The 57,988-nt window shown below is 44.8% G+C and overlaps 1 protein-coding gene across 3 annotated transcripts; it reads left to right on the plus strand.

The window, feature by feature from the left end:
• The first annotated feature begins 22,001 nt into the window (after positions 1–22,001).
• LOC135511883 (zinc finger and BTB domain-containing protein 18-like) lies at positions 22,002–33,128 on the plus strand. Of its 3 annotated transcripts, none has more exons than XM_064933391.1 (2): positions 22,002–22,083; positions 28,674–33,128. In XM_064933391.1, the coding sequence occupies exon 2, from the start codon at positions 28,688–28,690 to the stop codon at positions 30,308–30,310; it is 1,623 nt and encodes a 540-aa protein (XP_064789463.1). In that variant the 5' UTR covers positions 22,002–22,083; positions 28,674–28,687; the 3' UTR covers positions 30,311–33,128. The 3 variants fall into 3 exon arrangements, with proteins under 3 accessions (XP_064789463.1, XP_064789462.1, XP_064789464.1); XM_064933390.1 differs by lacking the exon at positions 22,002–22,083 and adding an exon at positions 24,966–25,122; XM_064933392.1 differs by lacking the exon at positions 22,002–22,083 and adding an exon at positions 26,800–26,956.
• The last annotated feature ends 24,860 nt before the right edge of the window (positions 33,129–57,988 follow it).

A 57,988-nucleotide genomic window follows, 5' to 3' on the forward strand; every position in this document is an offset into this window, starting at 1 on the left:
AGATAGCTGGGTCCTATTATGTGTTTACCCAGATAGCTGGGTCCTATTATATGTTTACCCAGATAGCTGGGTCCTATTATATGTTACCCAGATAGCTGGGTCCTATTATGTGTTTACCCAGGTAGCTGGGTCCTATTATGTGTTTACCCAGATAGCTGGGTCCTATTATGTGTGTACCCAGATAGCTGGGTCCTATTATATGTTTACCCAGATAGCTGGGTCCTATTATATGTTTACCCAGATAGCTGGGTCCTATTATATGTTTACCCAGATAGCTGGGTCCTATTATATGTTTACCCAGATAGCTGGGTCCTATTATATGTTTACCCAGATAGCTGGGTCCTATTTGGTTGCTATGGCATGTGAGCTGAGCTGTTGGACAGCTCCTGTCGGTAAGCTAGGTATTACCGAATACTCCCTATTTCTCACATAGCACACTGACACATCAAATCAAACATTACTATGACGACTGTATATTCTGCAGATTGGCACAATATGATTATGGGGAGCCACCCATCAGTGAAAGATAGATGTGGAGAGCTGTGTATCCCTAAACTACAACCAATCTTAATATACTGTTTCATCAATGTTATCTAATGTCCATCTACAGAGTCAGTGCCAGACACAGTGACTTCTGGACAAGTCAGTGGTTGGATCTCTCTGCCTCTGGTCAATGCAGCTGCTACCTGAAGCAGTCATTTGGAGTGTCATCCTAACAGTGGTTCCCCAAACACCCTGAGGCAGCAGGCTGCTGTGATCTCTCCCATGACTCCTGTTTCCACCACTTCCAGCTGCATGCTGTTGTGCCGCTGGGTGCCATCAAATCTCATCTCACATTGGTCCTCTAGTCAATGGTGCAGTGTCTGGGAGCCAAGCCATGTGTCAAGTTCCTACTTGGGTGATGGCAGGAACCAAGCCAAGTGTCAAGTTGCTACTTGGGTGATGGCAGGCACAGGAAAAGAATGAAGACACATCAACTTTATTGCATCGCTCTGTTACTTCAATGTGAATCCTTTATTGCATCGCTCTGTTACTTTAATGTGAATCCTTTATTGCATCGCTCTGTTACTTTATTGTGAATCCTTTATTGCATCGCTCTGTTCCTTTAATGTGAATCCTTTATTGCACCACTCTGTTACTTTAAGGTGAATCCTTTATTGCATCTCTCTGTTACTTTAATGTGAATCCTTTATTGCACCGCTCTGTTACTTTAATGTGAATCTTTTATTGCATCTCTCTGTTACTTTAATGTGAATCCTTTATTGCATCGCTCTGTTACTTTAATGTGAATCCTTTATTGCACCGCTCTGTTACTTTATTGTGAATCTTTTATTGCATCGCTCTGTTACTTTAATGTGAATCCTTTATTGCACCGCTCTGTTACTTTAAGGTGAATCCTTTATTGCACCGCTCTGTTACTTTAATGTGAATCCTTTATTGCATCGCTCTGTTACTTTAATGTGAATCCTTTATTGCACCGCTCTGTTACTTTAAGGTGAATCCTTTATTGCACCGCTCTGTTACTTTAATGTGAATCCTTTATTGCATCGCTCTGTTACTTTAATGTGAATCCTTTATTGCATCGCTCTGTTACTTTAAGGTGAATCCTTTATTGCATTGCTCTGTTACTTTAATGTGAATCCTTTATTGCATCGCTCTGTTACTTTAATGTGAATCCTTTATTGCACCGCTCTGTTACTTTAATGTGAATCCTTTATTGCACCGCTCTGTTACTTTAAGTAGCCTGCATATCAGTGCATACACACAAACTATCTAGGTCAAATAGGGGAGAGGCGTTGTGCCGTGAAGTGTTGCTTCATCTGTTTTTTGAAACCAAGTTTGCTGTTTATTAGAGCAATATGAGATCGAGGAAGTTCCATGCAATAATGGCTCTATATAATACTGTACGCTTTCTTGAATTTGTTCTGGATTTGGGGACTGTGGAAAGACCCCTGGTGGCATGTCTGGTGGGATAAGTGTGTGTGTCAGAGCTGTGTGTAAGTTGACTATGCAAACAATTTGGGATTTTCAACACGTTCGTATTTCTTATAAAAAGAAGAAGTGATGCAGTCAGTCTCTCCTCAACTCTCAGCCAAGAGAGTCTGGCATATATAGTATTTATATCAGCACTCTGATTACAATGAAAAGCAAAACATGCCGCTCTGTTCTGGGCCAGCTGCAGCTTAACTAGGTCTTTCCTTGCAGCCCTGGACCACACGACTGGACAATAATCAAGATGAGACTAAACTAGAGCTGCAGGACTTGCTTTTGGAGTGTGGTGTCAAAAAAGCAGAGCATCTCTTTATTACAGCCTGACCTCTCCATCTTTACAACCATTGAATCTATATGTTTTGACCATGACAGTTTGCAATGTAAAGTAATGCCAAGTAATTTAGTCTCCTCAACATGTTCAACAGCAACACCGTTCAATACCAGATTCAGCTGAGGTCTAGCACTTAAGGAATGATTTGTACCAAATACAATGCTCTTAGTTTAAGAGACGTTCAGTTTATTACTGGCCACCCATTCCAAAACAGACTTAATAAATGTCATCAACGTAAGGGCACTTCGTCATTGGAGTCATCAACTCCAATGACATTGTGAAATATTTTGTTGATTTCACATTGAATTTAAGTTAGGTAACAACTAAATGCAAATCAAAACTAGACGTTGAACTGATGTCTGTGCCCAGTGAGGCATCTGTCTCATAAGTCAACACGGCTGGATGAGACTTCCTCTACACTAACACACACAGCTGGAACGCCCCCAGTCCTTCACATTCTTCTATATTATCCTCTGTTGCGTTTTAGGAACATTGTTGACTTTGTGGTTCCTGTGGGGCCATTATGACTTGTCACTGGGGAATAGTGTCTGTGGTACACTCATCTCGACATCCAGACTGTGTTTGGTTTTCAACAGCTGGATAACATCCGTTCCTCCTACCACCATCACTCCCCTCTGGGGTGATTCTGTCGCTGTCTTGATGTCTTCATTGTTTGTCTTTGGTCCCCCTCAAGGCATTTTTACAGTGGCCTACGGTGTCCTTGGGGGAGCTAGGGCAATCTTCCTAAAATCTTAATGCAAACTTGGAAACAAGTGTCTGTTTTTGTAAGAATGAGACGCGAGGGAGTACAGCTGCCAGACAACAATTTATCTGTGTTATAACCTCTCTTGAGTCAAATAAAACATTTTCAAATGTTGATTTACCAAAGAACAATATTGAAAATAGTGACACTACCTCTTACACTGTGATTGTGCTATAGAGAGACAGAGAAAAGAGGTATCCATTGGTTGATATAGATGGATGATATGACCATGCTGCAAAGCCACTGAATACTGTTGTAGCAATGTGATCGCAATGTCTCTTGGCAATTTTCCCAGAAATATGCTTGCGACATGGAACAGTAGATAACATGTTTTGACACATTATTCATGTTTTGAAACAATACTTTATTCTCATTTTACTGGCATTGTTTTATAACTTAAACAAATGAAGCAAATGACCTGCTGTCACGCCTTGACCTTATATATCTCTGTTTTTTCTTTATATTTTGGTTAGGTCAGGGTGTGACCAGAGTGGGTATTCTAGTTTTGTTTATCTAGGGTTAGTTTTGTTCATCTAGGGTTAGTTTTGTTCTTCTAGGGGTTTTGTATTTCTATGTCGGCCTGATATGGTTCCCAATCAGAGACAGCTGTTTATCGTTGTCTCTGATTGGGGATCATACTTAGGTAGCCCTTTTTCCTACTTTCTGGTGTGGGATCTTGTCTACAGTTAGGTGCCTGTGTGCACACTAGTAGCGTCACGGTTCAGTTGGTTGGTGTTTTGGTGAGTTTCAGTTCATTCAAAATATGTGGAACTCTATTCACGCTGCGCCTTGGTTTCATCATTATGACGATCGTGACACCTGATCATTATCATTAGATCGCACATTTTGGAATCACCCACCCATGACCACCTTGCCAAATTTTGGAGAGTAAAAAACATCCCAGAGTTTGTTGACGTCGGTGTCATTTGACAGTGGATAATGGTTGCCATGCAGTAGATGGTAGTCCCATGCAGGATGTCCGGCCCGGGAGGTTCTCACCATCTGTGAGGAGGCTCTAAGCCATGTGCCGCCCTGCAGATGAAGCCCATGCCGATAAACCCTGGCAGATGCCACTTTGGTGGGCACCACAGTAAAACCTACCCCAATCCAACCAATACCTTAAATGATGCAGATGATGAAGCTAATTTTCTGACTCAGTTTTTGCCATAACCTGTTTTTCCATAAATTGGCATGTCTCATGAGGATTACTGTAAGACCAGGCAAGATGTTAATTATATAAGCCTCAATACCTTAGAATCCCTTTATCCTTACAAACCCACTCCAACACATCTGAAGTTGAAATCTAAGGCTCCTCACAGTGAGCCAGGCCTCATAAAAGGCCCATCTGCCTCCCACCTCTTCCTAATAGCCTTCAACCACCAACATCAACTGAAGTCTCCCCGTTGATAGATGGTTTGTTGTGGAGAAAGCTAAAATCATTTGCAATTTACCAGTCCCAAATGATGAGCAGAGAAATACATGAATTTAGCCTGGGGTTTACAGCTCAAACATCTGGCACAGTTGGCAGGCTAGCCATGGCCAGCATTGTTGGAAGGCTTTCTATTGAAGTTCCAGATGCAGAGAGAATTGGTACAAATTATACAGATGGAAGTGCTGGAACTGATGATCCAGTGGGCAGAGCCGGCACTGTTGGCAAAGGTAGCTTGTCTCCAACAGCTGGCGCAGGTTAGGCATTCCTGGGAATTCATTCCACAAGGCAAATGTTCACACTGGCTGAGGTTGTGGCTATGGCACACACTTGCTCACACACTTGCTCACACACACACACACACAAATCCCCGAGCTGACAAGGTACAAATCATTCTTCCCCTGAACAGGCAGTTAACCCACTGTTCCTAGGCCGTCATTGAAAATAAGAATTTGTTCTTAATTAACTGACTTGCCTAATTAAATAAAGGTAAAATTAAATAGGTTGGCCTATAATCAGTTAGGGTGCAGGAGGAGACTTCAGAAGCACATCACTGCTGCCCTATACATTGACTTGAAATCACTGGCCACTTTAATAATTGAAACACTAGTCACTTTAATAATATTTGCATTACTCATCTCATATGTACACTACCGGTCAAAAGTTTTAGAACACCTACCCATTCAAGGGTTTTTCTTTATTTTTACTATTTTTTACGTTGCAGGATAATAGTGAAGACATCAAAACTATGAAATAACAAATTTGGAATCATGTAGTAACCAAAAAAGTGTTAAACAGATTCTTCAAATAGCCCCCCTTTGCCTTGATGACAGCTTTACACACCCTTGGTATTCTCTCAACCAGATTCATGAGGAATTAACAGGTGTGCCTTCTTAAAAGTGAATTTGTGGAATTGCTTTCCTTCTTAATGCGTTTGAGTCAATCACATGTGTTGTGACACGGTAGGAATGGTATACAGAAGATAGCCCAATTTAATAAAAGACCAAGTCCATATTATGGCAAGAACAGCTCAAATAAGCAAAGAGAAACAACACTCCATCAAAACATTAAGACATGAAGGTCAGTCCATGCGGAAATTTTCAAGAACTTTAAAAGTTTCTTCAAGTGCCGTTGCAAAAACCATCAAGAGTTATGATGAAACTGGCTCTCGTGAGGACCGCCACAGGAAAGGAAGACCCAGAGTTACCTCTGCTGCAGAGGACACGTTCATTAGAGTTACCAGCCTCAGAAATTACAGCCCAAATAAAAGCTTCACAGATTTCAAGTAACAGACACATCTCAACATCAACTGCTCAGAGGAGACTGCATGAATCAGGCCTTCATGGTCGAGTTGCTGCAAAGAAACCACTACAAAACACCAGCAATGGACATAAGAACGGTGGAAATCTGTCCTTTGGTCTGGATTCCAAATTGGAGATTTTTGGTTCCATCTGGCACGGGTGAATGGATGATCTCCACATGTGTATTTCCTACCGTAAAGCATTGAGGAGGTGTTATGATGTGGGGGTGCTTTGCTGGTGACCCTGTCTGTGATTTATTTATAATTCAATGCACACTTAACAAGCATGGCTACCACAGCATTCTGCAGCGATACACCATCCCATCTGGTTTGGGCATTATGGGACTATCATTTGTTTTTCAACTGGACAATGACCCAAAACACACCTCCAGACTGTGTATGGTCTATTTTACAAAGAAGGAGAGTGATGGAGTGCTGCATCAGATGACCTGGACTCCACAATTTGGGATGAGTCAGACCGCATAGTGAAGGAAAAGCAGCCAACAAGTCCTCAGCATATGTGGGAACTCCTTCAAGACTGTCGGCAAAGCATTCCAGGTGAAGCTGGTTCAGAGAAAGCAAAGAGTGTGCAAAACTGTCATCAAGGCAAAGGGTGGCTACTTTGAAGAATCTCAAATAAAAAATATATTTTGTTTTTTTATTTGTTTAACACTTTTTTGGTTACTACATGATTCCATATGTGTTATTTCATAGTTTTGATGTCTTCACTGTTATTCAACAACGTAGAAAATAATCATAAATAAAAACCCTTGAATGAGAGGGTGTTCTAAAGCTTTTGACCAGTAGTGTATATACTGTATTCTGTCCAATTCTACTGTATGTTAGTCTATGCCGCTCTGACATTGCTCATCCAAATATTTATATATTCTTTATTCCATTCCTTTACTGTAGATTGTGTGTTGTTAGATATTACTTGTAAATATTGCTGCACTGTTGGAGCTAGAAACACAAGCATTTCACTACACCTGCAATAACCTCTGCTAAACACATGTATGTGACATATACCCTGACCCTCAGCACTGGGGCACCACTAGGGTGCGTGCTCAGCTCCCCCCTGTACTCCATGTTCACCCAAGACTGCGTGGCCATGCACGCCTCCAACTCAACCATCAAGTTTGCAGACGACACAGTAATAGGCTTGATTACAAACAACGCTGAGACAGCCTACAGGGAGGAAGTGAGGGCACTCGAAGTGTGGTGTCAGAAAAACAACCACTCACAACCTGTCACCTTCAGGAAACAGCAGAGGAAGCAACCCCCCACCCCATCCACATCCACATCCACATCGAAGGGATAGCAGAGGAGAAGGTGGGAAGTTTTAAGTTCCTCGACGTACACATCACAGACAAACTGAAAAAGGTGCAACAGCGCCTCTTCAACCTCAGGCGGCTGAGGAAATTTGGCTTGTCATCCAATACCCTGATAAAATTTTACAGATGCACAATCGAGAGCATCCTTTCAGGCTGTATCACAGCCTCAACCGCAAGGCTCTCCAGAGGGTGGTGAGGTCTGCACAACGCATCACCGGGGCAAACTACCGGCCCTCCATGACACCTACAGCACCCGATGTCATAGGAAGGCCAAAAAGATCATCAAGGACAACAACCACCCGATTCACTGCCTGTTCACACCGCTACCATCCAAGCTCGTCATCAAGCTCGAGACCCTGGGTCTCGACCCCGCCCTGTGCAACTGGGCACTGGACTTCCTGACGGGCCGCCCCCAGGTGGTGAGGATAGGCAACAACATCTCCACCCCGCTGATCGTCAACACTGGGGCCCCATCAGGGTGCGTTCTGAGCCCTCTCCTGTACTCCCCGTTCACTCACGACTGCGTGGCCACACACGCCTCCAACTCAATCATCAAGTTTGCAGGCGACACAACAGTGGTAGGCTTGATTACCAACAACGACGAGACGGCCTACAGGGAGGAGGTGAGGGCCCTCGGAGTGTGGTGTCAGGAAAATAACCTCACACTCAACGTCAACAAAACTAAGGAGATGATTGTGGACTTCAGGAAACAGCAGAGGGAACACCCCCCTATCCACATTGATGGAACAGTAGTGGAGAGGGTAGTAAGTTTTAAGTTCCTCGGCATACACATCACAGACAAACTGAATTGGTCCACCCACACAGACAGCATCGTGAAGAAGGCGCAGCAGCGCCTCTTCAACCTCAGGAGGCTGAAGAAATTCAGCTTGTCACCAACAGCACTCACAAACTTCTACAGATGCACAATCGAGAGCATTATGGAGGGCTGTATCACCGCCTGGTACGGCAACTGCTCTGCCCACAACCGTAAGGCTCTCCAAAGGGTAGTGAGGTCTGCACAACGCATCACCGGGGCAAACTACCTGCCCTCCAGGACACCTACACCACCCGATGTCACAGGAAGGCCATAAAGATCATCAAGGACAACAACCACCCGAGCCACTGCCTGTTCACCCCGCTATCATCCAGAAGGAGAGGTCAGTACAGGTGCATCAAAGCTGGGACCGAGAGACTGAAAAACAGCTTCTATCTCAAGGCCATCAGACTGTTAAACAGCCACCACTAACATTGAGTGGCTGCTGCCAACACACTGACTCAACTCCAGCCACTTTAATAATTGGAATTGATGGGAAATTATGTAAAATATATCACTAGCCACTTTAAACAATGCTACCTAATATAATGTTTACATACCCTACATTATTCATCTCATATGTATACGTATATACTGTACTCTATATAATCTCCTGCATCTTTATGTAATACATGTATCACTAGCCACTTTAAACTATGCCACTTTGTTTACATACCCATCTCATATGTATATACTGTACTCGAGACCATCTACTGTATCTTGCCTATGCTGCTCTGTACCATCACTCATTCATATATCTTTATGTGCATATTCTTTATCCCCTTACACTTGTGTGTATAAGACAGTAGTTTTGGAATTGTTAGTTAGATTACTTGTTGGTTATTACTGCATTGTCGGAACTAGAAGCACAAGCATTTCGCTACACTCGCATTAACATCTGCTAACCATGTGTATGTGACAAATAACATTTGATTTGATTTCAGAAGGCGAGGTCAGTACAGGTGCTTCAAAGCTGGGACTGAGAGACTGAAAAACAGTGTCTATCTCAAGTTCATCAGACTGCTAAACAGTAATCATTAACTCAGAGAAACTTCTGCCTACATTGAGACCCAATCACTGGCCACTCTAATAAATGGATCACTAGTCACTTTAAACAATGCCACTTTAAATAATGCCACTATAATAATGTTTTCACATCTTACATTACTCATATCACATGTATATACTGTATTTTATATCATCTATTGCACCTTGCCTATGCTGCTCGGTCATATACTTATATGTACATATTCTCATTCACCCCTTTAGATTTGTGTGTATTAGGTAGTTGTTGGGGAATTGTTAGATTACTTGTTAGATATTGCTGCACTGTCGGAACTACAAGCACAAGCATTTCTCTACACTCGCATTAACATCTGCTAACCATGTGTATTTGACCAATAAAATTGGATTTGATTTGAATACAATTGTATTTTATGTGACAGATTGGTAAGAGCAAAAGTTACTCCTACACAGCTTTCCCTCTTGTTTGGCACCATTCCCATATGACTACTACTGGAAAGCTGTGTTGATTTGGGATTCATCCGTTGTGGCATCACATTACTGTGTATAGAAGCTACTCAATGGGGTGCGATTAGTCTTAGACACAGTAATCATGAGTGAGTGAGTGAGTGAGTGACTGCGTGAGTGACTGCGTAAGTGAGTGAGTGAGTAAGTGAGCGATTGACCGACTGACTGAACTAAAAAAAGATGGCCCAGAGGTATGTGTCTGTGGTGGCTAGGCAGCTCAGACAGACAGAGCTGTGCAGTACTGGTCCCTGCCCACTGATGGACATCAGGAAGCCTAATTGGTTTATGGCTCCTATAAGCCAAGAGGTAGTCAGCCAGCATCCTCCTGCAATGTGAGAGCTGCTGCCTGCTTTGTCAATGGACATTTTCAGGCCATGTGGCAATGAGGATAGAGGACACCGATCTCGAACATCTGTTACTTCCTCAGAGTAATGCAGTGTCTGAAGTTATAACTCTGTGGTAAAATATTCTCTCCTCCAATAACGCTTTTGAAGATATTGAGAGCTGCAAATTTACAGGGTACTTTTGTGATATTAAGTAAGGACTGTGAAATGTTGAACCTTTAAACAAACCGTTCCTGCTGCCTTACTTCTATCATGACTAGAATTTGCAAACACCTGGTTGTTTTGCACTGTCATATAAATGGAGCACTGATGCCACTAACGTTTCTAAAGGGCCCACAGGGCCTACATTTGGCATGGGACACTGAACCCTGTCCAAATGTCAGAATTAGACAACAGCTGTGTGAGGAAATTAGCTCGGAGGCTAACATTTGTAATACCTTCATACTTAGGAGGAAGAGAAACCAAAACACACATCACAAATACATGATTAGATGGGGTTTATCAACAAGACCGATGTAATCTTACAATAAATCAAACTGCAAAGCCGCCTTCCATTACAGAGTTAAACATTGCTGTAAAGCTCACCAGCACCAAACTGTCGTCATGAGAAATGCTTAATTGACAAATATAAATCCCAAACCAATTTTTTTGATATATAAAATGATCCACGCCATCTGTTGATAAACAAGTTAGGCACACAGTTGTCTCCTGATGCCTACACACCAGAGAGAGCCCCCCCCCCCCAGGCCCCCACCTCCCTAAACAGATGCTGCACCTCGAGAGGCTCTCTCTGGGCTCTGGGAGACAGCAGCTGTTCCCCTGGCCCAATAAGATGGGTGCATTTGAAATTGATAGATCATTATTTATTTACACTGCAATATTGTCTTTGGTGGAGCTAATCAATTCTCCAAGCCATTCTTCCTACGCTCTCCTAGCTCAGCATTATTGGTTACGTCAACATTCCTTTCAGGTTATTTTAGGGTTAGGATTAGCAGTTCCCTGTCTATTTCTATACACTTCCCATCGTAATTAAACCATCCTTGTATTTTTACAATAAGCAGTCCCTCAACATCCATCCATTGTACAAAACTTCATAGGCATTGTATTAACCCTTGTGTCATAGGTGACACGAGGCGACTTTTCTCTCTACTTGGGGGGTTTTCAAGATCTGGTTTCATTTCAGACACGCTACCCCTCAACTGTGAAGGAAAGGCTCCATGTTGGTGCAAAAAGGAAGGGCTCCATGTTGGTGTAAAAAGGAAGGGCTCCATGTTGGTGCAATAAGGAAGGGCTCCATGTTGGTGTAAAAAGGAATGGCTCATGTTGGTGCAATAAGGAAGGGCTCCATGTTGGTGTAAAAAGGAAGGGCTCCATGTTGGTGCAATAAGGAAGGGCTCCATGTTGGTGTAAAAAGGAAGGGCTCCATGTTGGTGCAATAAGGAAGGGCTCCATGTTGGTGTAAAAAGGAAGGGCTCCATGTTGGTGCAATAAGGAAGGGCTCCATGTTGGTGTAAAAAGGAAGGGCTCCATGTTGGTGCAATAAGGAAGGGCTCCATGTTGGTGCAATAAGTAAGGGCTCCATGTAGGTGTAAAAAGGAAGGGCTCCATGTTGGTGCAATAAGTAAGGGCTCCATGTTGGTGTAAAAAGGAAGGGCTCCATGTTGGTGCAATAAGAAAGGGCTCCATGTGGTACCGGAGTGCCAAGTCTAGGACAAAAACGCTTCTCAACAGTTTTTACCCCCAAGCCATAAGACTCCTGAACAGGTAATCAAATGGCTACCCGGACTATTTGCATTGTGTGCCCCCTACCCAACCCCTCTTTTCACGCTGCTGCTACTCTCTGTCTATCGTATATGCATAGTCACTTTAACTACACATTCATGTACATACTACCGCAATTGGGCTGACCAACCAGTGCTCCCGCACATTGGCTAACCGGGCTATCTGCATTGTGTTCTGCCACCCACCACCCGCCAACCCCTCTTTTATGCTACTGCTACTCTCTGTTCATCATATATGCATAGTCACTTTAACTATACATGTACATACTACCTCAATTGGGCCGACCAACCAGTGCTCAAGCACATTGGCTAACCAGGCTATCTGCAGTGTGTCCCACCACCCACCAACCCCTCTTTTATGCTACTGCTACTTTCTGTTCATCATATATGCATAGTCACTTTAACCATATCTACATGTACATACTACCTCAATCAGCCTGACTAACCAGTGTCTGTATGTAGCCTCGTTACTTTTATAGCCCCGCTACTGTATATAGCCTGTCTTTTTACTGTTGTTTTATTTCTTTACCTACCTATTGTTCACCTAACACCTTTTTTGCACTATTGGTTAGAGCCTCTAAGTAAGCATTTCACTGTAAGGTCTACTACACCTGTTGTGTTTGGCACATGTGACAAATAAACTTGGTGCAATAAGGAAGGGCTCTATGTTGGGGCAATAAGGAAGGGCTCTATGTTGGGGCAATAAGGACGGGCTCTATGTTGATGAAATAAGGAAGGGCTATATGTTGGGGCAATAAGGAATGGCTCTATGTTGGTGCAATAAGGAAGGGCTCTATGTTGGTGCAATAAGGAAGGACTCCATGTTGGAGGAATAAGGAAGGGCTCTATGTTGGTGCAATAAGGAAGGGCTCCATGTTGGTGCAATAAGGAAGGGCTCCATGTTGGTGCAATAAGGAAGGGCTCCATGTTGGAGGAATAAGGAAGGGCTCTATGTTGGTGCAATAAGGAAGGGCTCCATGTTGGTGCAATAAGGAAGGGCTCCATGTTGGTGCAATAAGGAAGGGCTCCATGTTGGAGGAATAAGGAAGGGCTCCATGTTGGAGGAATAAGGAAGGGCTCTATGTTGGGGCAATAAGGAAGGGCTCCATGTTGGGGCAATAAGGAAGGGCTCCATGTTGGTGCAATAAGGAAGGGCTCTATGTTGGGGCAATAAGGAAGGGCTCCATGTTGGGGCAATAAGGAAGGGCTCCATGTTGGTGCAATAAGGAAGGGCTCTATGTTGGGGCAATAAGGAAGGGCTCCATGTTGGGGCAATAAGGACGGGCTCTATGTTGGGGCAATAAGGACGGGCTCTATGTTGATGAAATAAGGAAGGGCTCTATGTTGGGGCAATATGGAAGGACTCCATGTTGGGGCAATAAAGAAGGGCTCCATGTTGGAGCAATAAGGACGGGCTCCATGTTGGAGGAATAAGGAAGGGCTCTATGTTGATGAAATAAGGAAGGGCTATATGTTGGGGCAATAAGGAAGGGCTCCATGTTGGTGCAATAAGGAAGGGCTCCATGTTGGAGGAATAAGGAAGGGCTCTATGTTGATGAAATAAGGAAGGGCTCTATGTTGGGGCAATATGGAAGGACTCCATGTTGGGGCAATAAAGAAGGGCTCCATGTTGGAGCAATAAGGACGGGCTCTATGTTGATGAAATAAGGAAGGGCTATATGTTGGGGCGATAAGGAAGGGCTCCATGTTGGTGCAATAAGGAAGGGCTCTATGTTGATGAAATAAGGAAGGGCTATATGTTGGGGCGATAAGGAAGGGCTCCATGTTGGTGCAATAAGGAAGGGCTCTATGTTGGGGCGATAAGGAAGGGCTCCATGTTGGTTCAATAAGGAAGGGCTCTATGATGGGGCAATAAGGAAGGGCTCCATGTTGGTGCAATAAGGAAGGGCTCTATGTTGGTGCAATAAGGAAGGGCTCAATGTTGGGGCGATAAGGAAGGGCTCTATGTTGGGGCGATAAGGAAGGGCTCCATGTTGGGGAAATAAGGAAGGGCTCCATGTTGGTGCAATAAGGAAGGGCTCTATGTTGGGGCAATAAGGAAGGGCTCCATGTTGCTGCAATAAGGAAGGGCTATATGTTGGGGCGATAAGGAAGGGCTCCATGTTGGGGCAATAAGGAAGGGCTCTATGTTGGGGCAATAAGGAAGGGCTCCATGTTGGTGTAAAAAGGAAGGGCTCCATGTTGGTGCAATAAGGAAGGGCTCCATGTTGGTGCAATAAGGAAGGGCTCCATGTTGGTGCAATAAGGAAGGGCTCTATGTTGGGGCAATAAGGAAGGGCTCCATGTTGGGGCAATAAGGACGGGCTCTATGTTGGGGCAATAAGGACGGGCTCTATGTTGATGAAATAAGGAAGGGCTCTATGTTGGGGCAATATGGAAGGACTCCATGTTGGGGCAATAAAGAAGGGCTCCATGTTGGAGCAATAAGGACGGGCTCCATGTTGGAGGAATAAGGAAGGGCTCTATGTTGATGAAATAAGGAAGGGCTATATGTTGGGGCAATAAGGAAGGGCTCCATGTTGGTGCAATAAGGAAGGGCTCCATGTTGCTGCAATAAGGAAGGGCTATATGTTGGGGCGATAAGGAAGGGCTCCATGTTGGGGCAATAAGGAAGGGCTCTATGTTGGGGCAATAAGGAAGGGCTCCATGTTGGTGTAAAAAGGAAGGGCTCCATGTTGGTGCAATAAGGAAGGGCTCCATGTTGGTGCAATAAGGAAGGGCTCCATGGTGGTGCAATAAGGAAGGGCTCCATGTTGGTGTAAAAAGGAAGGGCTCCATGTTGGGGCAATAAGGAAGGGCTCCATGTTGGTGCAATAAGGAAGGGCCCCATGGTGGGGCAATAAGGAAGGGCTCCATGTTGGTGTAAAAAGGAAGGGCTCCATGTTGGTGCAATAAGGAAGTGCTCCATGTTGGTGTAAAAAGGAAGGGCTCCATGTTGGTGCAATGAGGAAGGGCTCCATGTTGGTGTAAAAAGGAAGGGCTCCATGTTGGTGCAATAAGGAAGGGCTCCATGTTGGTGCAATAAGGAAGGGATCCATGTTGGTGTAAAAAGGAATGGCTCATGTTGGTGCAATAAGGAAGGGCTCCATGTTGGTGCAATAAGGAAGGGCTCCATGTTGGTGCAATAAGGAAGGGCTCCATGTTGGTGTAAAAAGGAAGGGCTCCATGTTGGTGTAAAAGGAAGGGCTCCATGTTGGTGTAAAAAGGAATGGCTCATGTTGGTGCAATAAGGAAGGGCTCCATGTTGGTGTAAAAAGGAATGGCTCATGTTGGTGCAATAAGGAAGGGCTCCATGTTGGTGCAATAAGGAAGGGCTCCATGTTGGTGCAATAAGGAAGGGCTCCATGTTGGTGTAAAAAGGAAGGGCTCCATGTTGGTGTAAAAAGGAAGGGCTCCATGTTGGTGTAAAAAGGAATGGCTCATGTTGGTGCAATAAGGAAGGGCTCCATGTTGGTGTAAAAAGGAATGGCTCATGTTGGTGCAATAAGGAAGGGCTCCATGTTGGTGCAATAAGGAAGGGCTCCATGTTGGTGCAATAAGGAAGGGCTCCATGTTGGTGCAATAAGGAAGGGCTCCATGTTGGTGCAATAAGGAAGGGCTCCATGTTGGTGCAATAAGGAAGGGCTCCATGTTGGCGTAAAAAGGAAGAGCTCCATGTTGGTGTAAAAAGGAAGGGCTCCATGTTGGTGCAATAAGGAAGGGCTCCATGTTGGTGCAATAAGGAAGGGCTCCATGTTGGTGCAATAAGGAAGGGCTCCATGTTGGTGCAATAAGGAAGGGCTCCATGTTGGTGCAATAAGGAAGGGCTCCATGTTGGCGTAAAAAGGAAGAGCTCCATGTTGGTGTAAAAAGGAAGGGCTCCATGTTGGTGCAATAAGGAAGGGCTCCATGTTGGTGTAAAAAGGAATGGCTCATGTTGGTGCAATAAGGAAGGGCTCCATGTTGGTGCAATAAGGAAGGGCACCATGTTGGTGCAATAAGGAAGGGCTCCATGTTGGTGCAATAAAGAAGGGCTCCATGTTGGTGCAATAAGGAAGGGCTCCATGTTGGTGTAAAAAGGAAGGGCTCCATGTTGGTGCAATAAGAAAGGGCTCTATGTTGGTTCAATAAGGAAGGGCTCTATGTTGGGGCAATAAGGAAGGGCTCCATGTTGGGGCAGTAAGGAAGGGCTCTATGTTGGGGCAATAAGGAAGGGCTCCATGTTGGGGCAATAAGGAAGGGCTCTATGTTGGGGCAATAAGTAAGGGCTCCATGTTGGTGCAATAAGAAAGGGCTCTATGTTGGGGCAATAAGGAAGGGCTCCATGTTGGGGCAATAAGGAAGGGCTCCATGTTGGGGCAATAAGGAAGGGCTCCATGTTGGGGCAATAAGGAATGGCTCCATGTTGGTGCAATAAGGAAGGGCTCTATGTTGGGGCAATAAGGAAGGGCTCCATGTTGGGGCAATAAGGAAGGGCTCCATGTTGGTGCAATAAGAAAGGGCTCTATGTTGGGGCAATAAGGAAGGGCTCCATGTTGGGGCAATAAGGAAGGGCTCTATGTTGGGGCGATAAGGAAGGGCTCCATGTTGGGGCAATAAGTAAGGGCTCCATGTTGGGGCAATAAGGAAGGGCTCCATGTTGGGGCAGTAAGGAAGGGCTCCATGTTGGTGCAATAAGAAAGGGCTCTATGTTGGGGCAATAAGGAAGGGCTCCATGTTGGGGCAATAAGGAAGGGCTCTATGTTGGGGCGATAAGGAATGGCTCCATGTTGGGGCAATAAGGAAGGGCTCCATGTTGAGGCAGTAAGGAAGGGCTCCATGTTGGTGCAATAAGAAAGGGCTCTATGTTGGGGCAATATTTGGAAATATTTAGGACTAACATCATTCCAAAACTAACTGCAGCTCTTTGTTAAGCGTTACAGTCATTTCAGTCGCTGTAGTAGCTGACGTGCATAGCGTTGAGTCATCCGCATACATAGACACATTGGCCTTACTCAAAGCCATGCCCCTGTGTCCCCCACAGGACCAATCTGAAGAGGCACATGCCCCCTGTGCCCCCCACAGGACCAATCTGAATAGACACATGCCCCTGTGTCCCCCACAGGACCAATCTGAAGAGGCACATGCCCCTTGTGCCCCACAGGACCAATCTGAAGAGGCACATGCCCCTTGTGCCCCACAGGACCAATCTGAAGAGGCACATGCCCCCTGTGCCCCCCACAGGACCAATCTGAAGAGGCACATGCCCCTGTGTCCCCCACAGGACCAATCTGAAGAGGCACATGCCCCTTGTGCCCCACAGGACCAATCTGAAGAGGCACATGCCCCCTGTGCCCCCCACAGGACCAATCTGAAGAGGCACATGCCCCCTGTGCCCCCCACAGGACCAATCTGAAGAGGCACATGCCCCCTGTGCCCCCCACAGGACCAATCTGAAGAGGCACATGCCCCCTGTGCCCCCCACAGGACCAATCTGAAGAGGCACATGCCCCTGTGTCCCCCACAGGACCAGTCTGAAGAGGCACATGCCCCTTGTGCCCCCCACAGGACCAATCTGAAGAGGCACATGCCCCTTGTGCCCCCTATGGGCATGATGCCTCTGCTGCCTGCATGTATTATCCTGTTTTCCATCATTGAGCTGTAACCTTAATTTATGGCCCTGTACTTCCTAGTAGCCGCTTCCTTATTGCCCCAACATGGAGCAGTTCCTTATTGCGCCATCATGGAGCCCTTCCTTATTGCACTTTAAATCCATTTGACCAAATTTCTATCTGCATGTTAAATGTGCAACCAGAGGGAAAAAAAACTTTGGACCACCTTTGCTCCACACAGAGATGCATACAAAGCTCTCCCTCGCCCGCCATTTGGCAAACTTGACCATATTTCTATCCTCCTGATTCGTGCTTACAAGCAAAATTTAAGCAGGAAGCACCAGTGACTAGATAAATAAAAAAAATTGGTCAGATGAAGCAGATGCTAAGCTACAGGACTGTTTTGCTATCACAGACTGGAATATGTTCCGGGATTCCTCAGATGGCATTGAGGAGTACACCACATCTGTCATTGGCTTCATCAATAAGTGCATCGATGACGTTGTCCCCAGAGTGACCGTACATACATATGTTGAGGATCAGCGTGGGGTATGTGTTGTTACCTACCCTTACCACCTGGGGGTGGACCTTCAGGAAGTCCAGGATCCAGTTGAAGAGGGAGGTGTTTAGTCCCAGGATCCTTAGCTTAGTGATGAGCTTTGTGGACACTATGGTGTTGAACGCTGAGCTGTAGTCAGTGAACAGCATTCTCACAAAGGTGTTCCTTTTGTCCAGGTAGGAAAGGGAAGTGTGGAATGAGATTGAGATGGACTCATCTGTGGATCTGTCGCAGCGGTATGCGAATTGGAGTGGTTCTAGGGATGATAGTGTTGATGTGTGCCATGAACAGCCTTTCAAAGCACTTCATGGCTACTGAAGTGAGTGCTACTGGGTGGTAGTCATTTAGGCAGGTTACCTTCGCTTTCTTGGGCACAGGGACTATGTTGGTCTTCATGTAGGTATCACAGACTCGGTCATGGAATGGTTGAAAATGTCAGTGAAGACACTTGCTAGTTAGTCCGCGCATGCTCTGAGTACACGTCCTGGTAATCTGTTTGGCCCCGCGGCCTTGTGAATGTTGACCTGTTTAAAGGTCTTGCTCACATTGGTTACGGAGAGCGTGATCACACAGTCGTCCGAAATGACTGCTTTAAAACAACCATTGTAATGTGTGTGTACCTCCTGTGTGTGTAACTCTTGTGAGGCTGCCTTATTCCCCTCTGACCGAGGGCGAAGGCGTTGAGTCACAGACCAGCAAAAATGGTGAGTTGTCTGTTACAGAACTCATAGGGCACAAAGGTTTTCATGTCATTGTGTGTCGTTGAGGACATGGAGGGGGATTTTGTGTACTCTGTTGAAAAGGCCTTCTTACAGACATTGCTTAAAAATGTATTTTACTTTGTTTTGCTTAGAATGGCGAATAGAGCTATAACAGACATTCTCTGTTGGCATCTGTGTCATGTAAAGAAACCAAACAAGTGTAAAAGAAAAAATGTACAAGATATGTACAAGACCTTATAGGGAACACTGACATGTAATTTACATTTACAAACAAATCAATAATATTTTTAGCATAATTTAAACATTTCTCATCATAAAAAAAATGTATGTTGAATATGTGACTACTACAGTGGGCATCGATCACTATTAAAGATTTTCTGCCTGTACTGTGACAGTCAGAGAGATGTGGAGCCCAAACATGGAATCCACAGTGACCCCAAGAGGAAGGAATGCAGAAGGAGAGTGTAACGGGATTCTTCTGTTGAAGACGCAGCGTGGTTATTGTGATACATCTTTAATAAAGATGAAAATAGAACAATATACAAAAAAAACAAGAAAACGTGAAAAACCGAAACCAGCCCTATCTGGTGTAACAAACACAAAGACGGGAACAATCACCCACAAAAACCCAACACCAAACAGGCTACCTAAATATGGTTCCCAATCAGAGACAATGACTAACACCTGCCTCTGATTGAGAACCATATCAGGCCAAACACAGAAACAGACAAACTAGACACACAACATAGAATGCCCACTCAGATCACACCCTGACCAAACAAAACATGCAAACATACAAAGCAAACTATGGTCAGGGTGTGACAGAGAGGCTGGTGTATAGTATATCACTGTAGAGACAGGCCTCTCTCTCTCGCTCTCTCTCTCTCTCAAAATGCAGAGAAATTAATTTGCTGCTGTATGTAAATATCCAACCTTATATTGACACATATACAAAGATAATAAATTATTTATTTCCAATAATATAATTGCAAAGAAATGCAATGCATTTGTGGAATGATTAATTGTCACATACATCATGTTGCTCAAAATTAAACTGGTGCATTTTCATCCTTTATATTGTTAGGATGAAAATTACTTTTCTCAATGTCCTTCACTGCTAAATGAAAAGGCATCTCTAAATGGGCAACATTTAGAAATCATATTTGACATTGGTTTTGAACAGAGAACTGCAGAAAGTACAATTTCAAAGATCTCTGTTTTTTGGCACAAGTCTGTTCCAGCCCAGCATCTGTTGACTCAAAAATAATTGTGGGATCAAAAGGAGTTTTAAAGTAAAAATGTTTATGTAAATCACAGGGGCTTCTGCGTGATGGAGGAGCACAACACATTGGCGTCAGGTTTCAAACAGTGCAGTTGATAGCATCTGAATTGTACTGTACCTCTGACAATAATACACATTTCAGAAGTGAAAAAGTGAAACCTAAGTATCAATAAGATCATTCATGTCAAGCCACCCAGAATTGAAGCATTTATCAAAATAAATAGTAGGTTTTTTAAAGCATTGTTCAAATATGGAATAACTTTTTCAAAATATGTAGTGGGCATTTTCTCAATACCTGCTTGTTTTCAAAAAACTTCAGAAGATTTTATTCAGAAGCAGTTATTCAAATTCGGTACATAGACATATCATCACATAATTTGATGTGATAATTACTCAGAGCTTTCCTATAATCAGAGAGAGCAACTACTGGATTGTAATCTGTTACAAACAATGCTGCTAACATTCACTCATTTGTCACATAATGAGGCCATTATGTGCATTTAAAGATGTAATGTATTTTTGATTAAATACTGTGAATCATTACTGTGTTTTGAACTCTATTAGTAACACCAATCAGTTTACTGGGACGGATTTAGGAATGTAAATGTCCAGACTGGATTTCCACTACAACCTCAACACAAGCAGCCTGTTATTTGGTATGTATTTACATATGGAGCATCTGTAAGACATAACATCATACCACTTCGAAAATTCATGAAATACCCCTCAATAGGCCCATGTTAACTTTGGGGCCCCTATATCTTTGTTCGTGTGATTGTAGTCACAAACGGATTCTCTTGTTCTCCAGATTTACGGTCCTGCGTGGGTGATTACTGCCCTGGCACTCGGTGCAACTTTTTACGTTGCTTACAAAACTGGATGCTCTAATGAAATGTCTCGAAATTGACTGAAGTTTGAACCTCCATATTATAATACAGTATATAATGTTTCATAACGTGGTTTATCACCTATAAGGTTCTGACCAAGTCTTAGAATATCTTGCCTATAAGATATAACCTAAACTCACATCAAAGGAGACATGCAACTTCAGCATAATGTTGCTCGTCTTTAAATGAAGTTATAGTGCTGTACAATATAACATATATTACAAATATAAATACAAAGTAGCCTATTCGTTTTTAATTACATTAGGCTAATTATTGACGTGAGAGTGGACGTATTCGACATCAAATCAAGACATGGTTATTGTATGTCTCTGAGACACACTGTAATAAACAGAGACTTGGACCATTAATTGTAACGCTAGTGAATGAACCTGCTGATAGTTTAGCATAGTTTAGCCGACTAAACTCAACTCCGTGATTTACTATGGAGTCGACTGCATCTAGCGTGGGCAGAAGGGTAATCCGAAATCACATAAAATTAAGTTTAGATGTGTTTTTTTAAGCTTTTGATTTCAGGTAGTTTTTCTTTGGTTGCTGACATCAGTAGTTTTTTTAAATGAAAAAGTAAATTTTATGTGATGTCGGAGCTCCAGTCCGCACACGCCAGTCACCGCACAACTCCAACGTAAATCATAAAGTTGAGTTTAGTCGACTATTATGATAGGCTAAACTATTTATCATGACATTATGCATCAACTATTTAATATTCTTGCAAAATCTATAGGCTATCCCATGACAATAGGAAAATTACTAGTCAGAAAAAATTGCCTTGAAAGAGAATCACTTTATTCAAACCAATGAATGAACAATTGATTGTGCTACCTTGATGCCTTCTGCTCGCTTCCAACGGAGTTATTTTACGCGTGAATTGCCTTATATTCGCAAACCTTTTCGTTGCAGTCCTCATTTTGTACCCGGTGACAACAGTTTTATTTCAACAATATGAAGGTAGTGCACCTGTTCTTTCTCTCTATTGGTCGAAGCATGACTACAGTACCCACGAAACCCTGCGCTCAGCCTCTCGCTCACTCTGTGCTCTGCGCCAGTCTGTTCAGGGAACCAGTTCGCTTGGCCTTTTTTTCTGCCTTCTCACTGTTGCCTGGTGTCAACCTACACCCAGTAGACATATCCCTCCCTCTTCAACGACTGCTTCCAATTTGCCTTCACTTTTCTTATCACACGCACTATTGGCTTTTGCGCTGTCAGTCAGAAGCCTCTACCGTAGCTGGAGTTTAGTAGCAACAGCTCGGAAACATCTGGCTGCCGCAGCCCTTCTCTCTCCGCTCGCTCGGTCCGTCTTTCCTGCCACTGCAGGTTGTTATGGACATTTGTTGAAAGTCAATCTAGTTATTTTTCAGTCTCAATAGGATTTGACGAAGGACGCAGGAAGACATTGGAGCTTGTTGTCTGTAAGTGCCTTTAATACCACAATCCGAAAGGGTGATGAAATGAGGTTAAAGAATGAAAGAGGAAAAAGTAATAATCCTTTCTAGCGACTGTTGTGTTCACATAATAGTTGCTATGTTAGCTCCTTCGTAGTGCCTGTCGGCATTGCATCGGGGCCTGCTACAGAACTGCTATAGCCTACTACTGATCGAACGTGTACTTTTTTTTGTTAACCACCGTGGCTAGCTAGCTTGATTGCCTTAGTGTGTGCGCGCGAGAGATACTGTATTTGTAGTCTTGCGAATGTTCTGTTGTGTTGCTCGCGACAGTCTTCAATTCTGGAACCAGCAGCGCAGAGAAATGTTGGTAGCCAGACCCTGGAGGAGTAGCCTACAGAGGTTGACAGATACATTGATCAGTTGTTTGTATCGGTAGTAGTGTGTCATGTCCGGTCTCAAGAAGTTTATGGAAGTAATGGCTAATTTATGACAGTTGTTTCCTGGCTTTTGATCTTTTTGTAGACTAGGCTAATCCAAAGAAAGGCAATAGCAATGATACAATGTATATATTTGGATTAAGTGTTATGTGATGCAAATTGTAATATTAATGTTGTAACATTGTTACCAATTACCCAAACACACTCTAGGGCTATTTAATGATACATTGTATCCTTTTTTGTGTGTGAAAGGAATAGACTGTTCTGTGAAAGCCTCGGATTCTGAATCGGTAATATAGGCTAATTATTTAGGTGCAACTCCAATTTTCCCATTTGCGTGCAGCGCCACTGATTTGAAGGTAATGTAAAGATATATATGAATAACATAAGATTTCTGGCCATAGGTTTGTTCTATCATCCTACATATGACCTATATATTCGTGTGTTTCTCCTCTTTCTAAAGTATAGGCTACACTCATTAGCATAAATTGCAATTCATTCCTAAAGGTTTTGATCTTGTACATTTTCATAACAAAACTTGAGAATTATATTACATCACTGAAGCTGGAGTCTTATATCTCCCTCACTAACTTGAAGCATCAGCTGTCAGAGCAGCTTACTGATCATTTCACCTAATAATAATAATAATAATAATAATATATCCCATTTAGCAGACGCTTTTGTCCAAAGCGACTTACAAGTCGGCTGGGGCCACTACTTTTACATATGGGTGGCCCCAGCGGGAATCGAACCCACGACGCTTGGCGTTGCAAGCGCCATGCTCTACCGACTGAGCCACACAGGACACCTGTACACAGCCCATCTGTAAATAGCCCACTCACCTACCTCATCCCCATATTGTTTTTTTGCTCCTTTGCACCCCAGTATCTTTACTTGCACATTCATCTTCTGCACATCTATCACTCCAGTATTTAATTGCTAAATTGTAATTACTTTGCCACTATGGCCTATTTATTTCCTTACCTCCCTAATCTTACTACATTTGCACATACTGTATATAGATTTTTCTATTGTGTTATTGGCTGTAAGTTTGTGTATGTTTGTGTAACTCTGTGTTGTTTGTGTCACACTGCTTTGCTTTATCTTGGCCAGGTCGCAGTTGTAAATGAGAACTTGTTCTCAACTGGCCTACCTGGTTAAATAAAGGTGAAATAAAAAATAAAATAAATTTAAGAAATGCCCCTTGTGTCAACAGGAACATGTTGAATGTCTTGAATGTAAAGTTCACATCTATATAGGCTACACAATTTTTTTAAATATATGATCAAATCAAAGTTTATTTGTCACGTGCGCCAAATACAACAGGTGTAGTAGATCTTACAGTGAAATGCTTACTTACCAATAGTGCAAAAAAGGAGTAAGGTGAACAATAGGTAAGTAAAGAAATAAAACAACAGTAAAAAGACAGGCTATATACAGTAGCGAAGCTATAAAAGTAGCGAGGCTACATACAGACACCGGTTAGTCAGGCTGATTGAGGTAGTATGTACATGTAGATATGGTTAAAGTGACTATGCATATATGATGAACAGAGAGTAGCAGTAGCATAGAAGAGGGGTTGGCGGGTGGTGGGACACAATGCAGATAGCCCGGTTAGCCAATGTGCAGGAGCAGTCTATTGTTATTGTTTATTATTGTTATTGTTTCATATGAATAATAATGTGCTGCATATAGATGTGTGGCTGTGATCCATTCACATGGCTGATCAATTAATTCCTTGTGGAATAAAAATACCCACTGAAATATACACACGAAAGAGTGGAATACTTTCACAAAAGAAAGCAGAAGCTGTAGTCAGTTTTAGGCAGCCCATTAAGGAATAGTGTAGTTTTTGTTTCATTTAGAATATCACCCATGAGGTCAATACGATTGTTCCCATTGTTATTTTCTACATGTTTCTGTCAGTTGTCCAAAGGGTTAGGGAAATGAATTACAGGTAATGGCAAGGGCAGTGAACCATACAAAAGTTGAAAACAATATCAGCTGCGTGGATCTGTCAGTTGAAAATGTGCTGTGCTGGTCTTTGTTTACGGTTACTGGAAGGAGAGCAGGCAGCAAAAAAACACACAAAAACTTGAGGGTATTTAAATTCATTGCGCAGGAAACTAGGTTAGAAAAAAAGTGTTGGTTTTCACACAGACCTATTTTCTTAAGTTATCCTTTAGAGTGAAGAGGTAGGGGGAAGTTGTCTAGTTTTTCCACCCAAGCACCTCAATACATGTACCCCCTTTTTTTAGAGAGAGGAGAAAAAAAGAAACAAAGTTGTATAAAGGAGAGGCTGGTGGCAGAGTGTAGAGGAGTAGCATATGGCTGTAAAAGGAGCACAGCTGGAGGTAGCATTTCCATCTGAACATGATGTCAGAGCAGCTGACAGGCTGCCATCCCCCAGTCCTTTATTCTAATGCACAGACTGGGAGTTAGTGTGTGTGCGGATCTGTGTGCAGGAGGAGGTATCTCATTCCCCTCCAACATCTCCTCCGCTTTGCATCTGTCTTTCACAGTTTGCATTTTTTTTCTCCTACCCCCTCATTGATTCTGCAAAAAAGCAGCAGCCGGCCCAGCTTTTCTACTACAGTGGACTTAATCAAGTTGATGCATACTCCAGGTACTGTGGGAAGGGGTCCGGGGCCCTGGGAGGGTTTTATTTTGTATGAGTAGCTCTGGCTTTTCCAGGGCTTTTCCCAGGGTCAGGCTACTTTTAGTCAGAGCTCTATGGAATAGGAAGTGAAGGATTTAGTATACATGTTGTGTATGTGTACAGTAGTTGTTTACTGTAGCTAAGCAGGGGACGGGTGTAGTCAGGAAGAGCTTTCCTAGTTTTTCTCTGGTTTGTAGTGAGCAAGTTGGGCTTGGAGTTGAATGTTTGTTAAAATTATTGTAATTTGTTTCAACCAAAATACATTTCTTAATTTGTGTTTAACTAATGATTAAATGCAATTTAACGTGTATTTATTGTCTGGTAAACACAGTATTAATTTATCAAATCTGATCCAACAGATAACTGCTACTATCAAAATTGTAAATCTTTATACTTAGTATACTTAGTTATTCTGGTTAAAACATCCACAAACAATGTGAAAAAATAAAATACAAATCTATAGGGTAATTTTTACTAAGAATAATTCAACCTTTTAAATGTAACTTTTGGGGCGGCAGTGGTTAGAGCATTGGGCCAGTAACCGAAAGGTTGCTGGATCGGATCCCAGAGCTGACGTTCTGCCTCTGAATAAGGCAGTTAACTCACTGTTCCCGGTAGGCCGTCATTGAAAATGAGAATTTGTTCTTAACTGACTTTCCTAGTTAAATAAAGGTTCAATAAAAAAATACAAAATAACTGTCTTTGAAATTACTTGAAAGCCTGATGTCCTCTTTCCCTGGCTTGTGTTCATTTTTTCTGTTGGTGGTGACTAATTTAGAAGTTGCAGATTTGAGCTGCCTGAATTGGCTAGACAGCTGTAATCGCACTCCTCCTAGTCTTAATCTCTTTATCTGGGCAGCAGCTGCCATATGGCCACAGTCAGCTGGATCAGATGTTTGTAAGCCTCCTTCTCCGTCCCTCTCTGTCCTGACAGACCCCTAATTTGATCGCTGCTACCTTGTGAGTTGTCCTACTATCTTTATTTTTAGCCATCTTAAGGATTAGGATGGCTGTAGACTACAGGGCACTTAAAGTGATTGTACTGTAAATCTTCAGTGCCGTTCTCTTTAGGGAAGATGTGCGGTTTCTAGAAAGATTTGAGGTAGGGGGAGTGTGGGGTGGTGGGAGTTGCCTGGGGGTTGGACATCCTTGTCCCTGTAAGCCTCCCATTAAGGAACATCTGAACTCTGCTCCAGTGAGGGAGATCGCACACTTGTTCACTTACATTCAAAAGGGTTTATTTAACTGCTTAATGTTCAGGCTCATGTATTATTTCAGGCAAAAAAAAAAGATACTTGGTTTACAGGTGTGATCTTTTTTTTTCTCATTCAAAAGTATGAATCTCTATTATTCAAGTTTATTTAATTAAATGTTTTTCTGGAATAGGACTCTCTTTTTAGCAAATATAAATAGCAGTGGGAGTTGACAATAAAAGGCATTTTGTAATTACCAACAAGGCAACCTGTTTTTCAAACCCTTCAATTCTGCGTGTACAGTCGTTATTCTCAGTATACTTACAGTAGGCCTCTGGAATCGGTAGCTTGTGTATGTGAGGATTGCATGTGTACCTGAAATCCTGTTACCTAAAGAGTCTGGCCAGGCCAATGTGGGCTATTAAAAATAACCTCACTTGGAGCTGGGAGAGTAAAGCGTGGAAGCAGTTCAGTTAGCAGGCGGGCGGGGAGACATCTGTGTGACCAGGAGGAGGTTAGCTGCTGAAGCCTCTCTGTGATCATGTGGAGCAGCCATTGGTCGCAGTCTAGAGCAACACCTCTCCCAAATATCGTCCGGAAACATTTAGGTTTATGGAGCAATTAGACTCTACCTGTTTTTTATTGTTTGTGTGTCTGAAAGTTGGAGTTTGTTGGTGGTAAAACATGTTAGCAGAATTTAAAAAGGAAAATGTGTCTTTGGTGATGTTTTATTGACAGTTTTGTAAATGTATTTTAAAATGTCAAGGATTTCTTGTGTAGGCACATTTTTGTTCCCTTTTGGGTGAGTGAGAGAGGGTGAGTGAGTGAGTGAGTGAGTGAGAGAGAGGGTGAGTGAGAGAGTGAGTGAGTGAGTGGGTGAGTGAGAGAGTGGGTGGGTGAGTGGGTGAGTGGGTGGGTGAGTGAATGAGTGAGTGAGAGAGAGGGTGAGTGAGTGAGAGAGTGGGTGAGTGAGTGGTGAGTGAGTGAGAGAGGGTGAGTGTGTGAGAGAGTGGGTGGGTGAGTAAGAGAGAGTGTGAGTGGGTGAAAGAGAGGGTGAGTGAGTGAGTGGGTGAGAGAGAGAGTGAGTGGGTGGGTGAGAGAGTGAGTGGGTGGGTGGGTGGGTGAGAAAGAGGGTGAGTGAGTGAGAGAGAGGGTGAGTGAGTGAGTGAGTGAGTGAGTAAGTGAGTGGGTGGGTGGGTGAGTGAGTGAGTGAGAGAGAGGGTGAGTGAGTGAGTGAGTGAGAGAGAGAGAGGGTGAGTGGGTGAGTGAGAGAGAGGGTGAGTGAGTGAGAGAGTGAGTGAGTGAGAGAGTGGGTTGGTGAGTAAGAGAGAGTGGGTGAGTGAAAGAGAGGGTGAGTGAGTGGGTGAGTGAGTGAGTGAGTGAGTGGGTGGGTGAGTAAGAGAGAGTGAGTGGGTGGGTGAGTAAGAGAGAGTGAGTGGGTGGGTGAGTAAGAGAGAGTGGGTGAGTGAATGAGTGAGTGAAAGAGTGAGTGAGTGAGTGAGTGAGTGAGTGAGTGAGTGAGTGAGTGAGTGGGTGGGTGAGTAAGAGAGAGTGAGTGGGTGGGTGAGAGAGAGAGTGAGTGGGTGGGTGAGAGAGTGAGTGGGTGTGTGGGTGGGTGAGAAAGAGGGTGAGTGAGTGAGTGAGAGAGAGGGTGAGTGAGTGAGTGAGTGAGTGAGTAAGTGAGTGGGTGGGTGAGTGAGTGAGTGAGTGAGAGAGAGGGTGAGTGAGTGAGTGAGAGAGAGGGTGAGTGGGTGAGTGAGAGAGAGGGTGAGTGAGTGAGAGAGTGAGTGAGTGGGTGAGTGAGAGAGTGGGTTGGTGAGTAAGAGAGAGTGGGTGAGTGAATGAGTGAGTGAAAGAGAGGGTGAGTGAGTGGGTGGTGAGTGAGTGAGTGAGTGAGTGAGTGAGTGAGTGAGTGAGTGGGTGGGTGAGTAAGAGAGTGAGTGGGTGGGTGAGTAAGAGAGAGTGAGTGGGTGGGTGAGTAACAGAGAGTGGGTGAGTGAATGAGTGAGTGAAAGAGTGAGTGAGTGGGTGAGTGAGTGAGTGAGTGAGTGAGTGAGTGGGTGGGTGAGTAAGAGAGAGTGAGTGGGTGGGTGAGTAAGAGAGAGTGAGTGGGTGGGTGAGAAAGAGAGTGAGTGAGTGAGTGAGTGAGTGAGTGAGTGAGTGAGTGAGTGAGTGAGTGAGTGAGTGAGTGCATGAGGTGAGAGAGTGGGTGAGAGCTGAGTGGGTGAGTGGATCCAGACCGATTGTCTACAAGTTAAAACAAAAATAATGTACCTCTAACATCTTCTAAAATAATGTGCCTCTAACATCTGCTGTCTGTTCTAGGTTATGAAGACATCATGGAGTTCCCAGACCACAGCAGACATTTGCTACAGTGTCTGAGTGAGCAGAGGCATCAGGGTTTCCTTTGTGATTCCACTGTGCTGGTCGGCGATGCCCAGTTCCGGGCCCATCGAGCAGTGCTGGCTTCATGCAGCATGTACTTCCACCTCTTTTACAAGGACCAGCTGGACAAAAGGGACGTTGTTCATCTGAACAGCGACATTGTTACAGCCCCAGCGTTCGCTCTCCTGCTGGAGTTCATGTACGAGGGGAAGCTCCAGTTCAAAGCCCTGCCCGTGGAGGACGTGCTGGCTGCTGCCAGCTTCCTCCACATGTACCACATTGTCAAGGTCTGCAAGAAGAAGCTGAAGCACAAAGCCACTGCGGAGGCAGACAGCACCAAGAGGGAGGAGGACGCTTCCAGCTGCTCTGACAAACTAGAGAGCTTCTCCGAGGGCAGCACGGGCCAACCAGCCACAGCTGACCTATTGCCCAGTGACGATGAGGACCTGGAGTCCAAGCAGGACCCCAGTAGCCTGTGGATAAGGCTACCCACTGACCGGGCAGGCACCCCGGCCACTGCCACCAGCCCAGGGGAAGATGACGCCCATGGCAGTCCACCCAAGCTGCAATCCCCAACTGGCAGCCCCAGCAGCTCTATAGGCTCCCTGTCCCGGAGGTCTGTGGGCTCCCATGGCTCCCGCAGAGTGTCGTCGGATGCAGACTGTGTCCTGGACTTGTCTGTGAAGTCCAGCCTGACTGGGCCCAGCGAGGCCTTGTCCAATAACCCTTACTTCTGTGGTGTGGTGATGCCAGATAGCCTGCAGGGCACCCTGGTCCAGGTGAAGCAGGAGAAGAACACGGGCTCAGACCATGAGGACCTGGTGAGTGGTGACTACGAGATGGACCACAGCGGGCCCAAAGCCACCCCTCCCAGAACCAACGGAGGTCTGAACCACCACTTGGTCAGCAGCCATGCTCATAGACGCCTGGAGGCCCACCTGTCGGCCCTGCGTGATGCCACCCTGGCCAGTGAACTGGAGCGTGACGACAAGGTCAGCAATAATGACATGCTGGGCGGAGACAGTGAGAGGGCCCAGGTTGAGACGGCCAGCATCGACAGCACCCTGCTGCCCTACGTGTCCAATATGCTGAACGCCCCTCACACTCAGATCTTCATGTGCCCCCTGTGCAACAAGGTGTTTCCCAGTCCGCACATCCTCCAGATCCACCTCAGCACACACTTTCGCGAGCAGGAAGGCGTGCGCGCCAAGCCCGCCAGCGACATCAACGTGCCCACCTGCTCCATCTGCGGCAAGACGTTCTCCTGCATGTACACCCTGAAGCGCCACGAGCGGACTCACTCTGGAGAGAAGCCATACACATGCACCACGTGCGGTAAGAGCTTCCAGTACTCTCACAACCTGAGCCGGCACGCCGTGGTGCACACCCGAGAGAAGCCGCACGCCTGCAAGTGGTGCGAGCGGCGCTTCACCCAGTCCGGGGACCTGTACCGCCACATCCGCAAGTTCCACTGCGAACTGGTCAACTCGCTCTCTGTCAAGAGTGAAGGCCTCAACCTACCCACCCTCCACAGGGACTGGGCCATAGAGGATAGTTCTCAAGAACTGTGGAAGTGAAGCCTGCCAAAATAATCAGAACTCCTTTGTTTTTAAGCTAAATGAGTGAGGTGTCAGTGAAGGTTGGGCAGAGAGGTAAGGGAGTTGGAGCAAGGGTATGGGTAGGAGAGGGGTCTGATTTAGTCATGTTTCTTGTACGTACATTACAAAATCTGGTTAAATGGCACTTTAAAAGAACATGAAGATGTTACTACTGTTTTCAGTTCCAGTCCTTTGTTCTGTTCTAATCTTTTATTTGTTCAGATTTAGTTCAATATAAAAAACCATGGGTGCTGGTGTCAACAGCCAGTGTTATGTCATCTTGTGTATAGATACACTCCTTAATCTAAGGCACACCTTCAACGACAACCATATGAAGTGTTCAGGTAACACACTGACGTTGAAGATTATTAGAATACACTAAACGGGTACTGCTCATCAATTTATACCAGTACACATATGTGTGTGTGTATTAATATGTGTGTATATAGTGCACTATATTTTTATTATCAAATTTCATTGGTGTGTGTGTGTGTGTTTGCGTGTGTGTGTGTGTTTAAGGAAACTGGAAAGAGGTCTGCTCTAACAAGCTTCTGCTCCTTAAGCTCTTGACATATGGCACTCATGCAATGTACAGCTTCCTTTTTCACATGAATTCAAATATTTTCTCAAATTCTTTATGAATGATTATTATACAATTTCTTAAATTTATAATCTATCTGCTGCCTTCAAACAACCCTTTAATTTCATTTGGCTGTATCCTATAGGTTTCTGTTGTGATTATGGATTTATTTTTGGAAAATGGGATCTGATATTGCATGAAGTCCAACCTGTATATTTGAAATGTGAATTACTGTATAACTGTACACTGTAATTGAGCAAATATAGAACAGACTATGTGAATATCCAAGGGTGCAGTCGGTTAAGAAACCCGGAATATTCCAGTTATGGAAAATGCATGAATATGATTTATCTTACATTTTCTTTTTTTTCTTTTTTTGGGGGGGGGGGGTGTATTCTAAATTAACTTATTTTATTCTTAAGTCATTTATTTATTTTCTTTGCTCCTTTTGAGAGTCTGTCGGGACTCCTTTGAAATGTTCTTCTGGGCTGTGAAGATATTGTGTCAATGCACTGGTCTTGGGTTTGAGTTTGTGTAATGGAATGTGAGGTGAAGTTTGTCTTCAGACTGACAGAGGTGGCAGTGTGGGCTGAATGCCAGTAGTGACCTAACTAATCTACTGAAGATCTCCTCTACTGTGTTTGCCTCCCGCCCACACAGCACTTCATCACAGTCTATTCTGCTGCATGGTGATCAAGGAGTTAAGGTTCCCAACTACTGTAGCTATATCCAACATTCTGCTTTGGTATTTTCTGCTTTCTCATCGACATTAAGTAAGCGTTGTGGGTAATTTATTTATATTTTTATTTGACACTTGTTTCTAACTGTGCGGCCAATGAGAAGGTTTTGCACTGATCTATGAGAGAGATGCTCACCTGCTCATACCTGAGTAATCCTGAAGGTTCTATGTTTCAATAGCAAAGCCTGAGTACTCCTGAAGGTTCTTTGTTTCAATAGTAAAGCCTGAGTACTCCTGAAGGTTATTTGTTTCAATAGTAAAGCCTGAGTACTCCTGAAGGTTATTTGTTTCAATAGTAAAGCCTGAGTACTCCTGAAGGTTATTTGTTTCAATAGTAAAGCCTGAGTACTCCTGAAGGTTATTTATTTCAACAGCAAAGCCTGAGTACTCCTGAAGGTTATTTGTTTCAACAGCAAATCCTGAGTACTCCTGGAGGTTATTTGTTTCAACAGTAAAGCCTGAGTACTCCTGAAGGTTCTTTCTGTTTTAAATGGTAAAAGCTGAAGAATCAGAGAGCAGCACTACTCGCTCCTAATTTGAATGTCTGCGTGTATCTGTTTGAGTGCTCCTATGTACGTACTGTATGTATGTACATGTGCGTGTTTTGTACTGAAAGCATAATCCTTACTTTTGAAGGGGGAGAATTGGCATGCTTGATTGCACCATTAAAGCTTATTTAACGGAGATTTATTGCTGAAAATATGCCTTTATGAAAATTACAGTTATAAATTATAGATTCACGAAATCATGGATACTATTACATTCAAGAGGAGATGTATTTAATCGTGAAATTATTGAGTTAACCTTAATATTATAATATCTCATTTTCATTTGAACTGTTCTTTATTTCAATATTTTATTTAGGATTCTTCACATTTTTAGGAATGTGAACATTCTGAGAAAAAAATCTGCACTCAAAAAATGTTTGTGCACAAAAATCATGGAATCAATCAATCGAACAAAAGCAAAAGTTGAACTCTACACAAACTCAGTTGTTATTAGTATGGTTATGAATGTCTGCACATTGGCATGTCTGGCATGTCCACACTGGTCCGGGGGTTTGGTTTGCTCTTCAGTGGACGTGGTGGTGGCAGCATCAGCTGGTGACATGGGTGCTCCTTGCCAACTGCACACACTCATGGCATTTTGCACAGTGGTAATTGATCTCTTTGCATCCATGGAAAATATATCATATGTGAGTTAGCTCTCTGTTTGAAGACTTATTTACAATTATTGCTGACTTCTTATTGTACTTGACCGCCTTAAACTACTGTTAACAGCTTGGTTTATTTTCACGTTATCACTGGAACACTGAAAGTGTGTGTAACTGGACTGTTTATTGACCTTTTGAAATGGAAAGGAAGCTGTGAAATGATCCAATAAGCATCTCCGTTTACATCAATCCAACTTTGGTTACTTGAAAACAGGAAAGGGCCAATGGGGGAAAAAATGTTCAAATGTAGACGACAATGAAGAAAGGGGGGCGGGGAAATAGAAAGGGGGGCGGGGAAATAGAAAGGGGGGCGGGGAAATAGAAAGGGGGGCGGGGAAATAGAAAGGGGGGCGGGGAAATAGAAAGGGGGGCGGGGAAATAGAAAGGGGGGCGGGGAAATAGAAAGAAATTGGTTGAAAAGGACAATCACGGTCTGAAAAATAAGCAGATTTTGATTCAAATATATTTGCTTCCCTGTGAGATTTGGTTTATTTTTCTGGATTTAAGCATTTAGCTTTGACAATCATAGTATGTTTTGTTCTTTTCTCAAGGGGAGTAAATTCTAAGGCTGTTTAGTTTTGTACTTTTTTGGTGTGCTGTTGTTGAAATTTTTAAATTGTGTGCAAACTGCAATAAATTATAAGAACCTTAAAACTCAACTCCAATGTAAATGTGTGTGTTTAATTTGTCACATAAAGAGTGAATAACATGGGTACCATTTAGTCGGCACAAAACTACCTCACATTTAGAGGATTAGTTACATGCTTATTATACTTATTAATACAGCTTAGAGCCACAGTCACATTTTAACAGAAGGAAGATGTCATCTGCTGAAATTATTGTAATATACATTCTTTTCTTAATTTAATTTCACAAGTGTTTAAACCGACTGGACTTCTCAGAGGCCTGTATGTATTAGATACAAGTTCAATCAAATGTTACAATTACCGATGTTGGGGAAGCTACTCTGAAAATATAGTTTACCAAGCTACCTTTTACTTCACACTGGAGGAAGTTAAGCTACACTAAAGCTACCCTTAAAAATATATAGTTTACCTAACTAAAGTTACTTTGAAAAAGTAGTTCACTACATCCAAATTACTTTGAAGAATTATCATCTGTAAATATCAGATTACAAATTGCAAGAACAGATATTAACATAATGTTTAATTTAGCCTATTAATCACACAAACAATGTTTCAAGTGAGAATTAGGAAGGTCTGATGCCAAAAAATAATGTACATTCTTGCCTACTTCACCCATATTTTATTTTTGCAAATAATAGTGTGTAGTTCCGGTAGTTGGCTACACCGCTACATGGTAAAACAGTAGTGTGTAGTTCCAGTAGTTAGCGACACCGCTACATGGTAAAACAGTAGTGTGTAGTTCCAGTAGTAGGCTACACCGCTACATGGTAAAACAGTAGTGTGTAGTTCCAGTAGTTAGCTACACCACTACATGGTATAACAGTAGTGTGCAGTTCCAGTAGTTAGCTACACCGCTACATGGTAAAACGGTAGTGTGTAGTTCCAGTAGTTGGCTACACCACTACATGGCTAAAGGTAATGAACTACTGAAAACATAACCTTGACTTGAATTTAGTTAAACTATCACCAAGCTACTGACATCCAGCTACTGCAAAATGTAGTTTAGTTACTTGTTGTTCACTGCTCCCCAACACTGACAATTACACACAACCCTAAGTGTGTATAATTTAATGCGATATATTAGCTATACTTACACATCTGAGTAATTCAACATATTCTAGCATTGCTCTTCAGAACTAACTTTAGTGACTGTGATTCTGTACTTAGTGTATAATCATAATAGATATAGTGTTTTCATATCTTTCAGCAATGAAGGTAAAGGAAGCCTTGGCATCATTCATTTTTCTATGCCATGTTGTGTGTGTCTGTGTGTGTGGGGAGAGGCTGTGGATCTAGATTGGGCCCCTGTAGTTGCATGGCCAGTGTGTGTGTGTGGGGAGAGGCTGTGGATCTAGATTGGGCCCCTGTAGCTGCATGGCCAGTGTGTGTGTGGGGAGAGGCTGTGGATCTAGATTGGGCCCCTGTAGCTGCATGGCCAGTGTGTGTGTGTGGGGAGAGGCTGTGGATCTAGATTGGGCCCCTGTAGCTGCATGGCCAGTGTGTGTGTGTGGGGAGAGGCTGTGGATCTAGATTGGGACCCTGTAGCTGCATGGCCAGTGTGTGTGTGGGGAGAGGCTGTGGATCTAGATTGGGCCCCTGTAGCTGCATGGCCAGTGTGTGTGTGGGGAGAGGCTGTGGATCTAGATTGAGCCCCTGTAGCTGCATGGCCAGTGTGTGTGTGGGGAGAGGCTGTGGATCTAGATTGAGCCCCTGTAGCTGCATGGCCAGTGTGTGTGTGTCAGGAGAGGCTGTGGATCTAGATTGAGCCCCTGTAGCTGCATGGCCAGTGTGTGTGTGGGGAGAGGCTGTGGATCTAGATTGAGCCCCTGTAGCTGCATGGCCAGTGTGTGTGTGTGGGGAGAGGCTGTGGATCTAGATTGAGCCCCTGTAGTTGCATGGCCAGTGTGTGTGTGTCAGGTGAGGTTGTGGATCTAGATTGGGCCCCTGTAGTTGCATGGCCAGTGTGTGTGTGTCAGGAGAGGTTGTGGATCTAGATTGGGCCACTGTAGTTGCATGGCCAGTGTGTGTGTGTCAGGAGAGGTTGTGGATCTAGATTGAGCCCCTGTAGTTGCATGGCCAGTGTGTGTGTGGGGAGAGGCTGTGGATCTAGATTGGGCCCCTGTAGTTGCATGGCCAGTGTGTGTGTGTGGGGAGAGGCTGTGTATCTAGATTGAGCCCCTGTAGCTGCATGGCCAGTGTGTGTGTGTGGGGAGAAGCTGTGGATCTAGATTGAGCCCCTGTAGCTGCATGGCCAGTGTGTGTGTGTGCGGAGAGGCTGTGGATCTAGTTTGAGCCCCTGTAGCTGCATGGCCAGTGTGTGTGTGTGGGGAGAGGCTGTGGATCTAGATTGGGCCCCTGTAGCTGCATGGCCAGTGTGTGTGTGGGGGGAGAGGCTGTGGATCTAGATTGAGCCCCTGTAGCTGCATGGCCAGTGTGTGTGTGTCAGGAGAGGTTGTGGATCTAGATTGAGCCCCTGTAGTTGCATGGCCAGTGTGTGTGTGGGGAGAGGCTGTGGATCTAGATTGAGCTCCTGTAGTTGCATAGCCAGTGTGTGTGTGTCAGGAGAGGCTCTAGATTGGAACACTGTAGTTGAGTGGCCAGTATGTGTGTGTGGGGAGAGGCTGTGGATCTAGATTGGGCCCCTGTAGTTGCATGGCCAGTGTGTGTGTGTGGGGGGGGGGCTGTGGATCTAGATTGGGCCCCTGTAGTTGCATGGCCAGTGTGTGTGTGTCAGGAGAGGCTCTAGATTGGGCCACTGTAGTTGCATGGCCAGTATGTGTGTGTGGTGAGAGGCTGTGGATCTAGATTGGGCCCCTGTAGTTGCATGGCCAGTGTGTGTTTATTTTTTTATTTTTTTTATTTCACCTTTATTTAACCAGGTTGGCTAGTTGAGAACAAGTTCTCATTTGCAACTGTGACCTGGCCAAGATAAAGCAAAGCAGTGTGAACAGACAACAAAGAGTTACACATGGAGTAAACAATAAACAAGTCAATAACACAGTAGAAAAAAAAGAGAGTCTATATACATTGTGTGCAAAAGGCATGAGGAGGTTGGCAAATAATTACAATTTTGCAGATTAACACTGGAGTGATAAATGATCAGATGGTCATGTACAGGTAGAGATACTGGTGTGCAAAAGAGCAGAAAAGTAAATAAATAAAAACAGTATGGGGATGAGGTAGGTAAAATTGGGTGGGCTATTTACCGATAAGACTATGTACAGCTGCAGCGATCGGTTAGCTGCTCAGATAGCAGATGTTTGAAGTTGGTGAGGGAGATAAAAGTCTCCAACTTCAGCGATTTTTGCAATTCGTTCCAGTCACAGGCCGCAGAGAACTGGAACGAAAGGCGGCCAAATGAGGTGTTGGCTTTAGGTATGATCAGTGAGATACACCTGCTGGAGCGCGTGCTACGGGTGGGTGTTGCCATCGTGACCAGTGAACTGAGATAAGGCAAAGCTTTACCTAGCATGGACTTGTAGATGACCTGGAACCAGTGGGTCTGGCGACAAATATGTAGCGAGGGCCAGCCGACTAGAGCATACAAGTCGCAGTGGTGGGTGATATAAGGTGCTTTAGTGACAAAACGGATGGCACTGTGATAAACTACATCCAGTTTGCTGAGTAGAGTGTTGGAAGCTATTTTGTAGATGACGTCGCCAAAGTCGAGGATCGGTAGGATAGTCAGTTTTACTAGGGTAAGTTTGGCGGCGTGAGTGAAGGAGGCTTTGTTGCGGAATAGAAAGCCGACTCTCGATTTGATTTTCGATTGGAGATGTTTGATATGAGTCTGGAAGGAGAGTTTACAGTCTAGCCAGACACCTAGGTACTTATAGATGGTGGTTTTACTAGCGTTTAAGAGCAGTTGGAGGCCACGGAAGGAGTGTTGTATGGCATTGAAGCTTGTTTGGAGGTTAGATAGCACAGTGTCCAAGGACGGGCCGGAAGTATATAGAATGGTGTCGTCTGCGTAGAGGTGGATCAGGGAATCGCCTGCAGCAAGAGCAACATCATTGATATATAAAGAGAAAAGAGTCGGCCCGAGAATTGATCCCTGTGTGTGTCAGGAGAGGCTCTAGATTGGGCCACTGTAGTTGCATGGCCAGTATGTGTGTGTGGGGAGAGGCTGTGGATCTAGATTGGGCCCCTGTAGTTGCCTGGCCAGTGTGTGTGTCAGGAGAGGCTCTAGATTGGGCCACTGTAGTTGCATGGCCAGTGTGTGTGTGTGGGGAGAGGCTGTGGATCTAAATTGGGCCCTGGTTATTGCAGGGCCAGTGTGTGTGTGTGTGTGTGTGTGTGTGTGTGTGTGTGTGTGTGTGTGTGTGTGTGTGTGTGTGTGTGTGTTAATACATCTGGCTGGCTCAGGCGTGGGCTGGAACTGAGAAAATGTGCAGCAGCTTGTCGAGAACCAACCCCCCCCCCCGCCCTCCACAATACACACACACACTCACTCACACATCCTCCTGCCAAAGCTCTTCAAGTACAGTTTTCCAAGAAACAAATCAGCTTTATCTAATGTCTAGCTGTTCTGCAAACCTGGCCTTGCAGATGCATTAAGGACTGACCACAGTGAGAGTTATTCATTAGGGCATTACTACAGATGGTCATATGCTGTAAGCCACCCCCCTTCACCAGCAACACTTAACACCCCCATCTCCCAATCACTGGAAGATTTGCTTCTCTTTTCACAGGCATGATATTGTTTATGAAACATGTAAGTGTTTGTAACTTGTAGATTTATTCATGTTGACTATTCAGAGGCATCATAATAACTACATCCAGGCATCATAATATTATTTCTAAATATTCATTACACATTTATTTTTACATCAGTTTTAACTATGTCCATGCAATATTATCACGTGCACCTTTTTCCTTATTTCATTTATTGAATTCCACTCCTTAGACAGGAGCAATGACATCAAGTTGACACTATGGAGTCCCAAAAATAGTAATTAGAAAGACAAAAATATCACCACTATTAATGACCCTAAGTAACTATGTATTGTTTGAAAGTGTAATGAAAAATAATGAACCTTTACCTACTTCATTATTGCTAGCTACACTAGGCTCCTGAACATCTGCTTGAAGAATACAATTTGCTCTCAGATGGAGCTGGGTGTATTTAGGTCATTAATATGTATCTGTCCTTTGTTTACGTAAGGAACGGGGACAAAATGGCAGCTGCAGAAACATTTCGCTATGCCGAAGGGTAGTGGGCTCAACATGTTGGAATCGGCGACCAGCTTGTAGCTACAACACAGAAGTTTGTGTGAGCCAGTTCTCTACCAAGCTGTGAGCGCCTGGGCAGGGGAGAGACAATCACATCCTTCCACAAGGCCAGCTATGGCAGTGAAGTTACAAACATTCATACTGAATAGGACTGCACTAAGTGTCCTGCTTCATATGAAAAATGTATCCTAACATCCCCACAAACAAAAGGCTGATTTGCTTGAGATGACTGTTGCTGTTGAAGAATTAGAAGTCTTGCAGTACATTCTCAAGAAGCCATAGGGGATACTGTTGCATCAGATACACAAGTTAAGTATACCTTTGCAGAACAATTTTAATTGAGGTCAAACATCTAGAGAGCAAATATTCTACATAGGAGGTAATAAAAATGTCTAACCAATAACCACACAACTCTAAACTTGCTGATTTTTCAATGCCAAACATTAAATGTTTGCAGTTGTGCCATGGAATTAAAATGGATTTAATGAAGCATTAAGTCTGAAGAAAAAAGGGAGAAGTGTACAAGGGCAGAGCTTTTAAAAGGTTACGATAACAGACAGGAGGGAGGAATTTGTCTTTCTTTTGATTGTCTGCGTATTTAAAAAGCATCCCATCGTCAAGAACTCAGCTTACAAAGACAGAAGGCTAGCAACAAGCACCTTGTCTCCACCCGGACAAAGCAGTTGTCTCGAACTTGAATGTCAGTGTCTCTGTTAGAGGGGTCCAAACCATACCCCTCACACACACACACCATACCCCTCGCACACAAACACCCTCCCCCAGGAACTTTTTGGGGGGCTTGTATGGTATGAGATCACACTCCCGACAGCTCTTTTGTGTGAGTCTTTTGAGGAGTGGGAAAAAATAATGTCAAATCAAATCAAATGTAGCTCCACAACTAAGAAAGACTGGTCTATATGGATGGTAAGAGGAAAGAGTGGGCTCTATGGATGGTAAGAGGAAAGACTGGGCTGTATGGATGGTAAGAGGAAAGAGTGGGCTGTATGGATGGTAAGAGGAAAGACTGGGCTGTATGGATGGTAAGAGGAAAGACTGGGCTGTATGGATGGTCAGAGGAAAGACTGGGCTGTATGGATGGTAAGAGGAAAGACTGGGCTGTATGGATGGTAAGAGTGGGCTGTATGGATGGTTGGAGGCAAGAGTGGGCTGTATGAATGGTAAGAGCAAAAAGTGGGCTGCATGGATGGTAAGAGGAAAGAGTGGGCTGTATAAATGGTAAGAGGCAAGAGTGGGCTGTATGGATGGTAAGAAGAAAGAGTGGGCTGTATGGATGGTAAGAGGAAAGAGAGGGCTGCATTGATGGTAAGAGGCTAGAGTGGGCTGTATGGATGCTAAGAGGAAAGAGTGGGTTGTATGGATGGTAAGAGGAATGAGTGGGCTGTATGGATGGTAAGAGGAAAGAGTGGGCTGTATGGATGGTAAGAGGAAAGAGTGGGCTGTATGGATGGTAAGAGTAAAGACTGGGCTGTATGGAAGGTAAGAGCCAAGAGTGGGCTGCAGCGATGGTAGAGGAACGAGTGGGCTGTATGGATGGTAAGAGGAAAGTGTGGGTTGTATGGATTGTAAGAGGAAAGTGTGGGCTGTATGGACGGTAAGAGGCAAGAGTGGGCTGTATGAATGGTAAGAAGAAAGAGTGGGCTGTATGGACGGTAAGAGGAAAGAGTGACTGTATGGATGGTAAGAGGAAAGAGTGGGCTGTATGGATGGTAAGAGGAAAGAGTGGGCTGTATGGATGGTAAGAAGAAAGAGTGACTGTATGGATGGTAAGGGGCAAGAGTGGGCTGTATGAATGTTAAGAGGAAAGAGTGGGCTCTATGGATGGTAAGAAGAAAGAGTGGGCTCTATGGATGCTAAGAGGAAAAGAGTGGGCTGTATGGATGGTAAGAGGAACGAGTGGGATGTATGGATGGTAAGAGGAAAGTGTAGGCTGTATGGATGGTAAGAGGAACGACTGGGATGTATGGATGGTAAGAAGAAAGAGTGAGCTGTATCAATAGTAAGAAGAAAGAGTGGGCTGTATGGACGGTAAAAGTAAAGAGTGGGCTCTATGGATGGTAAGAAGAAAGAGTGGGCTGTATGGATGGTAAGAGGAAAAAGTGTGCTGTATGAATGCTAAGAGGAAAGAGTGACTGTATGGATGGTAAGAGGAAAGAGTGGGCTGTATGGATGGTAAGAGGAAAGACTGGGCTGTATGGACGGTAAGGGGCAAGAGTGGGCTGTAAGAATGTTAAGAGGAAAGAGTGGGCTCTATGGATGGTAAGAAGAAAGTGTGGGCTGTATGGATGGTAAGAGGAACGACTGGGCTGTATAAATGGTAAGAGGCAAGAGTGGGCTGCATTGATGGTAAGAGGAAAGAGTGGGCTATATGGATGGTAAGAGGAACGAGTGGGCTGTATGGATGGTAAGAGGAACGAGTGGGCTCTATGGATGGTAAGAGGAAAGAGTGGGCTGTATGGATGGTAAGAGGAACGAGTGGGCTGTATGGATGGTAAGAGGAACAGAGTGGGCTCTATGGATGGTAAGAGGAAAGAGTGGGCTGTATGGATGGTAAGAGGAAAGAGTGGGCTGTATGGATGGTAAGAGTAAAGACTGGGCTGTATGGAAGGTAAGAGCCAAGAGTGGGCTGTATGGATGGTAAGAGGAAAGACTGGGCTGTATGGATGGTAAGAGGAAAGAGTGGGCTCTATGGATGGTAAGAGGAAAGACTGGGCTGTATGGATGGTAAGAGGAAAGACTGGGCTGTATGGATGGTCAGAGGAAAGACTGGGCTGTATGGATGGTAAGAGGAAAGACTGGGCTGTATGGATGGTAAGAGTGGGCTGTATGGATGGTTGGAGGCAAGAGTGGGCTGTATGAATGGTAAGAGCAAAAGTGGGCTGCATGGATGGTAAGAGGAAAGAGTGGGCTGTATAAATGGTAAGAGGCAAAGAGTGGGCTGTATGGATGGTAAGAAGAAAGAGTGGGCTGTATGGATGGTAAGAGGAAAGAGAGGGCTGCATTGATGGTAAGAGGCTAGAGTGGGCTGTATGGATGCTAAGAGGAAAGAGTGGGTTGTATGGATGGTAAGAGGAATGAGTGGGATGTATGGATGGTAAGAGGAAAGAGTGGGCTGTATGGATGGTAAGAGGAAAGAGTGGGCTGTATGGATGGTAAGAGTAAAGACTGGGCTGTATGGAAGGTAAGAGCCAAGAGTGGGCTGCAGCGATGGTAGAGGAACGAGTGGGCTGTATGGATGGTAAGAGGAAAGTGTGGGTTGTATGGATTGTAAGAGGAAAGTGTGGGCTGTATGGACGGTAAGAGGCAAGAGTGGGCTGTATGAATGGTAAGAAGAAAGAGTGGGCTGTATGGACGGTAAGAGGAAAGAGTGACTGTATGGATGGTAAGAGGAAAGAGTGGGCTGTATGGATGGTAAGAGGAAAGAGTGGGCTGTATGGATGGTAAGAAGAAAGAGTGACTGTATGGATGGTAAGGGGCAAGAGTGGGCTGTATGAATGTTAAGAGGAAAGAGTGGGCTCTATGGATGGTAAGAAGAAAGAGTGGGCTCTATGGATGCTAAGAGGAAAGAGTGGGCTGTATGGATGGTAAGAGGAACGAGTGGGATGTATGGATGGTAAGAGGAAAGTGTAGGCTGTATGGATGGTAAGAGGAACGACTGGGATGTATGGATGGTAAGAAGAAAGAGTGAGCTGTATCAATAGTAAGAAGAAAGAGTGGGCTGTATGGACGGTAAAAGTAAAGAGTGGGCTCTATGGATGGTAAGAAGAAAGAGTGGGCTGTATGGATGGTAAGAGGAAAAAGTGTGCTGTATGAATGCTAAGAGGAAAGAGTGACTGTATGGATGGTAAGAGGAAAGAGTGGGCTGTATGGATGGTAAGAGGAAAGACTGGGCTGTATGGACGGTAAGGGGCAAGAGTGGGCTGTAAGAATGTTAAGAGGAAAGAGTGGGCTCTATGGATGGTAAGAAGAAAGTGTGGGCTGTATGGATGGTAAGAGGAACGACTGGGCTGTATAAATGGTAAGAGGCAAGAGTGGGCTGCATTGATGGTAAGAGGAAAGAGTGGGCTATATGGATGGTAAGAGGAACGAGTGGGCTGTATGGATGGTAAGAGGAACGAGTGGGCTCTATGGATGGTAAGAGGAAAGAGTGGGCTGTATGGATGGTAAGAGGAACGAGTGGGCTGTATGGATGGTAAGAGGAACGAGTGGTCTCTATGGATGGTAAGAGGAAAGAGTGGGCTGTATGGATGGTAAGAGGAAAGAGTGGGCTGTATGGATGGTAAGAGTAAAGACTGGGCTGTATGGAAGGTAAGAGCCAAGAGTGGGCTGCAGCGATGGTAGAGGAACGAGTGGGCTGTATGGATTGTAAGAGGAAAGTGTGGGCTGTATGGACGGTAAGAGGCAAGAGTGGGCTGTATGAATGGTAAGAAGAAAGAGTGGGCTGTATGGACGGTAAGAGGAAAGAGTGGGCTGTATGGATTGTAAGAGGAAAGTGTGGGCTGTATGGATGGTAAGAAGAAAGAGTGACTGTATGGATGGTAAGAGGAAAGAGTGGGATGTATGGATGGTAAGAGGAAAGAGTGGGCTGTATGAATGTTAAGAGGAAAGAGTGGGCTCTATGGATGGTAAGAAGAAAGAGTGGGCTGTATGGATGGTAAGAGGAAAGTGTAGGCTGTATGGATGGTAAGAGGAACGACTGGGATGTATGGATGGTAAGAAGAAAGAGTGAGCTGTATCAATAGTAAGAAGAAAGAGTGGGCTGTATGGACGGTAAAAGTAAAGAGTGGGCTCTATGATGGTAAGAAGAAAGTTTGGGCTCTATGGATGGTAAGAAGAAAGAGTGGGCTGTATGGATGGTAAGAGGAAAAAGTGGGCTGTATGGATGCTAAGAGGAAAGAGGGGCTGTATGGATGGTAAGAGGAAAGAGGGGCTGTATGGATGGTAAGAGGAAAGACTGGGCTGTATGGACGGTAAGGGGCAAGAGTGGGCTGTAAGAATGTTAAGAGGAAAGAGTGGGCTCTGTGGATGGTAAGAAGAAAGTGTGGGCTGTATGGATGTTAAGAGGAACGACTGGGATGTATGGATGGTAAGAAGAAAGAGTGGGCTGTATGGATGGCAAGTAGAAAGAGTGGACTGTATGGATGGTAAGAGGAAAGAGTGGGCTATATGGGTGGTAAGAGCCAAGAGTGGGCTGTATGAATGGTAAGAAGAAAGAGTAGGCTGTATTGATGGTAAGAGGAAAGAGTGGGCTGTATGGATGGCAAGAAAAAAGAGTGGGCTGTATGGATGGTAAGAAGAAAGAGTAGGCTGTATTGATGGTAAGAGGAAAGAGTGGGCTGTATGGATGGCAAGAAAAAAGAGTGGGCTGTATGGATGGTAAGAAGAAAGAGTGGGCTGTATGGATGGCAAGAAGAAAGAGTGGACTGTATGGATGGTAAGAGGAAAGAGTGGGCTATATGGATGGTAAGAGGAAAGAGTGGGCTGTATGGATCGTAAGAGGAACGACTGTGATTTTTGAATTGTAAGAACAAAGAGTGGGCTCTAATGATGGTAAGAGGAAAGAGTGGGCTGTATGGACGGTAAGAGGAAAGAGTGGGCTGTATGGATGGCAAGAAGAAAGAGTGGGCTGTATGGATAGTAAGAATAAAGAGTGGGCTGTATGGATAGTAAGAAGAAAGAGTGGGCTGTATGGATAGTAAGAAGAAAGAGTGGGCTGTATGGACGGTAAGAGGAAAGAGTGGGCTGTATGAATGGTAAGAGGCAAGAGTGGGCTGTATGGGCGGTAAGAGCCAAGAGTGGGCTGTATGAATGGTAAGAGGCAAGAGTGGGCTCTATGGATGGTAAGAAGAAAGAGTGAGCTGTATGGATGGTAAGAAGAAAGAGTGGGCTGTATGGATGGCAAGAAGGAAGTGTGAGCTGTTTGGATGGTAAGAACAAAGAGTGGGCTGTATGGATGGCAAGAATAAAGAGTGGGCTGTATGGATGGTAAGAGGAAAGAGTGGGCTATATGGATGGTAAGAGGAAAGAGTGGGCTATATGGATGGTAAGAGGAAAGAGTGGGCTGTATGGATGGTAAGAAGAAAGAGTGGGCTGTATGGATGGTAAGAGGAAAGAGTGGGCTGTATGGATGGTAAGAGGAAAGAGTTGGCTGTATGGACGGTAAGAGGTAAGAGTGGGCTGTATGAATGGTAAGAGGAAACAGTGGGCTCTATGGGTGGTAATAAGAAAGGGTGGGCTCTATGGATGGTAAGAGGAAAGAATGGGCTGTATGGATGGTAAGAGGCAAGAGTGGGCTGTATGGACGGTAAGAGGCAAGAGTGGGCTGTATGAATGGTAAGAGGAAACAGTGGGCTCTATGGGTGGTAAGAAGAAAGGGTGGGCTCTATGGATGGTAAGAGGAAAGAGTGGGCTGTATGAATGGTAAGAGGCAAGAGTGGGCTGTATGGGCGGTAAGAGCCAAGAGTGGGCTGTATGAATGGTAAGAGGCAAGAGTGGGCTCTATGGATGGTAAGAAGAAAGAGTGAGCTGTATGGATGGTAAGAAGAAAGAGTGGGCTGTATGGATGGCAAGAAGAAAGAGTGAGCTGTATGGATGGTAAGAAGAAAGAGTGGGCTGTATGGATGGCAAGAAGAAAGAGTGGGCTGTATGGATGGTAAGAGGAAAGAGTGGGCTATATGGATGGTAAGAGGAAAGAGTAGACTGTATGGATCGTAAGAGGAACGATTGGGATTTTTGGATGATAAGAAGAAAGAGTGGGCTCTATTGATGCTAAGAGGAAAGAGTGGGCTGTATGGATGGTAAGAAGAAAGAGTGGGCTGTATGGATGGTAAGAGGAAAGAGTGGGCTGTATGGATGGTAAAGAGGAAAGAGTGGGCTGTATGGACGGTAAGAGGCAAGAGTGGGCTGTATGAATGGTAAGAGGAAACCGTGGGCTCTATGGGTGGTAATAAGAAAGGGTGGGCTCTATGGATGGTAAGAGGAAAGAATGGGCTGTATGGATGGTAAGAGGCAAGAGTGGGCTGTATGGACGGTAAGAGGCAAGAGTGGGCTGTATGAATGGTAAGAGGAAACAGTGGGCTCTATGGGTGGTAAGAAGAAAGGGTGGGCTCTATGGATGGTAAGAGGAAAGAGTGGACTGTATGGATCGTAAGAAGAAAGAGTGGGCTGTATGGATGGTAAGAGGAAAGTGTGGGCTGTATGGATGGTAAGAGGCAAGAGTGGGCTGTATGGGCGGTAAGAGGCAAGAGTGGGCTGTATGAATGGTAAGAGGAAACAGTGGCCTCTATGGGTGGTAATAAGAAAGGGTGGGCTCTGTGGATGGTAAGAGGAAAGAGTGGGCTGTATGGATGGCAAGATGAAAGAGTGAGCTGTATGGATGGTAAGAAGAAAGAGTGGGCTGTATGGATGGTAAGAAGAAAGAGTGGGCTGTATGGATGGCAAGAAGAAAGAGTGGGCTGTATGGATGGTAAGAAGAAAGAGTGGGCTATATGGATGGTAAGAGGAAAGAGTGGACTGTATGGATCGTAAGTGGAACGATTGGGATTTTTGGATGATAAGAAGAAAGAGTGGGCTCTATTAATGGTAAGAGGAAAGAGTGGGCTGTATGGATGGTAAGAAGAAAGAATGGGCTGTATGGATGGTAAGAGGAAAGAGTGGGCTGTATGGACGGTAAGAGGCAAGAGTGGGCTGTATGAATGGTAAGAGGAAACAGTGGGCTCTATGGGTGGTAAGAAGAAAGGGTGGGCTCTATGGATGGTAAGAGGAAAGAGTGGGCTGTATGGATGGCAAGAAGAAAGAGTGGGCTGTATGGATGGTAAGAGGAAAGTGTGGGCTGTATGGATGGTAAGAGGAACGACTGGGATGTATGGATGGTAAGAGCAACGAGTGGGCTCTATGGATGGTAAGAGGAAAGAGTGGGCTGTATGGATGTTTAGAGGAACGAGTGGGCTGTATGGATGGTAAGAGGAACGAGTGGGCTCTATGGATGGTAAGAGGAACGAGTGGGCTGTATGGATGGTAAGAGGAAAGAGTGGGCTGTATGGATGGTAAGAGTAAAGACTGGGCTGTATGGGCTGGGTATGGATGGTAAGAAGAAAGAACGGATGGTGGGCTGTACGGATGGTAAGAGGAAAGAGTGGGCTGTATGGATTGTAAGAGGAAAGTGTGGGCTATATGGATGGTAAGAAGAAAGTGTGGGCTGTATGGATGGTAAGAAGAAAGAGTGACTGTATGGATGGTAAGAGGAAAGAGTGGGCTGTATGGATGTTAAGAAGAAAGAGTGACTGTATGGATGGTAAGGGGCAAGAGTGGGCTGTATGAATGTTAAGAGGAAAGACTGGGATGTATGGATGGTAAGAAGAAAGAGTGAGCTGTATGGACGGTAAAAGGAAAGAGTGGGCTCTATGATGGTAAGAAGAAAGAGTGGGCTCTATGGATGGTAAGAGGAAAGAGTGGGCTGTATGGATGGTAAGAGGAAAGAGTGGGCTGTATGGATGGCAAGAAGAAAGAGTGGGCTGTATGGATGGTAAGAGGAAAGAGTGGGCTCTATGGATGGTAAGAGAAAGAGTGGGCTGTATGGATGGTAAGAGGAAAGAGTGGGCTGTATGGATGGTAAGAGGAAAGAGTGGGCTGTATGGATGGTAATGAGAAGAAAGAGTGGGCTGTATGGATGGTAAGAGCCAAGAGTGGGCTGTATGAATGGTAAGAGGAAAGAGTGGGCTCTATGGATGGTAAGAGGAAAGAGTGGGCTGTATGGATGGTAAGAAGAAAGAGTGGGCTGTATGGATGGTAAGAAGAAAGAGTGGGCTGTATGGATGGTAAGAAGAAAGAGTGGGCTGTATGGATGGTAAGAAGAAAGAGTGGGCTGTATGGATGAATGGTAAGAGGAAAGAGTGGGCTGTATGGATGGGGTAAGATGGTAAAGGAGTGGGCTCTATGGATGGTAAGAAGAAAGAGTGGGCTGTATGGATGGTAAGAAGAAAGAGTGGGCTGTATGGATGGCAAGAAGAAAGAGTGGGCTGTTTGGATGGTAAGAACAAAGAGTGGGCTGTATGGATGGTAAGAGGAAAGAGTGGGCTGTATGGATGGTAAGAGGAAAGAGTGGGCTGTATGGACGGTAAGAGGCAAGAGTGGGCTGTATGAATGGTAAGAGGAAACAGTGGGCTCTATGGGTGGTAATAAGAAAGGGTGGGCTCTATGGATGGTAAGAGGAAAGAGTGGGCTGTATGGATGGTAAGAAGAAAGAGTGGGCTGTATGGATAGTAAGAAGAAAGAGTGGGCTGTATGGATGGTAAGAAGAAAGAGTGGGCTGTATGGATGGTAAGAGGAAAGAGTGGGCTGTATGGACGGTAAGAGACAAGAGTGGGCTGTATGAATGGTAAGAGGAAACAGTGGGCTCTATGGGTGGTAAGAAGAAAGGGTGGGCTCTATGGATGGTAAGAGGAAAGAGTGGGCTGTATGGATGGCAAGAAGAAAGAGTGAGCTGTATGGATGGTAAGAAGAAAGAGTGGGCTGTATGGATGGTAAGAGGAAAAGTGGGCTGTATGGATGGCAAGAAGAAAGAGTGGGCTGTATGGATGGTAAGAGGAAAGAGTGGGCTATATGGATGGTAAGAGGAAAGAGTGGACTGTATGGATCGTAAGAGGAACGATTGGGATTTTTGGATGATAAGAAGAAAGAGTGGGCTCTATTGATGGTAAGAGGAAAGAGTGGGCTGTATGGATGGTAAGAAGAAAGAGTGGGCTGTATGGATGGTAAGAGGAAAGAGTGGGCTGTATGGACGGTAAGAGGCAAGAGTGGGCTGTATGGACGGTAAGAGAAAAGAGTGGGCTGTATGAATGGTAAGAGGAAACAGTGGGCTGTATGGATGGTAAGAAGAAAGAGTGGGCTCTATGGATGGTAAGAGGAAAGAGTGGGCTGTATGGATGGTAAGAGGAAGAATGTATGGATGGTAAGCTGGGTATGGATGGTAAGAGGAAAGAGTGGGCTGTATGGATGGTAAGAGGAAGAGTGGGCTGTATGGATGGTAAGAAGAAAGAGTGGGCTCTATGGATGGTAAGAAGAAAGAGTGGGCTGTATGGATGGTAAGAGGAAAGAGTGGGCTGTATGGATGGTAAGAAGAAAGAGTGGGCTGTATGGATGGTAAGAGGAAAAGAGTGGGCTGTATGGATGCTAAGAGGAAAGAGTGACTGTATGGATGGTAAGAGGAAAGAGTGGGCTGTATGGATGGTAAGAGGAAAGAGTGGGCTGTATGGATGGTAAGAAGAAAGAGTGGGCTGTATGGATGGTAAGAGGAAAGAGTGGGCTGCTGTATGGATGGTAAGAGGAAAGAGTGGGCTGTATGGATGGTAAGAGAAAGAGTGGGCTGTATGGATGGTAAGAGGCAAGAGTGGGCTGTATGAATGGTAAGAGGAAAGAGTGGGCTGTATGGATGGTAAGAAGAAAGAGTGGGCTGTATGGATGGTAAGAGGAAAGAGTGGGCTGTATGGATGGTAAGAAGAAAGAGTGGGCTGTATGGATAGTAAGAAGAAAGAGTGGGCTGTATGGATGGTAAGAGGAAAGAGTGGGCTGTATGAATGGTAAGAAGAAAGAGTGGGCTGTATGGATGGTAAGAGGAAAGAGTGGGCTGTATGGATGGTAAGAGGAAAGACTGGGATGTATGGATGGTAAGAAGAAAGAGTGGGCTCTATGATGGTAAGAGGAAAGAGTGGGCTGTATGGATGGTAAGAAAAAGAGTGGGCTGTATGGATGGTAAGAGGAAAGAGTGGGCTGTATGGATGGTAAGAAGAAAGAGTGGGCTCTATGGATGGTAAGAGGAAAGAGTGGGCTGTATGGATGGTAAGAGGAAAAGTGGGCTGTAAGAATGTTGAAGAAGAAAGAGTGGGCTCTGATGGTGGATGGTATGGAGTAAAGAAAGAGTGGGCTGTATGGATGGTAAGAGGAACGACTGGGATGTATGGATGGTAAGAAGAAAGAGTGGGCTGTATGGATGGTAAGAAGAAAGAGTGGGCTGTATGGATAGTAAGAAGAAAGAGTGGGCTGTATGGATAGTAAGAAGAAAGAGTGGGCTGTATGGATAGTAAGAAGAAAGAGTGGGCTGTATGGATGGTAAGAGGAAAGAGTGGGCTGTATGAATGGTAAGAGGCAAGAGTGGGCTGTATGGGCGGTAAGAGCCAAGAGTGGGCTGTATGAATGGTAAGAGGCAAGAGTGGGCTCTATGGATGGTAAGAAGAAAGAGTGAGCTGTATGGATGGTAAGAAGAAAGAGTGGGCTGTATGGATGGCAAGAAGAAAGAGTGAGCTGTTTGGATGGTAAGAAGAAAGAGTGGGCTGTATGGATGGCAAGAAGAAAGAGTGGGCTGTATGGATGGTAAGAGGAAAGAGTGGACTGTATGGATCGTAAGAGGAACGATTGGGATTTTTTGATGATAAGAAGAAAGAGTGGGCTCTATTGATGGTAAGAGGAAAGAGTGGGCTGTATGGATGGTAAGAAGAAAGAGTGGGCTGTATGGATGGCAAGAAGAAAGAGTGGGCTGTATGGATGGTAAGAGGAAAGAGTGGGCTGTATGGATGGGGTAAGTAAGAGGCAAGAGTGGGCTGTATGAATGGTAAGAGGAAACAGTGGGCTCTATGGGTGGTAATAAGAAAGGGTGGGCTCTATGGATGGTAAGAGGAAAGAGTGGGCTGTATGGATGGTAAGAGGAAAGAGTGGGCTGTATGGATGGTAAGAGGCAAGAGTGGGCTGTATGAATGGTAAGAGGAAACAGTGGGCTCTATGGGTGGTAAGAAGAAAGGGTGGGCTCTATGGATGGTAAGAGGAAAGAGTGGGCTGTATGGATGGTAAGAGGCAAGAGTGGGCTGTATGGGCGGTAAGAAGAAAGAGTGGGCTGGATATAAGAAGAAAATGGTAAGAGGAAAGAGTGGGCTCTATGGATGGTAAGAAGAAAGAGTGGGCTGTATGGATGGTAGAAGAAAGAGTGGGCTGTATGGATGGCAAGAAGAAAGAGTGGGCTGTATGGATGGTAAGAAGAAAGAGTGGGCTGTATGGATGGCAAGAAGAAAGAGTGGGCTGTATGGATGGTAAGAGGAAAGAGTGGGCTATATGGATGGTAAGAGGAAAGAGTGGGCTGTATGGATCGTAAGAGGAACGGCTGGGATTTTTGGATGGTAAGAAGAAAGAGTGGGCTCTATTGATGGTAAGAGGAAAGAGTGGGCTGTATGGATGGTAAGAAGAAAGAGTGGGCTGTATGGATGGTGGATGGTAAGAGGAAAGAGTGGGCTGTATGGATGGTAAGAGGAAAGAGTGGGCTGTATGGATGGTAAGAGGAAAGAGTGGGCTGTATGGATGGTAAGAGGGAGTGGGCTGTATGGATGGTAAGAAGAAAGAGTGGGCTGGATATGGATGGTAAGTAAGGAAAGAGTGGGCTGTATGGATGGTAAGAAGAAAGAGTGGGCTGTATGGACGGTAAGAGGCAAGAGTGGGCTGTATGAATGGTAAGAGGAAAGAGTGGGCTCTATGGATGGTAAGAAGGTGGGCTCTATGGATGGTAAGAGGAAAGAGTGGGCTGTATGGATGGTAAGAAGAAAGAGTGGGCTGTATGGATGGAAGAAAGAAATGGATGGTGGGCTGTATGGATGGTAAGAGGAGTGGGACTGGGATGTATGGATGGTAAGAAGAAAGAGTGGGCTCTATGGATGGTAAGAGGAAAGAGTGGGCTGTATGGATGGTAAGAAGAAAGAGTGGGCTGTATGGATGGTAAGAGGTAAAGAGTGGGCTGTATGGATGGTAAGAGGCAAGAGTGGGCTGTATGAATGGTAAGAGGCAAGAGTGGGCTGTATGAATGGTAAGAGGAAACAGTGGCCTCTATGGGTGGTAATAAGAAAGGGTGGGCTCTATGGATGGTAAGAGGAAAGAGTGGGCTGTATGGATGGCAAGAAGAAAGAGTGGGCTGTATGGATGGTAAGAAGAAAGAGTGGGCTGTATGGATAGTAAGAAGAAAGAGTGGGCTGTATGGATAGTAAGAAGAAAGAGTGGGCTGTATGGATAGTAAGAAGAAAGAGTGGGCTGTATGGGCGGTAAGAGCCAAGAGTGGGCTGTATGAATGGTAAGAGGCAAGAGTGGGCTCTATGGATGGTAAGAAGAAAGAGTAGGCTGTATTGATGGTAAGAGGAAAGAGTGGGCTGTATGGATGGCAAGAAGAAAGAGTGAGCTGTATGGATGGTAAGAAGAAAGAGTGGGCTGTATGGATGGCAAGAAGAAAGAGTGGGCTGTATGGATGGTAAGAGGAAAGAGTGGGCTATATGGATGGTAAGAGGAAAGAGTGGACTGTATGGATCGTAAGAGGAACGATTGGGATTTTTGGATGATAAGAAGAAAGAGTGGGCTCTATTGATGGTAAGAGGAAAGAGTGGGCTGTATGGATGGTAAGAAGAAAGAGTGGGCTGTATGGATGGTAAGAGGAAAGAGTGGGCTGTATGGAGGCAAGAGTGGGGTATAAGTAAGAGGCAAGAGTGGGCTGTATGAATGGTAAGAGGAAACAGTGGGCTCTATGGGTGGTAAGAAGAAAGGGTGGGCTCTATGGATGGTAAGAGGAAAGAGTGGGCTGTATGGATGGCAAGAAGAAAGAGTGGGCTGTATGGATGGTAAGAGGAAAGAGTGGGCTGTATGGATGGTAAGAGGAACGACTGGGATGTATGGATGGTAAGAAGAAAGAGTGGGCTGTATGGATAGTAAGAAGAAAGAGTGGGCTGTATGGATGGTAAGAAGAAAGAGTGGGCTGTATGGATGGTAAGAGGAAAGAGTGGGCTGTATGGATGGTAAGAGGAAAGAGTGGGCTGTATGGATGGTAAGAGGAACGAGTGGGCTCTATGGATGGTAAGAGGAAAGAGTGGGCTGTATGGATGGTAAGAAAGAGTGGGCTGTATGGATGGTAAGAGGAAAGAGTGGGCTGTATGGATGGTAAGAAGAAGAGTGGGCTGTATGGATGGTAAGAGGAAAGAGTGGGCTGTATGGATGGTAAGAGGAAAGAGTGGGCTGTTATGGATGGTAAGAGGAAAGAGTGGGCTCTATGGATGGTAAGAGGAAAGAGTGGGCTGTATGGATGGTAAGAGGAAAGAGTGGCTGTATGGATGGTAAGAAGAAAGAGTGGGCTCTATGGATGGTAAGAGGAACGAGTGGGCTGTATGGATGGTAAGAGGAAAGTGTAGGCTGTATGGATGGTATGAGGAACGACTGGGATATATGGATGGTAAGAAGAAAGAGTGGGCTGTAGGGACGGTAAAAGGAAAGAGTGGGCTCTATGATGGTAAGAAGAAAGAGTGGGCTCTATGGATGGTAAGAGGAAAAAGTGGGCTCTATGGATGGTAAGAAGAAAGAGTGGGCTGTATGGATGGTAAGAGGAAAGAGTGGGCTGTATGGATGGTAAGAGGAAAGAGTGGGCTGTATGGATGGTAAGAGGAAAGAGTGGGCTGTATGGATGGTAAGATGAAGAGTGGGCTGTATGGATGGTAAGAAGAAAGAGTGGGCTGTATGGATGGTAAGAAGAAAGAGTGGGCTCTATGGATGGTAAGAAGAAAGAGTGGGCTGTATGGATGGTAAGAAGAAAGAGTGGGCTGTATGGATGGTAAGAAGAAAGAGTGGGCTGTATGGATGGTAAGAGGAAAGAGTGGGCTGTATGGATGGTAAGAGGAAAGAGTGGGCTGTATGGATGGTAAGAGGAAAGAGTGGGCTGTATGGATGGTAAGAGGAAAGAGTGGGCTGTATGGATGGTAAGAGGAACGACTGGGCTGTATGGATGGTAAGAAGAAAGAGTGGGCTGTATGATGGTAAGAGGAAAGAGTGGGCTGTATGGATGGTAAGAGGAAAGAGTGGGCTGTATGAATGGTAAGAGGAAACAGTGGGCTCTATGGGTGGTAAGAAGAAAGGGTGGGCTCTATGGATGGTAAGAGGAAAGAGTGGGCTGTATGGATGGCAAGAAGAAAGAGTGGGCTGTATGGATGGTAAGAGGAAAGAGTGGGCTGTATGGATGGTAAGATGAACGACTGGGATGTATGGATGGTAAGAAGAAAGAGTGGGCTGTATGGATAGTAAGAAGAAAGAGTGGGCTGTATGGATAGTAAGAAGAAAGAGTGGGCTGTATGGATAGTAAGAAGAAAGAGTGGGCTGTATGGGCGGTAAGAGCCAAGAGTGGGCTGTATGAATGGTAAGAGGCAAGAGTGGGCTCTATGGATGGTAAGAAGAAAGAGTAGGCTGTATTGATGGTAAGAGGAAAGAGTGGGCTGTATGGATGGCAAGAAGAAAGAGTGAGCTGTATGGATGGTAAGAAGAAAGAGTGGGCTGTATGGATGGCAAGAAGAAAGAGTGGGCTGTATGGATGGTAAGAGGAAAGAGTGGGCTATATGGATGGTAAGAGGAAAGAGTGGACTGTATGGATCGTAAGAGGAACGATTGGGATTTTTGGATGATAAGAAGAAAGAGTGGGCTCTATTGATGGTAAGAGGAAAGAGTGGGCTGTATGGATGGTAAGAAGAAAGAGTGGGCTGTATGGATGGTAAGAGGAAAGAGTGGGCTGTATGGATGGTAAGAGGAAAGAGTGGGCTGTATGGACGGTAAGAGGCAAGAGTGGGCTGTATGAATGGTAAGAGGAAACAGTGGGCTCTATGGGTGGTAAGAAGAAAGGGTGGGCTCTATGGATGGTAAGAGGAAAGAGTGGGCTGTATGGATGGTAAGAGGAAAGAGTGGGCTGTATGGATGGTAAGAGAAAGAGTGGGCTGTATGAATGGTAAGAGTGGCCTCTATGGGTGGTAAAAGAAAGTGGGCTCTATGGATGGATGGTAAGAGGAAAGAGTGGGCTGTATGGATGGTAAGAGGAAAGAGTGGGCTGTATGGATGGTAAGAGGAAAGATGGGCTATATGGATGGTAAGAAGAAAGAGTGGGCTGTATGGATGGTAAGAAGAAAGAGTGGGCTGTATGGATGGTAAGAAGAAAAGAAGCTCTATGGATGGTAAGAAGAAAGAGTGGGCTGTATGGATGGTAAGAGGAAAGAGTGGGCTGGTATGGATGGTAAGAAGAAAGAGTGGGCTGTATGGATGGTAAGAGGAAAGAGTGGGCTGTATGGATGGTAAGAAGAAAGAGTCGGCTGTATGGATGGTAAAGGAGTGGGCTGTATGGATGGTAAGAGAAAGAGTGGGCTGTATGGATGGTAAGAAGAAAGAGTGGGCTGTATGGATGGTAAGAAGAAAGAGTGGGCTGTATGGATGGTAAGAGGAAAGAGTGGGCTGTATGGATGGTAAGAGGAAAGAGTGGACTGTATGGATGGTAAGAGGAACGATTGGTATTTTTGGATGATAAGAAGAAAGAGTGGGCTCTATGGATGGTAAGAAGGAAAGAGTGGGCTGTATGGATGGTAAGAAGAAAGAGTGGGCTGTATGGATGGTAAGAAGAAAGAGTGGGCTGTATGGATGGTGGAAATGGCTGTAATGGTAAGAGAAAGAGTGGGCTGTATGAATGGTAAGAGGAAAGAGTGGGCTGTATGGATGGTAAGAGGAAAGAGTGGGCTGTATGGATGGTAAGAAGGAAAGAGTGGGCTGTATGGATGGTAAGAAGAAAGAGTGGGCTGTATGGATGGTAAGAAGAAAGAGTGGGCTGTATGGATGGTAAGAAGAAAGAGTGGGCTGTATGGATGGTAAGAGAGAAAGAGTGGGCTGTATGAATGGTAAGAGGAAAGAGTGGGCTCTATGGATGGTAAGAAGAAAGAGTGGGCTGTATTGATGGTAAGAGGAAAGAGTGGGCTGTATGGATGGTAAGAAGAAAGAGTGGGCTGTATGGATGGTAAGAGGAAAGAGTGGGCTGTATGGATGGTAAGAGGAAAGAGTGGGCTGTATGGATGGTAAGAGGACTGGGATGTATGGATGGTAAGAAGAAAGAGTGGGCTGTATGGATGGTAAGAAGAAAGAGTGGGCTGTATGGATGGTAAGAGAAAGAGTGGGCTGTATGAATGGTAAGAGGAAAAGTGGGATGTATGGATGGGCTGTATGGATGGTAAAAGAAAGAGTGGGCTGTATGGATGGTAAGAGGAAAGAGTGGGCTGTATGGATGGTAAGAAGAAAGAGTGGGCTGTATGGATGGTAAGAAGAAAGAGTGGGCTGTATGGATGGTAAGAGGAAAGAGTGGGCTGTATGGATGGTAAGAGGAAAGAGTGGGCTGTATGGATTGTAAGAGGAAAGAGTGGGATGTATGGATGGTAAGAAGAAAGAGTGGGCTGTATGGATGGTAAGAAGAAAGAGTGGGCTGTATGGATGGTAAGAAGAAAGAGTGGGCTGTATGGATGGTAAGAAGAAAGAGTGGGCTCTATGGATGGTAAGAAGAAAGAGTGGGCTGTATGGATGGTAAGAAGAAAGAGTGGGCTGTATGAATGGTAAGAAGAAAGAGTGGGCTGTATGGATGGTAAGAGGAAAGAGTGGGCTGTATGGATGGTAAGAGGAAAGAGTGGGATGTATGGATGGTAAGAAGAAAGAGTGGGCTGTATGGATAGTAAGAAGAAAGAGTGGGCTGTATGGATAAGAGTAAGAGTGGGCTGTATGAAGAGTGGGCTGTATGGATGGTAAGAGGAAAGAGTGGGCTGTATGGATGGTAAGAGGAACAGTGGATGGGTGGGATGGGTTTATGGATGGTAAGAAGAAAGAGTGGGCTGTATGGATGGAAAGAAGAAAGAGTGGGCTGTATGGATGGTAAGAAGAAAGAGTGGGCTGTATGGATGGTAAGAGGAAAGAGTGGGCTGTATGGATGGTAAGAGGAAAGATTGGGCTGTATGGATGGTAAGAGGCAAGAATGGGCTGTATGGGCGGTAAGAGGCAAGAGTGGGCTGTATGAATGGTAAGAGGAAAAGTGGGATGTATGGATGGTAAGAAGAAAGAGTGGGCTGTATGGATAGTAAGAAGAAAGAGTGGGCTGTATGGATAGTAAGAAGAAAGAGTGGGCTGTATGGATAGTAAGAAGAAAGAGTGGGCTGTGAATGGTAAGAGGCAAGAGTGGGCTGTATGGGTGGTAAGAGCCAAGAGTGGGCTGTATGAATGGTAAGAGGCAAGAGTGGGCTCTATGGATGGTAAGAAGAAAGAGTGGGCTGTATGGATGGTAAGAGGAAAGAGTGGGCTGTATGGATGGCAAGAAGAAAGAGTGAGCTGTTTGGATGGTAAGAAGAAAGAGTGGGCTCTATGGGTGGTAAGAAGAAAGGGTGGGCTGTATGGATGGTAAGAGGAAAGAGTGGGCTGTATGGATGGCAAGAAGAAAGAGTGGGCTGTATGGATGGTAAGAGGAAAGAGTGGGCTGTATGGATGGTAAGAAGAAAGAGTGGGCTGTATGGATGGTAAGAGGAAAGAGTGGGCTGTATGGATGGTAAGAGGAAAGAGTGGGCTGTATGGACGGTAAGAGGCAAGAGTGTGCTGTATTGATGGTAAGAGGAAAGAGTGGGCTGTATGGATGGCAAGAAGAAAGAGTGAGCTGTATGGATGGTAAGAAGAAAGAGTGGGCTGTATGGATGGCAAGAAGAAAGAGTGGGCTGTATGGATGGTAAGAAGAAAGAGTGGGCTGTATGGATGGTAAGAGGAAAATGGGCTGTATGGGCGGTAAGAGGAAAGAGTGGGCTGTATGGATGGTAAGAAGAAAGAGTGGGCTGTATGGATGGTAAGAAGAAAGAGTGGGCTGTATGGATGGTAAGAAGAAAGAGTGGGCTGTATGGATGGTAAGAGGAAAGAGTGGGCTGTATGGATGGTAAGAGGAAAGAGTGGGCTGTATGAATGGTAAGAGGAAAGAGTGGGCTGTATGGGTGGTAAGTAAGAAAGAGTGGGCTGTATGGATGGTAAGAGGAAAGAGTGGGCTCTATGGATGGTAAGAAGAAAGAGTGGGCTGTATGGATGGTAAGAAGAAAGAGTGGGCTGTATGGATGGTAAGAGGAAAGAGTGGGCTGTATGGATGGTAAGAAGAAAGAGTGGGCTGTATGGATGGTAAGAGGAAAGAGTGGGCTGTATGGATGGTAAGAGGAAAGAGTGGGCTGTATGGATGGTAAGAAGAAAGAGTGGGCTGTATGGATGGTAAGAGGAAAGAGTGGGCTGTATGGATGATAAGAAGAAAGAGTGGGCTGTATGGATGGTAAGAAGAAAGAGTGGGCTGTATGGATGGTAAAAAGAAAGAGTGGGCTGTATGGATAGTAAGAGGAAAGAGTGGGCTGTATGG

The sequence above is a fragment of the Oncorhynchus masou genome, chromosome 24, assembly GCF_036934945.1.
Source record: "Oncorhynchus masou masou isolate Uvic2021 chromosome 24, UVic_Omas_1.1, whole genome shotgun sequence".
NCBI classification, from domain to species: domain Eukaryota; kingdom Metazoa; phylum Chordata; class Actinopteri; order Salmoniformes; family Salmonidae; genus Oncorhynchus; species Oncorhynchus masou.

Coding starts and splice junctions, on each gene's coding strand:
- LOC135511883 (XM_064933392.1), top strand. CDS start 26,890: ATGTGGAGCAGCCATTGGTCGCAGTCTAGAGCAACACCTCTCCCAAAT. Junction 26,957..28,673: donor TATCGTCCGGAAACATTTAG/GTTTATGGAGCA, acceptor TGTCTGTTCTAG/GTTATGAAGACATCATGGAG.